General features: G+C 36.8%; 1 protein-coding gene and 1 long non-coding RNA gene across 17 annotated transcripts in view; one reads left to right on the plus strand and one right to left on the minus strand.

Moving 5' to 3' along the window:
- The window catches only part of pmfbp1 (polyamine modulated factor 1 binding protein 1), a 326,759-nt gene extending 325,085 nt beyond the window's left edge, over positions 1 to 1,674 (minus strand). For all 16 annotated transcript variants that reach the window (XR_015496469.1, XR_015496468.1, XR_015496471.1 and 13 more), the window contains exon 1: positions 1,487 to 1,674. The gene's annotated coding sequence lies outside the window, so the exon portion shown is untranslated. The remainder of the gene's footprint in view (positions 1 to 1,486) is intronic.
- A 25,859-nt stretch (positions 1,675 to 27,533) lies between these two features.
- LOC147843278 (uncharacterized) lies at positions 27,534 to 32,976 on the plus strand. Its single transcript, XR_015496493.1, has 3 exons — positions 27,534 to 27,678; positions 31,704 to 31,807; positions 32,301 to 32,976. It is a non-coding gene; the product is annotated as an uncharacterized LOC147843278 (long non-coding RNA).
- Positions 32,977 to 72,089: the final 39,113 nt, after the last annotated feature.

A 72,089-nucleotide genomic window follows, 5' to 3' on the forward strand; every position in this document is an offset into this window, starting at 1 on the left:
ATCGTCATATTTCAAATACCTCAAGTAAAATGAAGTCATTTGTTTTATTTTTTTACTGACAGTGTACTTGTATTTTTTTACGTTTCTATTTTAGATTAAGATCAAGTGTAAAATAAAATCTACATGTGATGTACAGCTATTTAAGAAACAAATTTGCCATATTGTAAAGAAAATAGTGTAAAATATGTAAATAAAAGGCTAAATTTAAATCTTTTTACCATATACTTTAATTTAACCTTTCAAAGCTTAAAAATATATATTTTTAAAAATGGGCAAAAAGTGTCTTTATGCCCTTAAAGATTATTTGGTAGTTTTACCAGTGCTATTGAAAAAGATTAATTGTCATGAAAGGAAAAATTGACTATACTTCCTTTGTTAGTGCAAATTATACATGTAGCTTTGGAATGTAAGCAATCAAACCATTAAATCAGGTTTACACTTAAAAAAAAAGTGATTTCATAATGAAAATCAGATTTTTTTTCAAAAGTAACCAACTAGTACTTTTTAAAAGAGTAATTTGTACTTTTACCTAATATTAGTATTATTTACTAAAAAAAATTTATTTTAGCAGTGTAATAGTATTTTTACTTGAGTACAAAAAAGATTTCACAAGCACTTAGTGCAGGTTTATTATATTATTAATATATGATTCATAAATATTATTATTAATGGTTTTTATTTGTATCTATTCCTATGCAATGTTTTATGGGTTGCTGAGAATACATTTCAGGTCTTCAATACATAGCATGTCAGTCTTAAAAAAAATAGGTGCTGGAATTGATTTTTATTAGGCTGTGCCTGTATGAATCCTGTCATGTACATTTAACATTTATTTCAAGATTTGTCTGAAAGTGTATGAATATGACATATAGCCTATATTTATAAGGTCCAAGCAGCATTTCCAGCTTTTGATGAATAGGCTACTATGAATACTTTAGATTTAAGTACAGCAGTTTTCTTTTTACTTTTTAAGAACAGCGCCATTTTTTTATGAACTTTTAAGACCACATTTTAATTAAAACTTTTTTTTTTATCTGCAAGCACAGTTAATGTTCAGACTATTTCAAATGTTTAAAGTGACTGACAATAATACATATTCTTACTAATGGGAAGTAATCTGCATCGTTTTAAAACTGTGCACACCTGTAGCTGCTTAATTAGGCTTACGACGCTATTTTTTAATACTGGTTAAAAAATAGCGTCGTAAGGTGGTACTTGGAGAGACGAATTTTTTCTAAGGTGGTACTTGGTGAAAAAAGTTTGAGAACCACTGATCTAAGTTAATCAATTTGTGTTGAGAAAACATGAAGCACGTCAGCATTTTCAGCACCTGCATGTCAGATAAACATCCTAATTTTGGCCTAATTTATGTGTAAAAAGAAAGACTTCTACATGTGTTTCTAATCAAATAACCACATATTATTTTCATACAAAGTGTTTCTGTCTGAGTGGTTCTGAGAGAGAACAAATAGTTTAATTAATCTACCTGTTGTATTGAAGTTACACACAGTGCTTCAATTCACCCGTTTTCATCTTCTTCTTCGCGCTGCAGACGTTTGACTTCCACATGTAAACTAAAAGTCAAAATAAACACTTAAATCACTGCCCTGTCACTTTCTCGTTATTTCTAAACACCCGCTCCACCGTCTCTCTCTCCCGCCTCAACCGAATGTTGTTCACATCCTGCTAACAGACTGACAGACAGCGCAGCGAACCAATGATCGTTCAGAACTCGAAACATTGCTGATTTGACGACCAATAGGGAACCGAGTTGCAGTCAGATAGGTGGGACTCTTTTAGAGAAAGGTGCAGGTCTCCATGGGAACATGCCAAACACACACACACACAGAGCAGCAGATGAAAATGTCTTCATCCCTGGAGTACAGCGCTTGAAAAAAGTCTCTTGTTAGTAACCTGTACATTTGTCACAATTTATAAACTTAAGATATTGTAGAGGTTTTGTTTCAATAAGTAAATAACAGATTTTGTACACTATAACACATTAAGATGATATGCTAATGTGTGAAACAAGGAGATGGTGAGTCTCCAAGTCTTATAAATCATACAGGATTTATTTTTTCTTCAGAATAAATAGGGTTAGGTGTAAGGCAATATACAATACAATTTGTAGAGTGTAAAAACAATGGAAACCTATGTCCCCACAATTTATTAACAGTTTACAACCTGTGTGTGTGTATGTATTATATATTAGGGCAGGGCAAAGATTAATAGCATCCAAAATACATGTTTGTTTTGACATAATATATGTCTGTGTATTATTTTTATATATCTATTATGTACAGTATGTTATACACACATACATATGTATACACACATACATAAAAACTATAGACAGACTATACATACATAAAACTATACATACATAAAATCATACAAAACGAATTTTGTTACATAGTTGCAATCATAATTAGTAACCCCCCTGAATTATTAGCCCCCCTGTTATTTTTTTCCTCAATTTCTATTTAACAAAGAGAAGATTTTTTTTAACACATTTTTAAACATAATAGTTCTAATAACTAATTTCTAATAATATTTTATTTTTGCCATGATGACAGTACATAATAATAGACTGGATATTTTTCAAGACACTTTTTTACACCTTAAAGTGACATAATTTTTACCTTAAAATGGTTTTTAAGGCCAGGCCAGAATCACAGTGGCAGGCCACTGGGAAATGTCCCGGTGCTCCCTATGGCCAGCCCCTGTATATATCTCCAATTTCTTTCTGGGTTTCTTCAAGGCATTATTTTATTTAGAGTTACTACCTGGGCAAATTGAGGTTGCAAAAAGCATTGAAAAAAATCAAATTTGAACCAATATGTATTTGAGAAAAATATATTTTCTAATGACTTTTTACTCGTTTTCATTTGTTTTATTTTTTAATGAAATGTAAGTTTTGAGATTTTTCTTCGCTCATATAGATCAACGGTGTCGATAATTTGACCACAGCAGTCTATATGAGGACAAAAGTGTTCTTTATGTCAGGGACATAATGTATATAAATATGTATGTAAAAATATACATTTCAAGATGCACCGAACAACACAGAAAGTTTTAAAATTAAGAAAAAGGTAAATATCAAATGTATTACCCTAAAATATAGTCCTACCACAATTTTTGGTGCCATGCAAGTCTTGGCCTGACCAACAGTACACATACTGTACATACATACAATCTAAAAAACATAGGGTTAAAAACTACCTTAATTGGGTTGTTTTTAACCCTATACTGCAGGGTAAATATGGGACAGAACACATCAGGAGTTAAATTAACCTAAGTACTTGGGTTATTATTTTTAACCCCATAAATAGTTTGTTTTTCTACCCAATTATTGGTTATTTTTAACTTAAATAGTAGGTTAATTTGATCAAAAAAATGCCTTCGAAAGATGACCCAGCAATTGTGTTGTTTTGACTCGGCATCACTGAAACACGATGAGGGACGCGCAGCTTTGATTACAGGTGTACAAAAGGTGCTAGTAAAAAAATTTTTGATTCAGAAAGGTCTAAATACGGGCCGCTATGAGCATAAATCTCATTTTAATCATCTGAAAATGCAAGGAATCTGCGTTTAGGTTACACTATTTTCATTGCATTTAAATTAATTAATTAATAATAATTTAAATTAATTAGTTAAACCCAAAGAGCTGGGTTGAAACTACCCAAGACTTTGAAAATCACCAAAATGCCTCAACCCAAGATTTTTGGGTAGAAAAAATAACCCCATATTTTTTAGAGTGTAGGCCTACAGTATATAGCTTATTCTCATAACAATTTTCTTTCAAAAATATCAGGAAAAAAATGGTTGTATACATTTTTATTTTTGTCAGCAAATGGTAATTGTTCAGAATAACTAATGTTTTCAGGTTATTCCAACAGTTATAGATTTTTATTCCACCAAAAATGTATTTCTTCTATGTCCGAAAACATAAAAGAAAAATATAAATGACTTTAAAATTAACTTAAAAACAAATTTTGTTTTGATACAAATGTTTTCAAACTATAAACTATAAATTCAGACAAAACCAGACTTTTCAAGTGGTCTTTTAATTTTTTTCTATGGCTTAATGTACTGCTTCAATAAGTCAGATATCTTACTTGTACTGTAGCAGTGCATGGAAACAGCTGCTAATGAGGCATCTAACTGAATCTGATAGCCTAGGGCTCTTAAACAGCTTTTGTTTGAGAATGATAAAATAGGCAAAGTGTTTAATTTTAGGATTTTAGGTGTTAATAACTCAAAATGACTAATACACAGTTGAGTTTTTTTATGAGCCCTTATGCTTGATTAAATTAATTACATATGCTTGCCAGAGCATACGCGTTTATGGGGACATTTAAATGGCTGACATTAAGAATTCATAGAGGTTTTAGCTCTTTTTACTATTATTGATGTTGTTTTGTTGTAAATAGTTGTTTTGTTTGATTACAATTTTCTGTGTTCAGCTGGTAACCTACTTTATGTTGTGTCCAGTTTAATGATCATTCTGAGGTGAACTAGGCTCAGCGCATAAGTCATCATTTATTTTCGTGTGTATTAAAGCATTAATATCATGAACTACAGTAGGTGAAATAAGCATTATTTGGCAGGTACACAATGTGATAAGACATTAATTTTTGGTTAGATTTAGGTCGTGTTGTCAGGTGATCAAAATTCAATGCATGTTTTTTGATGTCCAATAATGACATCAAGTGATGTTGATATTTTTTTTTTTTTTTTTTAGGTTGCTTTGGTACGTAACCAAAATCCAACATTCAGCATCTTAAATCATATTGACGTCAAATACTGACATTTTTTCATCAGGTATGGCAACCAAAATCCAACATCTAATAGATGTCATAGTGGTAATGTTCACACAATGTCAACATCATTAGACATTGATATTTGGTTGTTTTTAGGTTGCGTTAGAAAGTGACCCAAATACAACACCTGTCTGACGTTGGACACGATTTTCATTTTCACCCAAAATCCAACATCCCAAACACATCAATCTAATGTCCTTTTAATGTCCTGTGCCGGCTGGGTAATTTCATAAGTTGCTTTAAATTAACACAGTGCTTAATTTTACTTTTTTTTTAACCATTATTGTTATATAGCATTGATATAATTTATAAATTTGGACCAATTCACCCGAAATGTGTGTGTGTGTGTCTGCTTTAATGATATATGAACATATTTGAAGCATTTGTTATAAACCATTTTGGATTAATAGTTAGAATTACTTTTATTTATAGATTTTTGGGAAAAAAAAAAAAAATGAAGTTTTTTTAGTTTTTCAATACAAATAATATTGTTTTTTTCAAATACAATAAAATAATTCAATAAATTATAATTATTAAATTAATTCATAAATATATTTATTTAAATAACAATAAGGGTTGTTAGGCTACCTGAAATCCAGGTTGTTTTTTTATTGTAAAATAATTTATAAATCAGTACATTTTAGCAAAATATGTTTATATTTTTTCATTAGGAAGTGCATTCGTAAAAGCGTGCGGAGTGGATGTTCAAAGATTACCACTATACACACACTCACAGACACAAAAACACACGATTGTGTGTTTGTGCAGTCCTGATATTCATAATGTAGTGGGGACTGCAAAGGAATAGTCATTCATTCATTCATTTTTTCTTTGGCTTAGTCCCTTTATTTATCAGAGGTTGCTGCATAAAACATATGCTGGAATAGTGGCCGGTTCATTCCGCTGTGGCAGCTTCTGAAAAAGAAACTAAACTAAAGAAAAATTCAATGAAAAGAGAATGTTTTTCTTTGTTTTTTGTTTTGTTTTTTTGTGCCTGCGACATCAAAAAAACTAAGTATTTGCCAGAGGATTGTAAGAAAAGCACACAGTGGATGTGATGTATAACGTTAGCCTTTCTTTATTGTCAGTTATAGGTTGGGGCTGAAGGTGAAATGAAGTCATCAGTTTAATCAGAAGATTACGTGCAAACAAAAGCATTCCTTAGGCTCTGTGAGATTTATCTGGGCAATGAAAGTACATGGCCACCGAAGCCTGTGACTCATGAGCGCACTAAGACTTGGCAATGTCTTTGTTACAAACTGAGATTATTAAAAAGATGTCCCGCAGCAACTCATTATACCATCAGCTTAGGCCATTTTTCTCCTAACCCTTTAATTAAATTCGAATCTTATGAAAAATAAAGAAAAATCAACAGCCATCTAACTGCTGGCCAGCCTGACATTGTGCCAGCAGGCAGGTGCCTTGTCCCTGCTGTGCATCTGTCCCTGCGATGCTTATACAGCTCATTCTCGTGCCCGTTGACCACCGAAATCTGCAGTTTTTCCTCCGGTCCACTCGGTTGTCTGTGTGTGGCTCGTTTATTTCCGCTACACACATGGATCTAGGAATAAATGATTTAATGGAACAGTACATTATACTTCAAAGCGACTACACACCCATCCTTTAAAATCTTTCAGGGCTGCTTTATTGATTTCAAAATTCCTCCGCTTAGTGCTCGAATCTGTCCCATTAACGCTGAATGCTGGTTAGCCGCATACCAATAGTTAATGTTCTCTTTTACAATCAAGACAATGCCATTTTCTATGACATGGCGGTGACAGAATAGCTGTAAAAACACGTCCATTTCTTGAGTGCTTTCTCTCTCTTTGTGTTGTATCTAATTCCACATAAATGAAAGGACATGAAAGTGATTGACTGTGGTGAATAGCTTAGACAGAGAGCGAAAACACAATTATATTGTGTGTAAAACCGTGTCTGTCGTCACTAATTATCGGCTTTGTGAATGTCACTGTTTTGAGAAACAGCTCATCCACAGAGAACTGAGAAGTTAAGCAGGATTTTGTCAGAGCGAATCTTTTTTTTTATTTTTATTTCACATCTTACAACAAAAGACGGTTCGTAAACACATTTTCTCAGCCCTCGTTTGGTAGAACGCTCCGCGAAGCCTGTCATTTGTCTCATTGAAAGATTGCTGTAACTTACGAAAACATTCACAATTGTGTTTAAAGTCAAGGTTGTTCCTAAATGGCGCTCCCCCTTTCGTTTTCTCTAAAGACACAAACTAATAATGGAAACTATCAAATGTTATATACTTTATATAATATTTATATTATAATATTTTGAAGAGCAAAATTACAACGGAAAATGGGCTGGTCGTTTTACCAAGCGGTGACCTCTCCCACCTGCAAAGCAAGGCAAGTTGATTTATATACAACATTTCATACACAGTGGCAATTCAAAGTTTACATAAACAGAAATAAAAGAGACAAGTATGAGAAAAATAAAAGCAAATAATAAAAAATGATTAAAACATATAGAGCCCGCGAAACTACAACACCTAAAGGTTTCATTACACACCTTTTGTATCTTTCACTTTTTTGGGGGAGAGGTCTGGATGCTAGACCTGGTGCAGTTGGCCTGCATGCAATGCTTTGTAATGCCCACACCAGGCCTGGATTGGCTAATCGGGAGGTCCAGGAGAATTCCCAGTGGGCCGGTCTGTTTTTTGGCCGCAAAGGCCGGTGTCCCTAGCTCATGGGACGGCAACCCAAAATGTTGAAAGAGCCATATTGGACCAAAAAAACAAAAAACAAATATGTCTGGAGCCGCAAAAAATGTAAAGCCTTATATAAGCCTTATAATGAAGGAAACACATGCTGAATGTATCTATAGTAGCTATATTAGCCTACTATAAAAATGACTAAGTTGGCTACAAATACATAATGAGTCTTCATGATTAAATAGCCACTGAAATCAGGTGGTTGGTGTTTATTTAGTTGTCATTTAAACACTTCAGCACAGCCTCTGGTCTTTCAGTGGTATTAATTTGATAATTTCTTCTTGTGGTCCATCAGAGTTCACATACCTGCATAAAAGTGCATTGAATATCGGTCACATCACAGGCAATTAAGTACGCTGGCACTGAATTAATGTCCTTGGTTTGCTGATCGGTGATGTTACCTGCCATTTTAATAGCCCTTTCCTTCACCGTCTTAGCGGAGAGAGGTATATCTTTAATTTTTTGTATTATCTTGATTTTGTTTATGAAGTCTGCAAATAGGTGTTCTAATATGTTAATAAATGACTCCATATAGTCACCATCTGTGAACGGTTTTCCATGCTTTATTATCTTACGGTTTGTATACAACAGCCACCTGCCTGGCGTCCCGCCCTGCTGAAGTCTGTGTCGCAGGCTATGACGCTAATCTTCGTTGACAGAAATGTTGAAATTAAATATTAATTCTACACACTTTTACAGCATTTGAAAACGTTAAAAATGTTTGTCCTCCTATAGAAATCATATTAAAACAAAAATATATACTAACCTTCCCCATCTTTTTGAACATTTTTGAAAAAGCTCCAGGGAGCCACAAGGGCAGCGCTTAAGAGCCACATGCGGCTCTAGAGCCGCGGGTTGCTGACCCCTGCCCTAGCTGCTTGCACTCTCAGCAATCCCACTTTTTTCATTTATTTATTTATTTGACTATAGCTTCACTCTTTTTATTAATTATTTTGCTGCAGCTCCGCTCTTTTTATTTACCTTCTCGCAGCCCCGGGAGCAAAATGCAGGCCGCAGGTTAACTAACGTTAATGATGATGATGTAACTATCGACCCCAAACAGCGGCACCTTAGTAAGAATTCGAATAACTAATATTAATGAATAATAAAGCTGCTCAATGAAAATCAGATGATTCACTACATTAATAAATCTGACATCACTTGATCAGAAATCTAAAAAGGGGAGAAAAAAATTAAGCCATCAAAAGAAAGTAATGCTGTGTCTTAAAGATCACAAATCATTACTTCTTTTTTATGCCCACAATTTAAGTGCCATTGTGGACCAGTGTTTAGCACGTTGCGATTCAACGCTGATTACCCGTGTTCGAATCTCACCTGAAAATTTATTATTTTTTTATTAATGTTAGAACATATAATCCATTAGGGCTGTTGAACATTTGAATTTCTAAAGCAGCTGTTTTCTTAAAAAAAGACGTGATAGTGCCATTAGAAACTGAATTTAAATCAGTAGTGAACTGAGGTAGGCCGGTCTGTCTTGAAACTCCAGGGCTGAAAATGAGTCCCACTCCGGCCCTGGCCCACACCTAACCCCACCCCTCACAGTGAGGTCACTAGCTCCATTGAGTGCACTGGGTCTGACATTGCATCCATGAGATATGCAATCTCAGCTTGCATTATCATGGCTGCATCCAGATACTATTGGGCCTACCTTATGTTGTGTTTTGTACAAAAATGTACCTAAATTAGGGGTTTTGCTACATTTACATTGTATTTAATGTGTTTTGAATGTAAATGGCAATTTAAATTGATTAAAAAATGATTGATGTTATGAATGTTTATTAAAACAAGTTATGTAATATCAATATGTTGTAGCCATTGAGAACTGCTGGTATAAATGTCACCTTTTAGGACACATGCCCCCAACCCCCCCTTCTTTTATTTTTATTTTTTTTATAATGCATGTGCAAACATCATTCACATAATACTTGCTGCGTAGCATTTATTACATTGAAACATAAATATACAGCTTACCTGATTCAGTGTGATGGCTGAGCCTGTTTCTGTAAGGACAACATGCTAATCTGTGGTTGGATTCCTGACACGACAAATCGTAAATTTAGTCATTTAGTCATTAAATCGTCGTCCACTGTCAATAAGCATGAGCCATAGCATACTTGCTTTTGATGCACGTACAAACAGAAAATGCTGCTTCGCAAAGTCAAGATCGCAGAGCCCTAACGGTGTGGTTCAAGTCGAACATTGAGTATGTTAACATGGGTACAATACTTTAATACGATTTTAATACGATTAAGACAATACTCTCATTAGAGTCTACCATATAAACAGCGATTTTTGATTACCTTAAAGTCATAACTGAACTAAACAGAAATGGAATAAAGACGTGGAGTATGCAGATTTTAGTGACATTTTTGAAGTAAACACCGCAATCAAACTATTACCGTCATGTAGGACTTTTCGCCGCATTTGTGTCAGTAAAAGACCGCATACACACACACACATCACGAAATGCGGAGGTATTTTAACTTTTTTATTCGGCTTTCCATTAAAACAACACTCTTTCACCTGTCCTTACTTTATATTTGCGTCTAAAACCCCAGTTTGTCAAGGGGACGTGAATGAAATGTTCATGTGTGAAAGTGAAACTTGAAAATGAATTACAGTAAAATTAAAATTAAATTAAAATCGAAAAATTAAAGATGAAACACCCAAAATTACATGAGCCTCTGCAGGAAACGTGAATAGCCTGGTGACGTAACATTCAAAAAGCAACAACTTAATTATATTATTGTCTTATTAAGGTAAATATCTGATGTAAACATAGTCAGTAGTGTCTGAAAAAGTAAATGAAAGATCCAGGAGGGCATCCTGCTGATTTGATTCAGAAGGCCACTTTTTTGTCAGACGGCTCACCGGTCCATTTTATTTGTATGTATTTTACTGGAACGCATTAACTCTACAGGTGCCTGATAGTTAGCTGTGGAACTAACGTTAATCATATTCCCTCTAGTGAACGCATAAAAATTGTCATCATAATTTACTCGAGTACAGTTTGAAACCCCGGCCTTAGATTACTTTCTCTATTTTCATGATCCTTCTACCTACATGATCCTTCCCATTGTCTTACCATACTGTAAAGCCTCTGAAAACACATACAGGCCTCTGATCTCAGTTTTACTTCTTCACAGTCTGCATTTACAGTAGCGCCAAAGAGCATAGAATCACCAAGAGGCGACACTCTTGTGTAATTTGGGAAACAGCCACTAGAGGGCGCGGCGGCCATTTTGGAATGAAAACTCCAATAGAACAACAGCATATTATAAGTCTGTAAAATAAACAATTAAAAGTGCTGATGATTGTGATAATAAGTGTTGTATTGTCGTCTTTCAGGTTGTATCTCTGCTTTAATGTGGTTTTTAAATAAATAAATAAAAAACAAAGCAGCTGCTTGCCATCGCGGCAGTAATGAGATCCAATGGACGGCCAATCACTTTCACTCCAAAATGGCGGAATCCAGAGCTGTTGCAATGGAACGTTCTATTGAGTGTCGCCTCTTGGTCATTCTAAGCGTTTTGGTAGCACTTTCAAGGCAAGATTCAGTTTTATGCCACTTTTAAATTTTGTTGCAGCTGTTTCTGTTTGTTAGCGACAGATGATAGAGGCCATGATCTTTAGCCTCCTTGTTAGAGCAACTGACTCCCATGCGGAAGGTTGGCTGTTCGATCCCAGCTCGGAGCGGATTGGGTGGTGTAGGACCAACAGGTTACACAAAAATGCCACTACATCACTGTTTTAGAAATATTACAATAAAAAAAATGTCTGAAAGACCTGCAAGATTTCTTTCATAATCTACTGTCTTCTCAAAAGTAAAAAAACTAATTATTATTAATAATGATAATAATATTTTTTTTTCTGAATATGTTCTGCCCTAAGGATGAGGTGGAACCATAGACTGTAAAATATATGGACGTAGTATCCGTGACGTCACCCATAGGTTTCTAAAGAGCGCAAAAGAAGCCACAAGTAGGCGCGGCCAACCGTCGCCATTTTGTTCGCGCGTCATCACGCCGACGGCGGGATACCAAACATGGGCAAAGAGGCGGAGAGTGAGCGGAGCTACACGACGCATGTTGCATTTAGGTTGGACCTGGTTCAGACACCTGGTTTACTTTGGGAGAACGCTTAATACTTTATCACTTGTGACTCGTTTGTGTTCTGACCACTTGTGCTTAGTTGTACACTATATCAATAAAGTGTTTAGTCTTTTAAAAACACTGCTGTAATACATTGAGCCACTAAACATTGTTCTTATGATGTTTCTCAACAGGAGGAAAACGCGAATTACATCCAAACACTTCAGATATAGTCTGTATTAGTTAATGTAAGACTATTAATGAAATCCAGCATAACGCTGTATGACAACGCTTCAGATGACTGTTCTAGAGCCTACAGCTAATCAGTCTGACAGATTCTGGAGTGCATTACAGCTCTAAATATAAATATAAACGATAAATGATCTTAAATAAAACAAATACATGTATAGAGATGGTATATAAGTATATAAATTTACTCACATGGGGAACGGAGGCCACGTGAACGGTTTGTGAGCACAATTAAGTGCACTCAGCATGACATTCCATCAAATAATTGTAGGAAACAAGTCCAAAAGGCAGTTGACTGTGTAAAGCCACATAAAACAACACAGAAATACGATAAATATGCCGAGTTCAGTGGCTAATCTGCAGGATTCAGCTGAGGTGACGTAACGGCGACCAGCGAGACCTAGCTGTCACTCAAGTGACCACGCCCTTAATTATGCAAACTTAATATAACTTAATATAAAGGAAAAGGATGAGTTATAAAAAAATTCACCCCCCTCACAGTTGTCATGAAGGGTAATATTAGCTGTATTAACCAAAACTTTTTTTGTACCAGGCTGTAAACACCTTTTTTTCTGCTGTAAAGTTGGCCATTCTAACAGTGGGCTCAATTGAAATTTGCTCTGTTTTGGAGCCAGTAGCGGATAAGGCTAGCAAAATTTCGGATGAATTGCAGTTTTAGTTACTTCCGTATTGGCTTCCTGAGAGAGAGCGGGAGGTTGCCGCTTGGGTGGAACATTTTTTAAAACCAAAACAGCCGCCGTCCAATTATAGTCTTCTATGATTAGTATTTTGCAGTCAAAAACACGACGTTTGTAGAGGAAAAAAAAAAAGAAATAAATGCCATCTGACAGTATGAGTGGATGAATGTTAGAAGGAAGCAACTCTTGGCAGGTGCTTCTCTGATCTGAGGGAAGTCAGATGAAAATAAAGCAGAGAGCGAGACAGGAGGAGGAGGTGGGGGGGAAGTGAATTATCAATCTGCTTTACATTTGAAGGTGATTAGAATTCTTCATTTCTTTTGTGCGGACCTGGGCAGAAAGAGGCGAAACGCTGTGGGGTGACGGGTTAATTGAAGAATAATACCCTTCAGAATGATGGATTTTGGTGACTTGAGATGTCAGAATCCATTATGGGAAATTTAAATTTGCAATTAAAGTAGGAGGTAGGGTACGAGATTCTCTCCTTTTAATTTTCCTTCTCCAATCACCCCCCAGCCCCCCACTTTATTAATAATGCTCCGCATTACATGTCCGGCCACCCTATTACGTTAGCGTCCACTTCCCTATGTTTGGAGGGAACATAAGACTTGATTAATATTCTGATGCGTAAGTACAAGAAGAGGGACCGAGCAGCTTTAACTAACCCACAAGTCCAGACATTCATTTAGCTTCTGGTTATATTTTGATTAGTTGGCTCTTATCTCTCCGGTCCGCAGTTGGAATTTTCTGTCGAGACAAATGTTGTACCAAAGGGCACTTGATCTCTGACCCCAGAGGAATCTCTTTGGTGCTGAATGTGTGAGACTGTGGTCATTTCTGCGGTAAGGAGAGTTGCTCATAGTAATGCAATGCAACACAATCGCATGAGGTGACTTACTGTATGAAGTGTGTGTGTGTGTGTCTTTGTCACCTGTTTTCATTTCTCATGCTCTGAAGAATGTTGACACTCAGTATGCTGGAGGCGGAGGACGACAACACTCGAGTCTATAAATTCCACAGATAAAGAGATGCTCATTTGAAAGGGTCAAATCATGATCAAGTTTATTTGCTGTTATTTCACTCATGTCTGCGGCGCTGATGAACACAACCTTGCATTACATTAAAGCAAAGAAGCCTCATGTCTTATATTCAGACCTATATATTATTGTTTATCTTCTGTGGATCGCAAGGTTCAGGTTGCACTTTTTCATACAGCCCAGACTAAAGAGCTGCAAGAGAAATCTGCATAATAAAACGTTGTGTATTATAGATGTATTCTATTCAACCACTATATTCCAAATAAGCTTTTTATACTTGAACCCCTTCAGACCCTGCATCGGACATCACATGACATCCCATTTTTCTGAAATTTGGAACATAATTGAGGTCTGAAGGGGCTCAAATATTCTGGGATGTTTTAACCCAAGGTTGGGTCAAATGTGGACAAACCCATCTGCTGGGATTCAGTCATTCACTCATTTTCATTTGGCTTAGTCTCTTTTATAGACGTCTCCACAGTGGAATGAACCACCAACCATTTCAGTATATGTTTTACACAGCGATGCCCTTCCAGCTGCAATCCTGTACTGGGAAATACACATTCACACCCACTCATACAGTATGGACAATTTATTCATTCATTCATTTTTCCTTCGGCTTTGTTCCTTTATTTATCAGGGGTTGCCACAGCGGAATGAACCGCCAACTATTTCAGCATATGTTTTATGCATCGGATATTCTTCCAGCTGCAATCCAGTACTGGGAAACACCCATTCACACACACACACACTCATACACTATGGACAATTTATTCATTTAATAATTTTCCTTCAGCTTAGTCCCTTTATTTATCAGGGGTCGCCACAGCAAAATGAACCGCCAACTATTCCAGCATATATTTTATGCATTAGATATCTTTCCAGCCGCAACCCAGTACTGGGAAACAGCCATTCACACACACACTCTCATACACTATGGACAATTTATTCATTAATTTTCCTTTGGCTTAGTCCTTTTATTTATCAAAGGATGCCACAGAGGAATGAACTGCCAACTATTCTAGCATATGTTTAATGCAGCGGATATTCTTCCAGCTGCAATCCAGTACTGGGAAACACCCATTTACACACACTAATACACTATGGACAATTATTCATTCAATAATTTTTCTTTCGGCTTAGTCTTTTTATTTATCAGGGGATGCCACAGCGGAATGAACCGCCAACTATTCCAGCATAATGTATGTTTTATGCAGCGTATATTCTTCCAGCCACAACTCAGTACTGGGAAACACCCATTCACACACACACACACACACACACACACACACACACACACACACACACATATACACTATGGACAATTTATTTATTAAGTTTCCTTCGGCTTAGTCCCTTTATTTATCAGGGGTCACCACAGCAGAATGAACCACCAACTATTCCTGCATGTTTTTTGCAGCGGATATCCTTCCAGGCACAACCCAGTACTGGGAAACACCAAAACACACCCATTCACACACACACACACACACACACACACACACACACACACACACACACACATACACTAAGGACAATTTATTCATTCATTCATTTTCCTTCGTTTAGTCCTTTTATTTATCAGGGGTCGCCACAGCCGAATGAACCGCGAACTATTCCAGCATATGTTTTATGCAGCGAATATCCTTCCAGTCACAAAACAGTACTGGGAATCACCCAAACACACTTATTCACACACATGCACTATGGCCAATTTAGTTTATTCAATTCACCAAGCGAATGTGTTTGAACTATGGGGGAAACCGGAGCACTCGGGGTAAACCCACGCCAACACGGGGAGAACATGTATACTGTAGACACAGACATGTCAACTGACACAGCCAGGGCTTGAACCTGTGACCTTCTTGCTGTGAGCGCTAACCACTGAGTCACCGTGCTGCTCCAACATAAACATCAAAATATAAAAGAATCAATGATTATTACAACACAGCAACAGCAACTTGTATGTTTTAGGAAGCAAGTGCTTGATATCATCACACTTTAACGTCCTTGGCATCAATTTTATAAAACCCTCTGCAAATGGTGACTTTTTTACATTTTATAATTGATGACCCAATCTAATTCTCCTCCATCACTAGCTGCAGGGCATCATTTCTTCTCCACTAGCGTCACAAATTGATGACCTTTTCCTAAGCACTCTTCCATCTGCCAATGGTCAGTCAAACAGATAGTCTCTTCCCAAACTCACACTATTGGCTGAGCCAGTTTAAACATCACTTTACGGCTCCGTCTAAAATTGCATACCTTTTTAAAAGGGACAGTTCACCTAAAAAGTCAAGTTTAATCACTATTTTCTTACTCAAGAAAGTCGTCACCTCGGAATTATAAGGTTCTATCTGCGTTCTGAATGATTTTGAGATATTGAGCTTCAAAGTTTTTGCATTCCATAGCAAAAAGTATAACTGTAACATTTTTTTAAAACAACTTATAAAAAACATCCCATAATGTAAATAAGTTATGACTTATAAGAATATGTCAATAACTCAATTTTGACAAAAATGTCAGATAAAACCTTATAATTCTAAGGTGACGAAGTGTTTCCAAACCTTTATGAGTTTCTTTCTTGTGTCGAACACCAAAGAAGATATTTTGAAGAAAGCTGAAAATCAGTAACTATTGACATCCATAGTACACTCAATGTTTTTTAACTTGTTAAAACTATTTAAAATGAGCTAAAACAACAAAATTCTTGAGATTTCATTATAACAATATGGAAGTAAATAATTACATCCTACATTTTATAAATATCTTAACAGAAAAACTAAAAAAGTCATTAAGGTTTTGAGCAAGTGAAGGGTGAATAAATTATGAAAGCAAATTCTGTCTTGAAATAAATATTTTTTGTGTGTTTAAGAAAAAATAAGGTATTTTGAAGAAATTTCCAGAAAATCTGGAACCATTGACATCCATAGAAGGAAAAAAAAAAAAAAAAAAAAAAAAAATATATATATATATATATATATATATATATATATATATATATATATATATATATATATATTGAGCAAAAAGTAAGAAAGTAAAATCAAGAAGGTAAATTATGTCTTTTGTTAAACAGAAGAAACTTTTTTTCAGGTTTTGAGCAAGTAAAGGGTGAGTAAATAATGAAATTAAATTCTTACTGAACACAAAATAAGATATTTAGAAGACAGCTGAAAATCTGTAACCATTGACATCTATAGTAGAAAAAATTATATTATGAAAGTCAAGTTACAGGTTTTCAACATTTTTCAAAATATCCTAACAGAAGAAAGAAACTCGTTAAAGTTGAGCAAGTAAAGGGAAAGTTAATGATGAGAGAAAATTCTTTCTTTAAAGAAAATAAAAAGTAAAACCAAGAAAGTAAATTCTATCTTGTGTTGAAAACAAACAAAATATTTTGAAGAAAGCTGAAAATCGGTAATCATTGACATCCATAGTAAAAAAAAAAAATGAAAGTCAAGTTACAGATTTTCAACATTTTTCAAAATATCTTAACAGAAGAAAGAAACGTGTAAAAGTTTTGAGCAAGTAAAGAGTGAGTACATGATGAAAGTAAATTCTTGAAAGAAAGTAAGAAAGTAAAATCAAGTCAATTCTTTCTTGTGTTGAATAAAATCTGTAACCATAGACATACATAGTAGGGAAAAACAATATGAAAGTCAATAGTTACCAGTTTCAAACATTTTTCAAAATATCTTAGAAGAAGAAAGAAACTCGTAAAGATTTAAAGCAGGTAAAGAGTGAGTAAATGATGAAAAGTAAATTCTTGAAAGAAAGTAAGAAAGTTCTCTTTCATGGAAAGAAAGAAAGTTCTCTTTCATAGCTTCTACACTCTGGAATAGCCTTCCTGATAACGTCCGAGGCTCAGACACACTCCCCCAGTTCAAAACTAGATTAAAGACCTATCTGTTTAGTAAAGCATACACTCAATGCATCACCTAGCGGGTTCCACACAGGCTTCTGCATCTTGCTTATACACTATGAACAGCAGCTACGCTAATTATTCTCTTTATTCTCTATTTTCACCTGGGGATACTCATCCCGAGGTCCTCAGATTAGGCGAAGTCACTGATTGGATCCAAGACCAGCGACGTGATGATCCCAAGGATTCCATATCCGGGACCAGGCCATATCCTGAGCTGCTGCTGCGCTGATATTCGTGGGGAGTGGAGAACATGTGTCTGATTCCAGCGACGCTCCAGGGACAGACGAGTCTTCATTGAGGCCATCTTCCAGCATAAACCACGGCGAATGAAGTTCTGCACAAGACTTTTGGCCAGCGGAGAAATTAAAATGGTCGTGCCCAACTGAGTCTGGTTCTCTCAAGGTTTTTTTTCTTCTCCCATCAGGTGAAGTTTTTTTTCCCTCTCCGCTGTCGCCACTGCCTCGCATGGTTCAGGATTGGTAGAGCTACGCATCGATGAATTTGCTCTTCAGTGTTTGAACTCTCAGTAATGATTAAATCACACTGAACTGAGCTAAACTGAACTGAACTGAACTTAAACACTAAAACCTGAACCACACTGTTCCAGTTACTATGACCATTTATGTGAAGCTGCTTTGACACAATCTACATTGTAAAAGCGCTATACAAATAAAGCTGAATTGAATTGAATTGAATTGAAGAAAGTAAAATCAAGTCAATTCTTTCTTTTGTTGAACACTAAAGAAGATATTGTCAAGACAGCTGAAAATCTGTAACCACTGACATCCATAGTAGAAAATAAAAACAATTTGAAAGCCAGTGGTTACAGGTTTTCAGAAGAAAGAAACTCATAAAGGTTTTGAGCAAGTAAATAGTGAGTGAATGATGAAAGTTAATTATTTCTTGAAAGTAAGAAAGTAAAACCAAGAAATTAAACTCTTGTGTTGAAAACACCCAGTGAGAGAAAACAATATGAAATTCAATAGTTACATGTTTCTATTCATTCATTCATTCATTCATTTATTTTCTTGCCAGCCTAGTCCCTTTATTAATCCGATGTCGCCACAGCGGAATGAACCGGCAACTTTTACAGCACGTTTTCACGCAGCGGATGCCCTTCCAGCCACAACCCATCTCTGGGAAACACGTTTCCAACATTTTTCAAAACATCTTAACACAAAAAACAAACCCATAAAGGTTTTGAGCAAGTAAAGAGTGAGCAAATGATGACAGAAGTACATTTTCTGTGGGTGAACTGTTCCTTTAAAAGAGGCACAATGACAAATGTGGAAATTATTCATCACTTGTGTGTGTTTTTAATTCAGCTGAGCTGGGGAAAACTCTGATCAGGCGCAATATTTGGGTGACTGCACACAAACACGGCAGACAGAGGAGCGGGGCGAGTAAATTCTGCCTGTCTTACGCTTTTTCGCGAGGAGGCAATCTTCGCCGAAGCGCTAATGCAATAGCCAGTGTCAGCTACTTTATCATCACTCGAGGTGACAAATGGGGGACGAGAACATCTCAAATTTTCCAGCAGGCCAGCAGGTACGGGCTCAGATGAGAAAGCCGATAGTTAGACTTTTAGGCAGAGGGAAGAGAGGCAGGACAGAGGGCACCGAGCTGGCAGAAAGAGAATTTACTGTATGTGCTTGTGTTTTAGCAGCTGGTACCTGCGTGTAACAATGACAGCATAATGAATTGAGACAAATGCATTTTTTATTGCCTCCCCTTTCCCTTAAGCCCAGTTCGCTGCACTTAGCATTCAGCAACCCCCCCGCCCCGATCATCCAGACAGCTGGAAACAGAATTCATCCGATTTGTTCTGCTGCAACTCTTTCTCTCTCTCTCTCTTGCTCTCTCACGCTCACTGTTGTAATAGGATCTGCAAGAATCATTCAAAGGCTAGATATAATTTACTGCTCTTTGTGCACAACACCCCCACCCCCCCACCACCACCACCTATCCCCGTCCTCAATCGCACAAGGTGCCCTGCGGATGAACTAATCACACTTGAAATATTATTTCTCCGTCTTATTCCCCCGTTTTATGAACAGCTCTGGTTTTATGGTGCAATGGGTTTAACCCCTGCCTAGGCGCGCACACCAGCTCGTGGATGTGTTTGCTGCAGGGCTACGGGGGAGATAATGGAGATAAACGGTCGCAAACATCTTCCTGTTCATCATCTACAACTGGCTACGTCGCGACAAAGATCCGTTCTTAATTTCTGGGGGTATACCTGCAGCTTAATTTCCCCAGAGATGCGCTTTAATATGTAATGAAAATAAAGGCAGCAGAAAAGAGAAACAACTCCCTGTTGTCAGGAGCTTGTCACCATCAGAAAAGAGGACATTGTGTGAATATGGTACTGTTCTTTATAGTCATTAAAGTTTGAATGCATTTATAATTAAAAATAGCAAGTTTAAACACTCGCTTCTTGAGAATTTGGTTTTGTTTATCTCAGAGGACACAATCTACTGATTGATTTTTAATGTTCATTCATTCATTTTCTTTTCAGCTTAGTCTCTTTATTAATCTGGGGTCACCACAGCGGTATGAACCGCCAACTTATCCAGCATGTTTTATGCAGCCGTCTCTGGGACACATACATACACACTCACTCACACTCATACACTACGGACAAATTAGCTTACCCAATTCATGTACCGCATGTCTTTGGCCTGTGGGGGAAACCAGAGCACCCGGAGGAAACCCACGCAAACATGCAAACTCCACACAGGAACGCTAATTAATCCAGCCGGGGCTTGAACCAGGGACCTTCTTGCTGTGAGGCGACAGCACTACCTACTGCGCCATCGCGTTGCTGTTCATTCATTCATTTAGTTAGGTCACCATGTATATTGGCGGACTTGAGACGCAGAGAGGAGTTAACAACGACGGCGGGGTTTGAGTCTGGAGAAAAATGGTTCCAGAAAGCCGGTAAGACAAAAACAGAAGCCAAAAAATGAAATAAGTAAATAACAGTGTGAGAATGTGGTAAAATCTGAAAACGTGGTAAAAATCAGGTCTTTTCTGGATTGCTTTTGAAAACTGTCGGTTGGGTTTAGGCAAGTGGGTGAGTTGGGTCAGTCTGTGCTTTTAAAAACACTATTAGTTGGGTTAAGGGAAGGAAGAGGTCAGCTGATTGGGTCTGCCAATCAGTCAGTGGACACTGGCCTCTGGTGGATTTACGCAACAACAGCAGGTGCCAATGGCACTGGCGAGAGAAATTCGAGATCTTGAAAAGGGTAAACAGTGGTCTCTGGTGGATTCGCGAAATCAAAAACTGCAAAAAAAGTTCCAAGTAGGCTATCTACACCAAGGCTAATACGTACGCACACCGGATTTACTATAGCAGCGGCCGTTCCCATATCACGTCTTTTCCACTTGCAGGTTTATTATTGCTAATGTAAGTATGACAATATGCGCGCACAAGCGGAGCAACGTGCTTGCATTTTTCTGGGCACATGCAGTAAAAAACATCTCGCGGTGAGAGTTGTGCGTGCCTTTCAGTGCAATGTTAACAAAAGATATGTTAGACGAATTCTTATTAAAATGATTATGTATGCAGGATTACAGATGGCAACAACAGTTAATCTAAATGAGGGTTTTTCAAAGTCTAAGACAGTGGGCCTCCCTTTTGACACAACTTATCCATTGGCGCCCCCCTCCTCCCAAACACGCACACACACACACACACACACACACACACACACACACACACACACACACACACACACACACACACACACACACACACACACACAAAATTCTGGAGGTTTTCCTGCTACCTCATCATGCTTGGATTCAAGGTGTCGCTGAAGTTTAGCGGGTCTCATGCTGTCATTAGCCAAAATATCTTGACAAAGCACACATAAAGGTCGTGGTTCATCAGCTGGTCCTGTCCACGTAAATCCTAAACTGAAATACTGATCATCATATCGTCGTCTTTTGGGTTTAAGCCCTAAACTTAAAGGCTTTGAATCGGGGGGTCTCAGAAACTGATCCATTGTATTAGCAGCATAGACTGTAAATTAGCAGGCATATACTTGTATTGGCGGGCTTGCCAAACAGAAGCGAATTCACAGCTATGGCCTTCTGGGTAAAAAAGGTTTTCTTATTTTTTACGTATTATTTTTTTAGCTTTGTTTAATTAAAACGTTTAAAAATAATAAAAAATACATATAATAATTAAACTTAATAATTATATTATTATTATATAATATTTTTCCCGCGCCTCCCCTGACATGCTCTGGCGCCCCCCAGGGGAGGCGCGCCTCACACTTTGAAAACCCCTGATCTAAATACCTACTCACCTAATATAAAGCTTGAATTTACATTAGACGTGATAAGCATGAAACCATCATTATTTTTCAGACTATAATTGTCAACCAAAATCTATAATTGCTGCATCCCTAATTGTTATGCAGGTCATAACACAAAATATGAATGTGTCTGAATGTACAAAAAGGCATACTTCAGCAATGCACTGATTTTGTTGTGCTCTGAAATACACCATTTGAATGTTTGAAAAAAAAAAAAAAAGTGTTGGACAATGCAGTGTTATCATGTTGTTTGAAAATACAATATATTCACATGTTAATGTAGAAAAAGCCAACGTGGGTGTCTTTATGAGCACAAATACAGCATATGGGCTCTTATATGCAGTTGTGTTATCACTCATATAGCAAGTCATATCTCTCTGGCCCTTCGTTTGGGATGCTTTTCATGAACCTGCCCCCATGACAAACTAATTGACCAGTCCTGTCCTAGGATGTATATGGCACTCTCCAGAAATGTACATAGCGGTACGTTTTCAGAATGAGCCTGGGTTGACAAAAGAGGTGAGTCATCTAATTAGGATATTTGAAAATAATAATTATAATAATTAGCGGTAATGTAAAATATAAAAATATATAAATATAAAATAATAAATTAATTAAATAAAATAAAAACTTGTGCTGCACTGAAAGCATTGAATACTAAAGATATACAGTACAATTATAGAGTTTGGGGTTCTTATTCGCTTATGCAGTGCAGAAGAACAGCATCAAGACAACTCTCAGAAAGACAGATTGTGTGCCAGTGCTGGTTGTGGGAAAGAGACCGAAATTTGTATTGATCTCTGAAGGGACAGCAGTGGTCTGGATTAAGAGTGAAGTCTTTAAAGCCGTATGGGGCATTACATCATCAAAGAGCTCCCCGGGCCTCATTGGCCAAACACAATACAGGTAAATGGATTTGGAGAGAGAAACTGACCTAATTACTGGAACATCGTTTGGAGAAGTATAAATGTGATTGTATCTCAGCACATTCAAGTGTTCCTCTCAAGCTTCATATTTGTGTTATAATGTTAAATCTTTATATGCACGATCCTTAACACGGGTCTTTATTCATTATCATCTTTAATGATTGTTTAACAGTTCCCTGACCCAAAACACCCAATTGGTTGACTTGACTAATAAGAATAAAGTCTGGTCAACGTTGCAGCTTATTCCGCACAAAAACAGACACTCAAGGCCATAACACAAAACAGCTAGCAAGAATGAAGGCTGTAGCTGTGCTGTTTCCTCATGCCACCTGCGTCTGAGCCAGGGGCGGACTGGGACTAAAAATCAGCCCTGGCACTATAGCCGCACCAGCCCACATTACCACAACGACACAGCCCCATCCACGGACACGCACATTCACTACTTATATTGGTGTACAGATGGTGAAATAATATAAGCAGTTCCATATGTAATAGATATTTAAACATTTAATGTGTGTGACTGGAACAAAAACAACCAGTTTATAACAAATTTATCCATATAGTCATTTTATTCATTCATTTTCTTTTTGGCTTGATCCCTTTATTAATCAGGGGTCGCCACAGCGGAATAACCGCCAACTTATCCAGCAGATGTTTTATGCAGCGGATGGCCTCCAAGATGCAACCCATCACTGGAAAACCACTACACACACACACATTCACAAACATGCACTATGGACAATTAGGCCTACCCAATTCACCTATAGCACATGTGTTTGGACATGTGAGGAAAACCGGGAGAAAACCCACGCAAACATGCAAACTCCACACAGAAACAGCAACTTTCAAGACCATTTCAGTTAATTTTCTGCATTTAGCAGTGTTTGATTTTAGAGCAATTTTTTGCTTTCTCTGAATTTTTCGGCCCCGGCTTTAATTTTTACCGTCCATCTCTGACAATAAGCTTGTGTTGAACTTACTGTTTGTTTGACATTCTTGCCAGATTTTGATTACGTCCACGTAACCTCTAATTGGGTCGACTCATCTTGAAACCAGCCAGCCATTGCCAATTGGGCCAATGCTTAACATTTAATATTATTATTACTACTATCATCATCATCATCATAATATTCACATCTGTGTTTCAATCAGCTCCATTTTTCAGTAGTCAGGGCACTGATCAGGGAGTCAGCCATTTTCAGAAAATTATTCAGTGCATTGAAACAATATCTAACTAAAATGTCCCACAATGATTTGATGCTCGCTATGTTCAGGATTTTTAAGCGCAAAACATGAATTATGAACCAAATCACCAATTTTAACGATTGAGACATGTTTAAAAAGAGACATAAACACAGTTAGACAGTTATAGAACAATCTAGCAATCATTTGTAAATGATTAATGGTTAAAATGTTGCTGGTATATTTACCAATTTATTTATTTATTTTTATCTTTAATGTGCTTTTAAAAATATTATTCAAAAATTACAGATTTTTTATATCCCAGTCAGTGTCTCAATATCTAGCAAACCAGGCTCATCATTGTCCTTACCAGTGCCCAAATTCATGTAAAAACCTACTAATCTAGGACCTTGGGAGCCTGGGAGAAGATTGAGACGTGCCTTAGGACTCAAGATTCAAAGTCAAAAAAATTCCAGACTTTCTCAGGTAATCATCAAAACATTGCTTGTGTAGCATTTTGAAAAATAAAAGTATTGATTAGTTGGTTTTTACTTCGTTAGGAAAGTAAAAGTTCTACATCTGTTTTTGCCAACCCAGGCTCATTCTCATTCTGATTACGTACCCCTATATACATATCTGGAGAGAGCCAAATACATCCCAAATTTCTCTCATGAATGTCATTGTCGCCTTCTCTTCTCCTGTAAATTCACCAGAGGCCGCTGTCAAGTGACTGAATGACAGATCAATCCCCCCACAAACCCCTTCGCTAAATCCAATCAGTGGTGTTTTAAAAAGCACAGATTGACCAGCTCCCAACCACTTTCCTAAACTCAACCCATAGTGTTTTCAAAAGCAATCCAGGGAAAATAAAGCCATTGCCTGATTTTTTACGTTTTCAGATTTTACCACATTCTCAATCTGTTGTTTACGTTTGTTAATTTTTTGGTATTTATTTTTGTCTTACCTGCTTTCTGGAACCGTTCTTCGCTGGAATTAAACCCTGTCATCAATGTCAATTCCTCTCTGTGTGTCAAATCCTCTGAGTCACTGGACAAACTGGTAACAGCCGTCCAAAAAGGAAGACAAAAGGAAAGAATAGGCGAAAAGCCGTCCACATGGAGGTAAGCGGACAGCTGGTAGGTGCGAAAAGGAATAGCGCCAAACCGCCCCGTAGCATTCGTTTTAAAAACTAAATGCAGCCATACATTCCTCTGGCTGTGCAATTGGCGATCTGCAGAAACGTATATAGGGCTACGTTTTCAGAATGAGCCTATGTTAAAGTGATGTCAACAAAGAAATAATATTGTTGCTATGAATAAACTTTCAGAGAAGAGTTCTTAAAACATCCACAGAAATATGGTAACCAATGAACCCTTTTCTGCTTTAAAGAACCATTTGTGTAGTGTAGAGGTTTCATTGATGGTCTTCCTGGAACCGTTGATGCCAATAAATAAGCTTTATTTTTAAGAGCGCAAGATGAAGATGCCAATTTAACATGCTCAATTGACCAAAAAAGCCACTGACAGGGTCCGACTAGTTCTAATGGTGTGGAACACACCACAAAAACTAAGGTGACAGACATTCAGTGACAGCAAAGTATTGGCTAAAAGCCGAATTTCTGCTTGGTGTGTCACAGTCTTTAGACTGGAAAGGAAAGGCTGAGTAATCCTTCACCAACCACCATTTGATTTTCAGGTGATAAATACATAGCATGAAGGTCGCTGGTTTGATTCCCTGCTGGGCCAGTTGGCGTTTCTGTTTGCATGTTCTCCCCTTGTTGACGTGAGTTTCGTGCTCCGGTTTCTCCCACAGTCCAAAGACAAGCAGTATAGCATAATTAAATAAGCAAAATTGGCCTTAGTGTATGAGTGCGTGTGTGAATTGTGAGAGTGTATGAGGTGCTGGGTTGTGCCTGGAAGGCCATACCCTGCGTAAAACATGTGTTGGAATAGTAGGCGGTTAATTCCACTGTGGCTACCCCTGATAAATAAGGGACTAAGCCGATGGGAAATGAATGATGTCGTGATTTGCACAATTTTTAAATAATCTAAGGAGTTAATATTTCTTGCTGGTGCATAAAGTCTAGTGCAGACGTGTCCAATATGCTGAAGTTTCCAGCACAAACCAACTTTAGCATGCTTACTTAAGCTACGTTTATGCGACAGATATGTCGCATTAAAAAAAAAAAATCCCATGAATTTTAAATAAGTTTCATGTTTCAATGAAATTTCTTTCAAAAATGTTTCAGGTCAATACTTTGTTAATAAAATGTACCAGTAAGGAAGTGACACCGAGCTATCAGTGGCTCTGTACTGCATGTCGAATTTGTTGTGTGTAAGATGCGTCTACACTTTTGTTCATAATAGGAAGTAAATTCACAATTTGCTGATGGATTGTTAGCAAACACCTGAACAACAACAACACTATCACGCCACCATAGACCCATTTTACATTTCCGGCTTTCTTAGCAGTGGAACTCATGATAGTTGGGTAATCTTAGAGAGTAGTGAATGGGAGAGGGCCACAAATGAATGTTTTGCAGTCCAATTTGGCCATATAATGACAGAAAAACTCCACGATAGCGTTATCACAACTTTCACTGATTAGAAATGCTGCATTAAAAACACTTGACATAAGTGTTAACTAGTTTTTTTTTTCATTTGATGCAAAATTATGTATTTTTATGTTATTTTTCTAAAAACAGTTTTCTTAAAAGCTCTTAAGGGTTTTAGGAAGCTGATGACCATTAAATGCATCATCACCATTTCTGAATAAGGTTTGTTGTGTTTGCAACACAATCTCATGGCAATTCGTAACTTTTTGACTTAGTGGCTAATTCGTATGAATTCATACGATCTAATTCGTACAATTTAGTACGACTTGCTCATCCCCCAATGACGGTTGGGTTTAGGGGTGGGGTTAGGTGCCACGCCTCCTTTTTAAAATCGTACAATTTCGTATGACTGAACTCGTACGAATTCATACGAATTAGCCACTAAACTGGCAAAACGTAAAAAACTTATGTTTTCTTGTGAGATCAGACTGGTTTGTTCACACTTTCCTTTGATCTACACCTCTCAAAACAAGTACCATGCATGCACATGGCATCATCGTTTTCATAAACTCTCATTGTTGGGCATATTATAAATTCATGTCTGGATAGGTGTTACTGCAAATAATGACAAATATTTTAGCCAAAATCTGTTATCAATACCACACTTTAAAATCACGTTCATTAGTATGTTCTCCTCTCTGGCATGTTATTGGGCCTGTGATTGGGGATGTGGTCCATGCTGCAGTATACGTCCCTTATTTTATTTATTTATTTATTTTTTTTGTATTGAAAGTGGTAGACCCAACTGAAGCATGATTTACTTATTTAAATTCCACTACGACTTTGTGTAATGAAAACTACTTACATTTTGCCAGATCCTCTCATTTAAGCCCTCGGTTTACCCGCGGTGCTGTTCAAGTTTTCAGTCTGTCGTGTTGTTTGTGTTCGGTTCACTTTCTGAATCACGCATACGCAGTACTATCGGTTCACCTGCTCTCAAATCTGATCTCTGTGTAGACTTAGACTACTGTCTTAATAGCTAACCAAATAACTTGGAAAGTTGGTTTATTTCGAGTCAGATGGGGATATCAATCATGTTAAAAAGTAAGCTGTTTATGGATAAGTTCCAAATGATTCAGTTGATTTGGTGAACTAGTTCAACCGGTTCACTTAGAAGATCCGGTTAAAAAGAATGATTCGTTCGCGGTCGCGATCACGTACGGAAATAAAACCCATTATTAGGCACAAATGTGTTAAATTAATATGTTTAAGTGTCTTCTCGAGTCGTATTTAATGCTTTCACCGTGCTGCTGTCATGTCCTCTTATTGTTTTTGTCGCGGGAGCAACAGTGAAGACTGACTGGAGGAGAACAGACTTGATCTGATGCTGAGGTCCTGTACGGGTCAAATACCTGGCAGCGCGAAGTAAACAACTGCATATGCCGAGCAAGTGCTTCTTCCCACACTGATAAACTTCCGGTGAACGGTTATTGTGACTTTATTCAATTTTATACAGTTTTTATAGCATCGATGTTGTAATGGAATTAAAATATATTCAGTAAAATAATCTTTGACATTCAATTAGTTGCTCAATCATAAAACGAGATGAAAAGCCGTTTACTCGCACACGCCTGTCAGTATTAACAGGCAAGGCTAGCGCATATGCTCTATTGAATATACTTGGTTTAAATAAATGTTCATTTTTTAAAGACATGGAGGCGAAAAATGTAATTTAATGCAGCACTTCTTGTACGAGACTCACTTTATATTGTATATCACTCAGCCAGTGGAGATCGCTGATTATTAAAGAAAACAGACCTTAACATGCAGTACTGGGTTGTGGATGGAAATGCATCCACTGCCTAAAACATGCTGGAATAGTTGGCGGTTCATTCCACTGTGGAGACCTGAGACTAAGCCAAAGGAAAATGAATGAATGAAAAGCTTTTATTCACACAAACATACATACACACAAAAAAACAACGTTTCAGGCTCCAACCATCCATATCAGCTGTGTTTCTCATGCCTTTGCTCAGGTATTGACCCACACTGAGACACCGGCAGAGATTGAAAGCTCTAGATAGAGAAAATGTGGAGATACTGCAAGAAAGAGAGAGAGAGAGAAAGGTTGTGAAGGAGGAGAAGGAGAGAAAAAGCAGAGAAAAGACAGAAGGTAGCTCTCAGCTGTTCACTTGTACTTAAGAAGTGCATTTACTTTCCATTGATTTCCAATGGTTTAGTCAATTTCCTGTCACTTTTCATTGCAAGTACATGGGATCTCAGTTTAGAGGCTTACAGGAAAACAGAGAAAGTCCAGAGGGGAAAGCAAGGGGGTTTGAGTCGACAAACTGTCTGGCCCGGGATCATTCCTCATTCCTCTCAAGCATGTAGCCACTGTGTAGTTATACGGCATGTCATGTTGACATTTTGTCAACATTTGTCAAGCTAAAATCAACGAATTTAGAGCATTTCAAATATCAGTACCTGTGACAATTAGTACCTCCTCATTTACAGCGAGTATTAATGGAACTGTTTACCCTTAAAATCATATTTTCCTTCCTATTTACTCACACTCAAGTGGTTCTAAACTTGTATGAATTTTCAAACACAAAATAAGATATTCTGTAGAATGTTGGGTGGGGGGTGGGGGGGCATTTATAGTAGAAACAAAACATGCCATAAGGGTCAGGCGTTTTTTCCCTCAACATTCTTCTGTATAGGAGCAGCACGGTGGCTCAAAGGGTAGCACTTTTGCCTCACAGCAATAAGGTCGCTGGTTTGAGCCCCAGCTGGGTCAGTTGGCATTTCTGTGTGGAGTTTGCATGTTCTCCCCGTGTTGGTGTGGGTTTCCTCCGGGTGCTTCGGTTTCCCCCACAAGTCCAAAGACATGCGGTACAGGTGAATTGGGTAAGCTAAATTGTCCGTAGTGTATGTGTGTGAGTTAGAGTGTGTGGGTGTTTCCCAGTGATTGGTTGCAGCTGAAAGGGCATCCGCTGTGTAAAACATATGCTGGATAAGTTGGTGGTTCATTCCATCTCTTATGACCACTTGTGCACAGATATCAACAAGACCGTTCCCTCTTTCAATCAAGTAGTAGGTGTTTTGAACAACACTCGATTGAATTCACATTGGAAAAATGTGCCCTGGTGTACGTTTTTGAGAAACTAGAAATATGTGCTTGTGGGTATATGCAAAATGCACATTTGAGTACGTACAATTGAAGTCAGAATTATTAGCCCTCCACACTATACTATCCGAGAAGTGTGAGTGCTCTGAATCTGGCTCAGGCACGGTTCACTTGGCCGGCCCTGGCCCGGTTGGAAGAGGTGGGCCAAAGTGCGGTACACTTGGGCTTCGGTACGATACACTTGTATAAGTGCAAAACGTCCCTGAGCCTAAAACTGAAAGTGAGACGTGACTTTTAAGGGACTGTTTCATATTGATTAATTAATCATTCTTAGGGTGCTTTCACACTTGGTTCATTTGCCTGGACCGTACCCAAGTTCGATTGTCTCCCCCTGCCACCTCCTCGGTTGGTTTGTGTTCACACTGTTTTCCTTCTGAACCCCCGTACGCTTACATCATAGAGCTGTTTTGTTTACGGCTGTTGCTAGGTGACTGTCACGAAAGCATGCGTCGAAATGGAAAGACTTCCCCACATCGCAGTCATTCTGCTTTAACTGAAGCTTTTGGTTTGGGACATATAGAAAGCGACTCGCGTCCATCTGCCGCAAAAATGTTATAAACATTCAGAACATCACACAGTGTCTGCAGAAGCTGTTTTTGGAGGAGACAAGCTGACATCACTGTGCATCACTGTGTTTGCCCTTGCAGACGAAACGTGACACACACACACACACACACACAAACACGAACGAACGTTATGAAAACGATAGTTTGTTGTACAATAAAATAAGATGGAAGATATTTTACTGAATTGCTTACTGAGCATAATTATCATATGGCATACATAATATTATATAGTATAATATAAGCTGCGTCCCAAATCGCATACTTATACACTATTCTACGCCATTTTGTAGTATAAATAGTGTAAGTAGTGTGTTCACACTGAAAACTCTAAAAATAATAAGTGCACTTTAATTACCCGGATGATGCACTCATTCAGCCGCTAAAATGAAGTGTGTAATGATGGACACTCACGCACTCAACGACCGCTTACGTAGCGGAAGGGGCGGAGCTATCGGGCGCACTTGTTGAATAACTTTATTTATTTTGGATATTGAAAGCAAAATTCTCCTACGAGAGTGATTATAGCGCCTCCCGATGGTGAATGCGGTAATACTCAAGGCAGGTATTACTTGATAATTCGGTCGTTTATTTCACTGATTTGGCAACCGTCAAACTTCATCAGGGAAACGCTTTGAATATCCGCTTAGTAAAAAAAAACATTAGTGTGCCATTTCGGACAACACTACATACAAATACTATCCTGTTGAGTGTGTAAGTGCATAAGTACATAGTGCATGAGTGCATAGTGTATAGTGTGCCAATTGGGACGCAGCTATAGTTTACTTGTAAATGTAAAAAGTGAAAATGTGAGAGATAGGGTAAGTTTAGGGAAAGAGAAACATACATGCAAAAAATATGTTTGCTTTTCATTTAAACTACTTAATTAAATTAATAAAAACTGATGTTAACTTAATTCCTCAACCCAGGCTCATTCTGAAAAACATCCTGCTATAAATTTTTTGGAGAGTGCCAAATACGTCCCAGGAGCTACATTTTGTTTGCAGTTTTTGTTTTCGTGAATCCACCAGAGGCCGCTTTTTACGCTTTTTTTAGGTCTCTAATTTCTCTTGCGAGTGCTGTTCGCAACTGCTGTTCTCACGTAAATCCACTAGAGGCCACTGACTGACTGACTGACTGATTGACCCGCCCTCCTCCTTCCCTAAACCCAACCGATAGTGTTTTTAAAAGCACTGATTGACCAGTGCCCACCCAATTCCCTAAATCCAACTGACAATTTTCAAAAGCAATCCAGAAAATTAAAAGCCCTCGCCTGATTTTTATCACGTTTTCTGAATTTACCACATTCTCACCCTGTTATTTACTTTTTTATAAAATTTTTTGGCTTCTGTTTTTGTCTTACCTGCTTTCTGGAACAGTTCTTCTCCGGACTCGAACCTGGTTGTCAACTCCTCTCTGCACTTCAAGTCCGCCAACGCACATGGCAAGCTAACTGGACAAACTGGTAACAACAGGGAAAGCCGTTGTCATGTTCACCAGTGAACAACCACCAGATGTCGCTGGTAAACATTCACACACAAACATTCACACTCATTGAACTACATATCTGCCATGTTATGGACTACAACACCCAGTCATGCCACACACACACACGACCGGTTCCAGATCCACACTGATTGAACTCTCACAGCTGAAGTCACTCACACAATGATTATTTGGACTATTTAAACCCCTCTTTTTCACACACATGTTGCTGAGTCTTGTTAGCTGTATCAGTGACATTACAACGCGGTTTCCTTTGTCTGCCTTTGCCGTGTATTTGATTATTAGCCTAGCTTATCCTTTTGTCCTTGTCTGCCGCCTGCCTTTTGACCTTTTGCCTGTTATTCGACTATGATTCTGGGTTGTCTACATATATCTGTTTGCACCTGAATTGACCATCGCTTGCCTGACTTTGAATAAACCTGCATTTGGATCCTACCGTCTGTTGTCAGTGTCACTCCCCGTCGTCACAGCCGTCCACAGGAAGGTAAGCGGTCAGCTGGTAAGGAATGGCGTCATACTCTCCGCGTTCGTTTTAAAGATGAATTGGAGCCAAACGTATTTCTGGCTACATAATTCGCAATCTCCAGAAATGTATATAGGGCTACGTTTTCAGAATAAGCCTAATGCCTTCATGTTGTCTCAACACAAATCGATTGTGTGGAACCCAGCAGTTTTTTATTATTTTATTCAGTGTTGTCTCATATGCTATGTCATCTACTATTATTATTATTATACTGAACACAGTACTAACACTGACCTTGCAGATCTTTGTGTCTTTTTACTTTCGTTCTTTTGATTTTATTCACTGATTTCTGTTCACACAATGTGAATCTCCTGTATGTTTCTTCTCTGGCGCTGTTGTCTCGAGCACCGCATTCCTTCCTGTCTTCTTTCGGAAAATAATCTGCTCACATTGAACATTAATCCTCACTTATTTTCTCTCTGTGCGCTGGACCCTTTATTACTTGCAGGTGAGAAAAGCCCCGTCTCGCTCACAGGCAGACGTGTGTTGGGAGGGGGGAAGAAATCGCCTTTGTTTGGCATTGTGCTAGTTTTAGAAGGAAACAGCCAAACTTTGTTCTCTGAAGTGGTGAAAAAAGAGAAAAGGGAAAATGTAACAAAACAAAAAAAAAAAAAAAAAAAACACTCATAGGATGAAACTGCTGGATGAGACAAAGATTGGTTGGTTTTTCTAAACTCAAGTGTTCTCAGGGAAACAGCAGCTTGAATTGGGCAAGACATATTTGCATTTTTAGTATTATTATCATTTATCTTACCATTTTTATCTTAGCCTTTTGGTGCTGCTTGTTCATTTAAAATGGTTCTGCAATGAGATACATGATTAAAAGCCTACAAAATTCCTTTCGTAACTTACAGTGTATCCGGAAAGTATTGTTTAGCGCTTCGCTTTTTCCACATTTTTTTATGTTTACAGCCTTATTCCAAATTGGATTCAATTAATTTATTTCCTCAAAATTCTACACACGATACCCCATAATGACAATGTGAAAAGATTTTTTTAAATTGTTGCAAATTTATTAAAAATAAAAAACCTGAAAAATCACAAAGATTTTTTCGGACCATCAACATAAACAAGTCTATAATATTTGGCAGAAGAAGAAGGAAAAAAAAACTATCCATAATTTTAATTTATAGAAATTTGCAGCTTCATTTGCATGGACTAACCTCCAAAAAAAGTTGCAGTTTAAAGAGTTGGTTTCAATACATGCTTTTAAAAAGATTTAAAATGATTTGGAGTTTGAAAAATTGGCCTGTAGATGTTCCGATATTGCTTAATCTTGGCCAGGACACTCTAGTAAAAGAGATTTTTAATCTCAATGTGCTTTTCCTGGTAAAACAAATGTTATAAAAACTATAAATATAAAAAATCTATATTTGATGGTAAACTACTGTATATTATTTATAGTTTTAAAGGAACACAGATTTTTTATTAAGGTTTTACTTGTTTTAGATTATTAATTTAACCTTTGTATGCAAACTCTTAAAAGTAAAAAATATTTTTATGTTTTACATTACATTTTACATTAACATTATTATGTTTTTTGTGAAAAAATATATGGATATTAAAGGTTCTTTTATTAATTTAAAATATTATTTCTAATTTATATTTATTAATAAATTATATATTTATACATAAATACATAATTCATTAATACATTTAAAAATTATAAATTAAGATTTTTATTTAATAAAAGAACCTTTAATATCCATATAAAATACATTTTTTTATCTTTAATTTCCACATTATAACTATATATCCACTAAAACATATATTGAAGAGTTGAAAAGCCAGAAACATGTAAAAATAAAAACTTTTTTTTTTCAAATGAAATATAGTTCTCCATTTAGCCATTTATTTTTATTTTAATTAGAAATTAATTTTGATTTATTATTTATACAATGGCGTTCAGTAAGTAGCGTTGTTACCTCACTGCAAGAAGGTTGCTGGTTCGAGTCCCAGCTGGGCCAAATGGCATTTCTGTGTGGAGTTTGCATGTTCTCCCCGTGTTGGCGTGGGTTTCCTCCAGATGCTCTGGTTTCCCCCACAGTCCAAAAACATGCACTATTTGGTTGAATTGGGTAAGCTAAATTGGCCTTAGTGTATGAGTGTGAATGTGTATGGGTGTTTCCCAGTGATGGGTTGCAGCTGGAAGGGCATCCACAGCGTAAAACATATGTGGGATAAGTTGGCGGTTCATTCCGCTGTAGCGACCCCAAATTATTAAAGGGACTAACCTGAAAAAAAAGAATAAAGTAATTAATTATTAAATTATTTTGTTTTTTTATTAGCTGTTTCATTAATTGTTTAGTTTTTTTCGTCAGCGTTAATTTTCGAGATGTTGATTTAACCCTTTAATTTGCATCGTAACCTTGTTGAACTTTGTTCATAGGTTAATATTAAATCAAAACTTAAAAATAAATTAGCTTCAGAAACACAATTGAACCAATGATATTGGATTACGCTCACCACAATTCTTATATGTTGTCCCAACACAAATCGATAAAGTTCATTGGTTCATTTTCTTTTCGGCTTAGTTCCTTTATTAATCTGGGGTTGCCACAGCTAAATGAACCGCCAACCTATCCAGCATATGTTTTACGCAGTGGATGATCTTCCAGCTACAACCCATCTTTGGGAAACATCCACACACACACACACACTCATACACTACGGACAATTTAGCCGACCCAATTCACCTGTACCACATGTCTTTGGACTCTGGGAGAAACCGGAGCACCCAGAGGAAACCCACACGAACGAGGGGAGAACATGCAAACTCCACATAGAAACGCCGACTGACCCAGCTGAGGCTCGAACCAGCGACCTTCTTGCTGTGAGGCGACAGCACTACCTACTGCGCCCTGCGCCGCCCCATCGATAAAGTTATCTCAATCATTTTTTTGCAAGCTGAAGTAGATTGAGCATGAAACAATAAAGTTGTCCTCCAAAAACACTTAAGAACTGGGTTGTTTAAACTCATTTTATAAGTAGTTTAACAAGCAGTAAAAGTATTTTTTGAGTGAGAGCGGAAGTTGAAGGGTTAAATAAATATCTAACTATTAAAAAGGACAGTGACTAGATTATCCATACAAACTGACGAGGACAGAATAGAGCAGAAAGCGGATACTGTTTCCTGAGCAATATTCCTTTCAGTTTTCAGCATTTCATCAGTCGTCTGTGATCGCTCCCCCAGCACTTGTGTTTTTACAGCCATTTCAACACCGTCTGACTACACATAATTCAACTTAATTTCTCCCCTAATTCATCCAGTAGAGCACAGGCTTGCCCTACGAGAATGTGCCTCTTTATTACTGATTTAAACATACAACATGGAATGAGAGGCTGTGATATAATATGTAAAAGTCATGATTAAAACATTGGTAAAATGTTTGTTGTTTGAATAATACAAAGGTAAAAATGTTTACATGTACACATATTCAATTATTTTGGAGAAGATTTTATGCAAAGCAGGCAGCACGGTGGCTAAGTGGTTAGCACTGTCGCCTCACAGCAAGAAGGTCACTGGTTGGAGTCTCGGCTGGGACAGTTGGCATTTCTGTGTGGAGTTTGCATGTTCTCCCCGTGTTGGCGTGGGTTTCCTCCGGGTGCTCCGGTTTCCTCCACAGTTCAAAGACATGCACCATGGGAGAATTGAATAAGCTAAATTGGCCGTAGTGTATGAGTGTTTGTGTGAAAGCAAGAGTGTAGGGGTGTTTCTCAGTACTGGGTTGCCGCTTTGCACTTTATAAACCCTTTTTTTTTATTAAATGAAGCACAAAATAATACATAAAGTAACACAAAAGCTAGTTTTAAAATACAATTATTACAGGATATATTACATCTAATTACAGTAATTACATGCACATTTTCATTTAGTTTATTTTTTTTATTTTATTTTTTTGGTTTTCGCCCTGTATGTGATGCGACCTATTATATTTAACGATAAAACATAATTAGTAATTAACAATATATTTAAGATTAAATGTAGCATTTTTTAATTAAATGATGCACAAAATAATAAATAAAGTGACTCAAAAGCTAAAAAAAAACATGCAAATATTTAGGAATATTTTACACTTAATTACAGTATTAAAACTTACATCTACATCTTCATTTAGTTCATTTGTTTATATGATTTTTAAAATGATTTGTATAATTTTCCTGTCTTATAATAAACAATATAATACTAATAATACAAAAATACTACAAAGAAAATGAACTGTAAAAACATGCTGGTTTCCACATAATTCTTTCATGTTGTGCCAACACAGACATATTAAGTTAACTTAATCATGTTTACAAATTTAAGTGGCTTAAACATAAAACTATTAATTTGTCCCCAAAAAAATGTAAGATTTGTGTTGTTTCAACTCATTTTAAATAAGTCGGGATTTTTGAGTGTGTTATCAGAAAGTCTAGTAAAAAAAAAAAAAAACTTATACAATTATAAAAAAAAAATATTATAAAATTCTATGTGGTCTTAACCCAAATTTGTGTAAAATAACCTAGCAGTAGGAAAAAAAAAATCTTGAGATTAGAATGGCTCCATCATTATCCATTTTTAAATCACTTCTTAAAACGTATAATTTTAGCTTGGCTTTTTAGGATTATTTTATTAGTTTGTTCTACCGCAAATTTATTTTACATTTTTACAGATGTTTCTCTTGCCTTATTTCTATGCTTTTATATTATTATAGTCTTTTTATTATTTTTCTTCACCTTGTCTTCTGTACAGCACTTTGGTCAGTCTTGTGACTGCATTTAAATGTGCTGTATAAATAAATGAACTTGAACTTAAAACATTTAATATTTTTTAATAACAATTTTGTAGAATGTTGCACTCTGTGAGAGTTTTACCTTCACACTGAATGTCGAAAAAGAAGAGAAAGGAAATAGAAAGCTGGAAAATAAAGCTTCTCTTTAGGTCTAGATGGTGTAGTTACAGTATCTTCCAGCAGAGGCTAACTAGACCATACTAACCTGCTAAACCATGACACCTTTACAGCTTTAAAGAGCCTTTAACACATGAAACATTTTCTGGGAAAAGTTAATTTAACACGCAAATTCAATAGCTGACACTATTCTGTTTAATAGCTGGCCTCTGATATACAGTGATCATCTGTTTGGTGTCACATAGCTATTATTATACGGAATTTTTAAGCACAGCTAGACTTCTGTTTTGACCAATGAGACTGTGCGACTGGAACCTAGCCGTGATATAATAAACTCGGCGAAACAATCTCATTCACTCACATTGTGTCTGGGTCACAGTGACAGTCAGATCATGTTCTGCTGTGTGTGAGTCACTGCGGTGTGAAGTATTCTGATTGCTGTTAATCTGTTTGCTTGTTCAACCATATCTCCATTTAAATGAGAGCAATATCCAGCAATAAAGACACCACAGTGAAGCTCAAGAGGACAGCCAGCAGCTTGCAAATTATACAGCACTAGAATAAAACACTCCGGAATGAGGACTACTTCATTTTAAATCCCATTCAAGTTTGGAATATTGGAGGTTTTATTTCCCTTTTCCCTCACACAAAGCTGTAATTTGTCATTAAAATTAGAGCAGTCAGTCTCAGCATGCTCAGTGTAATTAATTAGAACATATAAATAAAATAATGCAATTATTTTTGCTAGTAATCATTGATATATATATATATATATATATATATATATATATATATATATATATATATATATATATATATACACATACATACATAAATGTACGTATAGTTAACTGTTTTTGTAAATTACACAGTATTTAACTGTAATATAAGATGCATTTTACTGTAGTATGCAGTATTTTACTGTATTTTAAAGTTGCATTGTGGAAATTACTGTATGTTTTACAGTATATATATATATATATATATATATATATATATATATATATATATATATATATATATATATATATATTTGTAAATACATATAGAGCCAGATAAATTTTCCTGTAAATTTAAATACAGTATTTTTGCTGTAATTGATTTACAGTAAGTTACTGGCGAACTGCTGCCATTAAATTACTGTAGATTTTACAGGAAACTGTTAACAGTGTGTTAAAATTTTTTTTTGTAAATTACACAGTATTTATCTGTAATATAAACTGTATTTTACTGTAGTAAAGTTATGCCGTATTTAATGTATTTTAAACCTGCATTGGAAAAATTACTATATGTTTTAATGTAAAGATATACATACAATTCTGTAAGTACATATAGAGCAAGGTAAATTTTGCTGTAAAATTAAATACAGCAAAATTTAGGAAAATATTGCACTTACAGAATTTAAGTGTAATATTTAAGTTTGGTGTAGAATTTAAATTTGCTGTAAATTTAAAATTAAGTGTTTTGCTGTAATTAATTTACAGTAAGATACTGGCGAACTGATGCCATTAAGTTACTGTAGATTTTACAGGTAATTGTTAACAGTGTGTTAACGATTTTTGTAAATAACACATTATTTAATTGTAATATAAACTGTATTTTACTGTAGTTGTATGCAGTATATTACTGCATTTTAATTTAGTTGCCTTGTGAAAATTACTGTATACTTTACAGTTAAGATATACTGTATATATATATATATATATATATATATATATATATATATATATATATATATATATATATATATATATATATATATATATATTTTTAAATATATATATATAAATATATATAAATTGGTGGAGGGCCGTTATCGGCGTTAACGTGCTGCGTTAATGTGAGACTTATCGCAACATAAAAAAACGCTGTTAATCTATTCTCAGCTGGGTTTATTCTATGCAAGATATGATGACTTTCACCTTGATGTTTTAGCGCGAATGTATACCTGAGCGGTGAGCCGTCTCACTATAAAAGTGCCCTTCTGAATCAAATCAGCTGGATGCCTGACTTTAACTGCAGTTCGGCAGTTTCACTTTAACTCATGAACATTTCATTCATGCCCCATGACAAACTGAGGTATTAGTTAGCAAAAATAAGGAATAAGGACTGGTGAGAGTGTTATGGAATTTAATAACGCATGCCGAATAAAAAAAAAACTTCCGCATTTCGCTATGTGTGTTTGTGTGTGTATGTGCGGTATTTTACTGACAGCCGTGTGTGTGGATCTTGTGGAAAAATATGGAGAAAAGTCCTATATGACGGTAATAGTTTGATTGCTGTGTTCACTTCAATAATCCCACTAATATCTACATACTCCACATGTCTTAATTCCATTTCTGTTTGGTTCAGTTGTGACTTTAGTCGGATTAAGGTGGTCAAAAATCACTGTTTCGAGGTTATGTAGGCCTACAGTTCCGAATTCATGTTTAACTGAATAAACAGTTCGTAAACACAAGTACATCTTATTGAACATCATTATATTTTGATCACTAATTATCATAGTAGAACAGTTTCTCAAGCAGCTTGTGATGCATTTTGGAAACAGGAGATGAGCCCCTGGTCTGATGCTGCCACCTGGCTTGAGAAACCCGTTCCTAAAGACTTATTATTTGACTTATTACTTATAAATAATATATAATATATTAATTATAATAATAATATATTACTTATATTTGACTTACAAATCTTATTTCACTGATTTTTGAAAGTTCTAAGCAATGTGTTTGCTACTTTGCACTATTTGTCTTAAGTAAAATCACTGTCCATTGAGACTATAATGCTCTTTTTCCTTTTCTTAAATGCGCTTAAAATAATGAACACATTCTCTCGTTGACTACTTTATTTTCATTTTCAAAAAAAGTAACTCAAATATTATAACTTTTTTTAAGTGATGCGTTCCTTTACTCATTACTTAGAAAAGTAATTTTATTATGTAACTCAATTCAGTGAATGAGGGTGATTGGGAGGCAATGATAGCTAAGGGCTGATGGAGGGAATTTGGCCAGGACACCGGGGTTACACCCCTGCTTTTTACAAGAAGTGCCATGGGATTTTAATTACCTCGGTTGGAATCAGGACCTCGGTTTAACGTCTCATCCGAAAGATGACGCTCACTGACAGTGTAATGTCCCCATCACTACTGTATACTGGGGCATAAGGACTCACACAGACTGCAGGTTGAGCGGCCCCTGCTGGCCTCACTAACACCACTTCCAACAGCAACCTAGATAAGAATGTCGTCTCCCATCCAGGTACTGACCAGGCTCAGCCCTGCTTAGCTTCAGTAAATAACTGGTCGTGGGCTGCAGGGTGATATAATATTACACAATAATAAATACATTACATTCATTACTTCAATCCTTTTACAACATTAGTATCGTTTTTTTGTAGTTAACAATACAGCAACTATAGTAAACTCTCATTCCTATGGTCATTGAGAATAGACATGTCTGATGATGCATCCAATAATACCTGTGCCGTGAAAGTCAATGAGAAATGTACGCTTTCAGCATCAAATTAAATGTATACTTCATAAAGCTGCGCCATATATGATGCATATGTTATCTCCTTATTTTTTTCGCTGGATTTTCTCTGCTCATTGGTTGTTGCAAGGCGGCAGCAGACTAGCAGCTTTGAAGGATGAGAGAGAGATGACAGAGGTCTCTCTGGAAAAAGCAATTATTCTGAGACATGCTGACTCCATTTTGTAATCTACAGATCCACCTTCAATCTCTGAAGGCTTGGGTGGAGGCAGCAGACGAGGTGGAGGTGTCTCCCTCCCCTGAAGCCCTCCGCTCCCCTGAAACGCGCTGATTAATCTCGGCAAAAAATAAAGTGCAGTGTGCGCGTGTTTGTGGGTGCGCATGTGTGTGTCGTCTCCTCTCCTGCATGTGGAATGGAATGACATTAGATGCCGGTGCATGTTTGTGTTCTAGTGACAAGTAACTGGGGACTATGGTCTCCATGGCAACAGCAAAGGCTCAATACATCATAGCTCGTTACAGTAGTCAAGCGGGGACGTTTGGTCAAAAATTAATAAATCGAAGGAAAAATGGGTCGGACTGCTCAGTATCTGTTACAGGGAACTGATTCCCCTGCATGTTGGCCATTTTTTTTAATTACATCAAATTGTTGCTAAAACTAAAATAAATAAATAATCTAGATAAAACCAGTTTAGGGTGGTGATGGGTTTTGTATAGCAAATGGCATTTCGTAGAGTGTTGCAGGTAGTCTACAGAAAAAAAAGAGAGTAAAAGTCAAAAATAAGGTGACACTGTGTCCTATTGGCGCCTCACAGCAAGAAGGTTGCTGGTTCGGGTCCTGGCTGGTTCAGTTGGCATTTCTGTGTGAGTTTGAATGTTCTCCCTGTGTTGAGGGGGTTTCCTCCGGGTGCTCCGGTTTCCCATACAATTAAACACATGCGCTATAAATGAATTGAATAAGCTAAATTGTCCGTGGTGTATGTGTGAATGAGTGTGCATGAATGTTTCCCATTACTGGGTTGCAGCTGGAAGGGCATCCGCTGTGTAAAACATATGCTGGATAAGTTGACGGTTTATTCTTCTGTAGTGGCCCCTGATGATAAAAGGACTATTCGAGGTCGAAGGAAATGAACAGATGAATCAAAAATATATAAATAAAGCAACAACATTTGAAGTCAGAATTATTAGCTCTTTTTTGATTTTTTTTGTTCTTTTCAAATATTTCCCAAATGATGTTTAACAGCAAGGAAATTTTCATAGCATGTCTGATAATATTTTTTATTGTGGAGAAAGCCTTATTTGTTTTATTTTGGCTAGAATAAATGCAGCTTTTAATTTTTTTAATAAAAATTTTTAGGTAAAAATTATTAGCCTCTTTAGGCTATTTTTTTGGATTTTTTTTTTCACACATTTTTTTTCACACAGGGCTTCGGCGTCAACGCTTGATGGAGGGCATGTCTGAAGTTGGGGCTGACATAATCATCATAGCAGCATCAGCCAATAAAATTAGTTCGCAATCGACTACTGTCTTAAGCTTGGGTATGGGTATAACCTGGCCTGAGAGACGATTTGTTCCGGCCCTCCAAGTAGTGTGACAAAGACATCAAAAATAAATTTAGTTCAGTTGAAAAACGGCCACTATAGTTATGAAGCGACTTGCATTCATTTATTAAATTTCCTTCAGCTTAGTCTCTATTTCATAGTTTGCCACAGCGAAACTATTCCGGCATATGTTTACACAGAGGATGCCCTTCCAGCCGCATTGGGAAACTTATTTTATGTATATATTTATTTATTTATTTATTTATTTATATTAATTTAATAAATTTAAAATTATTATTTAAATAACATTTTTTATTCATTCATTTATTTTCCTTCGGCTTAGTCTTTATTTCAGAGGTCGCCACAACGGAATGAATCGCCAACTATTCCAGCATATGTTTCACACAGTGGTGCCCCTCCAGCCACAACCCAGTGCTGGGAAACTTATTTTATTTGTTTTATTTTATTATTTATTTATTTAATATTGGTTTATTTATTATTTTGTTTTATTTCTTTTTATTTATTAATTATTTTTTATTTAGTTTTAATTAATTTATTTATTTTATTTATTATTTAGTTTTATTTTCTTTTTTATTTAATTTTTTATTTTATTTATTTTATTTTATTTAAAAATATTTTTCATTTATTTTATTTTATTTTGATGTCAAGTTTAGACAGCAAATGGATTCTGCAGTTTTACAACCTATTAAAGCTTTATATGTATAGAAATTGTTATAGTAATTTTAATTGTTATATTTTTATAGGTTCTTGGTTGTTATGACCTACATGTATGAATCATACAATTAAATAATAAAGCTTATGCAAGTTCTTTTATCTATTATAAGGTTTCCTGTTTACCAACAAAGTAAATAAGCTAACTAACCAACTAAAATAGAATCCTGTAATACTCAACATTAATTACCACAAATGCTGTAACATTAAGCTTTTACTTGTTCTGCACTGTTTAATTGAACCCTCTGTATAAATCAGAAGGCAAGTGTGTGTGTGTGTGTGTGTGTGTGTGTGTGTTGTACAGAAAACAATATTCTCAGTGACCAGAATAGTATAGGACTTAAACTGAATGCTGGTGGCAGCACTGGTGATGAAAACATCAGTGTGAAGCATCTAAAGCTTTTATCTGCACATAATGAAACTAACGTACAGACACACACACACACACACACACACACACACACACACACACACACACACACACACACACACAAACACACACACTCTAATCCTTTCATTCAGACAGGAAACAACATCCCCGTTCTCCAACACCTCATACAAATCCAGCACATCTGCGTTCACCAGACACTTAGACATTTACAGTCTCCCAGATTCTAATATGAGGCAATTTCCTCGTTAAGTGATTATCATCAGATAAGCAGGGAACAAGATTAGTTTTGTGCAGCGTCTATCTTTCATTGGAGTGAAAACTTTTTAATATGTGTTTCCTCAGGTCAAATGTGCCTTCTTTGTGCAGCTCGCTTCAAAATAATATTTAGTTTGATTGATGTTTAATAGGAAAATGTGTATCCGAATCACACAGTGTTCTTTAAAATAATGATTTTAGGAATTCCTCGAAGGCACAACAAGGTGGAAAATGATTCTGAAATTATCTCTGGTAATATTTTAAGCCGCCATTTTCAGCTTATTTAACCCAAGGTACCTGTGATTTGTTCTTTTTTTGCATGTTTAAAAAAAAATTACATGTTATATTATTGGGCGGCATGGTGGCTCTGTGGTTAGCACTGTCACCATTGCAGCAGGAAGGTCGCTGGTTCGACTCCCAGCTGAGCCACATGCACGGTAGATAAATAGGATTAACTAAGTTGGCTGTGGTGTATGAGTGTGTATGGGTATTTCCCAGTACTGGGCATCTCTTCCGTAAAAACACATGTTAGATAAGTTGGCGGTTCATTCCACTGTGGTGACCCCTGGTGAATAAAGGAACTTTTTACTACAGTAAACTGTGGTGTATTGTAGTATAATATCATTTATAGTTGTAGAAACTTCAGTATTGGGTAATTTGTTTATATTAAGTTCTTGTGTTAACATATAAACTATAAAATCACTAACAACTATACAATCACATTGGTTAATTCAAGTACTTTACTATAGTATGGTTCAAAAACATTATAGTACTTACTATACACTAGAGCTGCACAATTAATCGTTTAAAGATCGCGATCTCGATTCGACCCCCTAAACGATCTTAATCCAGCATTTCTACGATTCTGACAATCATATTTTCAAGTTCAGGAGAGAAGAAAAGGCGGCTGCTGGAGTCTTTTCATTGTTTCACGCTCAGTGACATTGACACCCCCAAATGATGTTGAATAAGTCACATAATGTATTTATAAGGTATAATTCACCTAAAATTGTCATTTTGTCTTCATATAATGATGTTTTCCCGATCGGGAAATCACACGTGACATGAGCTGCTGACCGCGAGCTGTTATCACAGAGAGGGCGCGCGCGTAATGATAGACGCGCGCGCGCCTACTTTAGTGAACGGAACCTGCATATGTTATTAGTAACAGGTAATACAGTTGCGAATAATATTCATGTTTGTGGCACAGAGTGATCGTTTGGGAGCCGCGCGCGAAGTATGAACAAGCACTTAGCAGTCAGAATGAAACCGAAAGTGTGCACTTCATTTAAATTTTCATATCGCATTTTAGAGTTATGATCACGGCAAGCATTTGATATGTTTTTTTCTTTCATAGCGAACCCACAGTTGTGCATGAAAATAAAGGTTTACACTGTCAGTATAACTACTCTCTAGTCTATATATTGTTGAATATAATATGATAATGGCAAATGTCTGATTTTACCAGTGAATAAAATTGTCTATGACAGATTGCAAGCATATATCTCAAACATAATAATTCAACATCAGAATTATTATAAGTAGAATAGAATTATTTATAGAAACCAGTAGACCTATACATAATATTATTATCAATGTTGTGCCATATGTTTGTTTTACCATACATTTATTTTACATCCACAGAATCGTGAGAAAATCGTGATTTTTATTTTAAGCAAAAAAATCGCGATTCTCATTTTAGCCAGAATCGTGCAGCTCTACTATACACACTTAAAAAAATATATATTTAGCTGCATGTTCAAAATACTTACTTAAACTGAGAGCTGAACATACCTGCCAACATTTGTCTCTGATAATCTGGGAGACAGGGGATTGGGGGGTTTGAGGAGGGGAGGGTTGGTGGGGATGTCTGGGTGTTGGGGTGATGTGTCTGAATAACACAGCTAAGTAACTGTAATATGCACAGGGTATCTGGCAGCCAATGCAAACCCAGTATTTTTACAGTGCATATTTGTCATGTGGGCGAGGTAGGTATTGCTGTCGCCTCACAGCAAGAAGGTCGCTGGTTCGAACCTCAGCTCAGTTGGCGTTTCTGTGTGGAGTTTGCATGTTCTCCCTGCCTTCGCATGGGTTTCCTCCAGGTGCTCTGGTTTCCCCCACAGTCCAAAGACATGTGGTACAGGTGAATTGGGTAGGCTAAATTGTCCGTAGTGTATGAGTGTGTGTGTGGATGTTTTCCAGAGATGGGTTGCGGCTGAAAGGGCATCCGCTGCGTAAAAACTTGCTGGATAAGTTGGCGATTCATTCCGATGTGGCGACCCCGGATTAATAAAGGGACTAAGCCAACAAGAAAACGAATGAATGAATGAATTTGTCATGTGATTAACAGTTTACAAAAGTATCAAATTTATAAATGTAAATATATAAATCAGAAGCTAAATACCATCACTTGTAAAAACTTACCCACCGACTGTATACATAACTAGACAAAAGTATCAGTGAGACAGTTGTCGACACTGAAAAGGTACACATCCAGCACAGTTCCTCCCGTGCAGTCAATACTTATTCTATCAGGGCCTGTCAGGTGACTTCACAGCCTGAGAGGAAAAGGACACAAAAATGTGATCAACACATCAGAATCGACTAACAGTACAGCGCACGTTTCTGCCGCAAACAGCCTAATTCACAAAGTAATAGGACTCTGTCTTTGAAATCCTTCTGTTCAGACACTCAGCACGGCTGCCTCTGCCAAAAGTGCTTTTTACAAGAATAACTTCAGATAGCTGCGCGCGACTGTATGTCAAAGCGATTCTCCACACTAGACAAAGTCTGTAATTATAAAGAGGTTGGACATATAGTGCAGGAAGCCACCTCCTCGCCACACGGCTCTTTCTAATATCTGTGGTAAACGACACTTCCATGCTTGCTTTATTGTGATTTCATATCTTCCTGGAATTCTGCAGTAAACACAATGTCAATATTTGATTAGTATGCCAGAGAAGCCGACACGCCAAAAATGGAATTGCGTTTTTTTTTTTTTTCTTCCTTGCAAGATAAACAGTTGAAAGCGACAGACGTTTCAATAGCCGGAGCGACTAAATCAAATGGAAATCTTCCGCTTTTCAATATTCCTCAAAAATGATTGCTTTAGCATCCGTCAGCTTGCTGTCCCTCCTCATCACATGCGTTCACATACAAGCCCTGCCCCCATGCAGAAACATCTGAATTTGGGCCTTGATCATAATGGGAAAATCTGAGCGAAACAATCTCCAGCTTTATAATGATATCACATTCCTTTTGAAGGAAGAAAGGTTGCTGTGATGTTAAGGGCCCAGATCGGGCCCCTAGTGTAAAGGGCCTCATAAGCAGCTCTAACCGTCTGCGTTTGACCCTGCGGTGTGCAGAACGAGCGAGTCTTTCTGTATTTTAACGCCAGCTCCAATATCCGTTCCTCAGACGTGTTCTTTAAAGGCAGAGTCTCGGAAGGGGTTAAATTATTGATGTGAAATGGCATGCTGGATTTCATCTGGTGCCTGCTAATTAGATTGTAATTACGGGGGAGCTTTGTGAGACTGTCTGCTCTGATTAGAAACACTTTTGCGGCCTGATCTTCCTGACCTTTCCTTTAAAACTTCAGCTACTCGAGATTAACAGCAAGCATCAGGGGTAAACGCTCAACAAATGAAGGTGTTCTGGATGAAAGATAACACAAAGGCTCATCTATGCAGCGAAAACACTTAGCGGCATCAAAGAGAGTCATTATATCACAGGATCACTGCTCTGGTCTGCTTTAATCGCTGGGAAGTTTGCAGATAAAAGGGTGTTTGTGCAAGAATCCGCCGAAGAACCAGTAAGCTTATATGGTTCATTGCTGTAATGTTCACACCAGCATTACGGCTCAAACACATTGCATTGCCTAATGCACTGGAAAAACTAAATATCTTTCAAAGCTTTACAGTAAAATAAAGGTCACTGGTATATATTTTCTAGCAAATACTGTTCAAGTCCTTCTGCTTCATGATTGTATGTTTAATTCATCATGCTATTTACATATCTATGTAACTGATTCTACTCCAATTTTTTAAAATACCGCTTAAATGAATTGATTAACACTAGGAGGAACACTAGTATCAGCGTCTTTGGAAGTTATAGCAGGGAATTCCTCCCAGTCCAGGCTCACTGGAAACTGACATGTTTTAGATGAAAAATCCAATGTACTAATATGAAATATGTTACTTCCAATACATTTATTATATGTTTTAGACACAAAACCTTCTAGTACACATGCATGAGAAGAAGGTCTTTAAAATCAATCATTGTGTACATTGTGAGCACGTAGTTTACATTTACATTTAGTCATTTAGCAGATGCTTTTATCCAAAGTGACTTACAAATGAGGACAAGGAAGCAATTTACTCAACTATAAGAGCAACAATGAATAAGTGCTATAGGCAAGTTTCAGGGGCCTCATGTACTAAGACTTGCGTGGAAATCATACTAAAACATTGCGTACGCACAAAGCTGTAAATGTGCGTACGCAGAAAAAAATTCAGATGTATGAAACACTGCGTACGCAGAATCCCACGCATATTCTTTTACATCCGAATGAACGTGAAACTGAGCGCAACATGCACGAGCACAAAACCCCTCCCTGCCTCCTCCCCCGTATGAATATGCTAATGACTCTACTTTGGCAAAACCCAACAAAAAAGCAATGGCAAAAGCAAGCAAGAAGAGAAACTTTGAACAGAAAATGAATTGGAGGTAGACCTGAGAAAAGTGGTGTTATTTGCAAATTTGTCCTCCGAAATTAACAAAAGAAAAAATAGAGTGGGAGAGTTTAGCTGATGCGATTAACACAGTTGGGTCTGAACATCGCACTGAATGCATAAAAAAAGAAATAGTGTGGTTTATATGTGTAAAATTTTGCAGTACCGTAACAGTCTCAGTGGCGCAGCTCATAAGACGCAAGTCAACATGTTTTGACACGTTGAGCATGAACTCGGTTCGAATCCAGCGTCTGATGAACTCATTCTTCTTTTTCCCCCGCTACATATCAGATTTTGCCAACTATTTATCACGAGAAATACAAGTCGGAATCAATAATAAGTTTGTGCATCATATTTTATTTGCACATGTATTGAATGGAAATGTTTCTGATTCACGCATGCAAATTCATCTTCAGATAGTGTCTTTATAGCAATGTGCGTGCAGTAGATAGCTCAGATTACATTGGGAAAACAGTATGGTCAACTGTATGGTATGGAAACCTTATATACCTGCTAGATAAACCCGTCTCATACAGCTGCCATTGCAAGGCTCAGACACTTTGTAGAGAGGAATTTAACACAACTGCCTCTAGGAGTCGCCAATGGACATAAAACAGACACGCACAAAAAATGTGCGTACGCCAGCCAAGAAGCTGCCGTGGAGCTGCGCACATTCCCACGTTCAGTTCATCGTTAGTAAATCCAAACGTGAGCGATTCTGAGCATGAAACCTGGCGTACGCAAAGTTTTTGTGCGTACGCAGCGTTGATACATGAGGCCCCAGGTCTGTAAAGTCGAAAAAGGATAGCATTAGTAATTTATTTATTTATTTATTTATTTATTTATTTATTTATTGAGTACAGTTAGTGGTATATCCAGAGAGGCAATTGCAGATTAGTAAGTGAAGTGGAGACTAAATAGTTGAGTTTTTAGTCGTTTCTTGTAAACAGCGAGTGACTCTGCCGTTCTGATGCAGTTAGGGAGTTCATTCCACCAACTGGGCAGATTGAAAGCGAGAATCAATCTGCCCTGATAAGTTTGACCTTAATTTTACATCCCAGCAGGCACACAACGTCTTAAGACTTTAATATTAGGTTAAATTTAGGTTGTCATGTCGGGTGACCAAAATTCTGTGACTAAGTAACAGTGTCTAAGGACAATGTTATTTTGGTATTCAATAATGACGTCAAATAACATTGATATTAGGTTGATTTTAGGTGTGTTAAGAAAATGACCAAAATCCAACATCAAACCAACATCTTAAACCAATGTCATAATGACGTCAAATAATGACATTTATTCGTCAGGTATGGCAACCAAAGTTTAATGTCTGATAGAGGTCATAGTGGAAATGTCCACAAAACGTCAAGCTGTAACGTCATTAGACGTTGATATTTGGTTGTTTTTTAGTTGTGTTGAAAAGTGATTACAATCCAACATTTGCCTGACATTCGACACTGACGTCAGTCTGATGTTGGGTTCTAATGTCAAATTGTATTGAGGAAGAGGTTGGAAATGTGTACTGTTAGTGTGCTTCCAGGTACAGGGTTGGGAAACATTGAACTTAGGCGTCATTTACACAAATGCAGAAGTTTTGTATTGGTTATACATGGCATCCAAACTGCTCTGGTATTTTTCACAAATGAAAACAGAGTTTTGAAAATACTAAAGATCCTGTTTAAGTTTGGAAATCTTAGAGTTCTGTTTCAGTCAATATGGAGACACACAATCCACAATTACTCTCTGAATGATTTTCTGGACTATTGCATAACGCTCCCTGATTTGTCAAGTCAAAAACTTTATTTGTCATATGTACTTGCCCTGGGCTCAAGGACCTTTTGAGCTCAGGGCTCTCTCCCGGGACAGCATGCCAAACTTGCTTATAATTAATCATTAGCTAAGTAGGAACTCTTGAATGAACATTGCCTAAACATTACCTAAACGTTTTATACCCTTCCTACTGAGCTTCATACAGTCAAGACCCACTTGTTCAAAATGGTTTTGATGCATAGCAGTATTGACACTTTTCAATGTTTTGCTGTATTTTATTGATATTTCTTGTATTGATTTTGCATTGTCTGCTTCTTAGTTGTGTTGTATATTTAGTTTTTACTGGTGTAAAGCACTTTGGTCAACTTTAGTTGTAGTAAGGTGTCACATAAATAAAGGTTGATTGATTGATTGATTGATTAATTGATTAATTGATTGATTACACAACTGGTAGATGGCACAAGTACAGATGCAGAACAGAGAGTAAATGAACACAGTAAAAGGAAAGCAGCTAGCTCTCTACAACTCTCACATGGTCACCTGGTGAAGCTAAGCAGGGCTGAGCCCAGTCAGTACCTGGATGGGAGACTACATGGGAAAGCTTGCTGCCGGAAGTGGTGTTAGTGAGGCCAGCAAGTGCTCAACCTGTGGTCTGTGTGGATATTGATCAAGATTCTATACTCAGTGAGTGTTGTCTTTCAGATGAGATGTCAATCTGAGGTCCTGACTCTCTGTGGTTGTTAAAAATCCCAGGATGTCCTTCAAAAAAGAGTACAGTTGAACCACGGCATCCTTGCCAAATTTGCCCATTTTTGATATATCAATATGGCCATTGCATTATCAAGCTGCACTGGTGGTGGATGAGGAGATTGGCCCAAAAAATGTGTAAAGCACTATATAAATGTAAGGAATTATTATTGTTATTATTAAATTGTAATCTGAATGAGATGCAATTTCAATCTAAAATACCCATTTAAAAGGAAAATGCACTAGTGTATCGGTACCTAAAGATACCAAACCTAAAGTTTACAACCTTAATTAGTCATCTTTTATTGCGTATATTTTAAGGCACAATTTACAGAAAGTCAAAAATGACTCGTGTTCAGGTCAGATATGATGTGCTGAGCTGAGCACACTCATTGTAAGTCTCCACAATATTAGACTGTTCATTTATTACTTTAGGAGAAAGTTTCCAGAGTGTTAGCTAATGTAATCAAATATTTCCTGTGAGCTTGGATAACCCTATTCTGTACAAACAGTGTTTAATTACAAGCGTAACAAGAGGATTTTTATTTAATTCAGTCCATAATTTCTGAGTATATTTAAAACATGATCAATTAAATCATGAAGTTGCTGAAGAGAGAAGTTAAATACATGTCCCAAGTTTGACATTCCACCTTGTTTCCATATACAAATGCCAGCTTTAACCAATTAACCCAGTCAACCAAGACATCCATTTCCAGATGTGACATCACATTTCAAGGGGAATTAAGCTAGGAAACTAGTTTAGCGCTTGCCAATCTTTTTGATGTTTTATGATCATATACAATATACAATTCAGTTCACATTGTAAAGTAAGATTTAATGAGAAATCTATCTATCTATCCATCTATCCATCTATCCATCCATCCATCCATCCATCCAATTGAAAAAATGATTGATTGATGGGATTGGATATGAATGGATTAATGGGTTGGATTGAATTTGGGCAGATGGATGGATGAACAGACAGATAGACAGATGTATGAATGGATGGATTGATTTGATTGTAATGATAGATGGATAGATGGATGGATGGATGATTGGTTTGGTTTAGTCTGGATTAGATATGGATGGTTGGATGAATGAATGAATAAATAGATTGATGGATGGGACGGGATTGGATGGATATGAATGGAGGAATTAATTGGATTAGATTTGAGTGGATGGATGGATGGATGGATGGATGGACGAACGGACGGACGGACGGACAGACAGACAGACAAATAGATAGATTGGATGGATTGGAGATGGATGGATGGATGGATGGATGGATGGATGGATGGATGGATGGATGGATGACTGGACTGGACTGGACTGGACTGGACTAGCCAGGACAGGATAGGACAGGACAGGACAGGATAGGATATTAATAGATAGATAGATAGATAGATAGATAGATAGATAGATAGATAGATAGATAGATAGATAGATAGATAGATAGATAGATAGATAGATAGATAGATGACAAAAACAAAAACTTTTGTCACAAATAAAATGAACAAAGTAAAAAAATATGAAATATTAACAAAAATAGCTTTTCATATTCCAAAAAGTATCAGCTGTGTATGGCGAATGTGGAATGTGCCATGCACCTCCCATTCAGGAAAAGCAGAGGAGAGGAGAATCCCCGAACACACCTGGTCTCTATTATCTGTCCATTTGACAGGCCCGCACCCCCCCACAGAACCAGCCTGAGAACCAGCCTCAGCGCTTTCATCCCCTCATCATTAGAGCGCAGGCCTGGGGTCAGGGCCCCGTCCCACTGCAACACACACACACAACTCATTTGAGCTGCAGGAGGAGAAAAAAGAAAGAAAGAAATCCAAAACAGGCCACAGTCTGAGAAGTATTAATAAGAGCTAGTCTTCTACCAATTATTGCATTAAGAATTCTGCTTGAGGTTGGACTTTGTCCCAAAAATGATGTGAAACTTGAAGCTGAAACTCTCTGAGACAGACTGTAAATGACACCGCGATGCAGCTGTAACCTCGACTGATGTCTGTACTGTTTAAACACAGACATGAGCAATTAAATCTGAAGTAATTTACACCTGCAACCAGTTTTGCTTTCAAACATGAATATAATTTAAATTTATTCAGATTACTTCACAGGACTTCTAAATATGATTGACAGTATTCTTCAATGCTAAAGTATGTGTTTTTGCGATTGTTTTAGAACTTCCGATTCAGTTGACTAAGGAAAAATGACTAGGAATAATAAACATCAGAAAACGGTCAATCTACTGTACCTGCTCTACAAACAAGTGTGTTCATGACTATACATAAAAAGTAGAATAATATAAGACAATGTACGTTCACAACATGAAGCAGCGCAACAAGCAGTCTTTAATGCCTAGAAATCTTGTGCCACAAAGATTCCAATGGCTGCACCCACTTGAACATCAAGAATGAGGTCAGTAGGGTTAGTTCCCCTAAAAATGAAAGTTATGTCATCATTTATTCACGTTCAAACATATTTGTTTCTTTAAAAATATCTGATATACTGTATGATGCATAGATGGGTTAGGTTAGATTAGATAGATAGATAGATAGATAGATAGATAGATAGATAGATAGACAGACAGACAGACAGACAGACAGACAGACAGACAGACAGACAGACAGACAGACAGACAGACAGACAGACAGACAGACAGACAGACAGACTTTATTTCACCCTTTATTAACAAGAGGTGGGTAGAGTATCCAAAATCTGTACTCAAATAAGAGTACAAGTACTTGCGGAAATTTTTACTCAAGTAAAAGTAACAATCTTAAAAGTTACTCGAGTAAGAGTAAAAAAGTAACTTATGAAAAAATTACTCAAGTAATTAGTTACTTAGATACTTTTGATTTTATTTATATTATAAATTTATTTATATTCCATTGTGGCGACCCCGGATTTATTAAGGGACTAAGCCAAAAAGAAAATGAATGAATGAGTCCCCTGAGATGAAGCATGGAGGCAGTGATTTTTATATTTATTTAGAAACTAATCATTTTTGTAGCATTTTAATTTTATTCCTTTTATTTTTTTCGTAAGTAAAGATATTTGTGTTTTGCTGTAAATCCTGTGTGTAATAAGTAATGTGTAAGTGTTTGGACTAGCATAGGCATATAACTAAATGCACTCTGCTCTGGACTTTAGACCATCTATTAAATGGTCAATGGCTTAGTCTGTTTCAGTTTCTTAAAACAGCAACGCACCAACCTAGACCAATCTAGACCAGCACATCCATGAGTCCACAAGGTATTGCAAATGGATTTGCAATTTAAACGTGATGCAAATTGGGAAAATTAGGGTTGCACTGGTCTAAAAATAGCAACAGATCGTGCCAAACACATCTTGCGTCTAATTGTGCTGGGTGTGTGATAGGGCCCTAAACTGGCAGAAGTGTAGATAAATGGAAGCTGGAACACATTTACTGTGTTGTGGGCGTTTTAGCAAACCACCTCAAACCTACACTTCCAAAATAATTTAGCTGTTTGTTTAAAGTGGTTTATTTATAAACTAATTTCGAGAGGACAATGTGCTTATGATTGCTTGCGGCTGGTCCCGCATTATCCAATACATGATTCATCAATCAGACGATTCCTAAGACACTATAAATACCCTAAATTTCATATAACAGCCATCTTGTTTTGAAGAATCCCCCCTTCCACCCCTACTCCTCCTCATTTCCTAGATGGGTGGCACGGTGGCCCAGTAGTTAGCACTGTTGCCTCCCAGCAAGAACGTCACTGGTTCTAGTCCTTACCAAGTCAGCTGACATTTCTATGTGGAGTTCACACTTTCTCCCTGTGCTCATGTGGGTTTCCCCCAGGTTCCCCGGTTTCCTCCCACCGTCCAAAAACATGCAACTTAAGTGAATTGACTAATCCAAATCAGCACCATAGACATGCACTTAGTAAGTTGTCATCTCTTGAGAGCAATCACTATCTGTTCATTAGCTACTAGAGCAGGGGAGTTCTCAAGATCTACCTGAGCTCAAACTCCCCTCTCGCCTTGCAAAGGGAGGGAGCCCTGGGCTCGAGAATCTTATGAGCTCACGGCTCTCTCCCGGGACAGCATGCCAAACAAGCTTTATAATCAATCATCAGCTAAGTGTGAACTCTTGAACTAATTTGAAATGAGCTTGAGTTTTTTTTTGTGTGACAAGTTTTTCCTTCACAAATCAATTATATCCAGCATTTTTTACAGTGTATGGACATTTTGCTTACCCATTCACAGAAAAGTGAATGAATATCTTGAAAGACATTTAGGGACCCTGGCATACACCCGGCGCAATGTGGCGCAAGGTGTGACGCAGTAGTCTTGCTAGTTTCAGCTTGGCGCAAGAGTCGTTTTGAGGCGTTGCGCTACGCTGTTTAAATAGCAAATGCATTAGCGCTCATTTGTGCGCCCATAGGCATTCTGGTCTAAAAAGAAAGGCGTTCTGAGGCACACTGATGGCGCGTTGATATTTTGAGAAACTATAATAGATTTTTCGTTAGACCAAAACTAACCCGGTTTAAACTCCGGCGCAGAGTTGCGCCTTGCTTACACACAGCTTAATACGCACAAGAGAGCAATAGGCAAATATCTTTACATATGAAAAAATTTAAATATTAAGGATATATATAGGATATAATAAGAATAGATATAGAATATAAATATAAAGGATTAAAATATTACAAAACATATTATTTTCAAGCCTACATAAATATGAAAAATCACTGCTTTTATGTCTTCTTTATCTCGGGAGGCTTTTTCAATTCATTCATAACAATTTGCTTTTGTATAATGTTATTATTATTAGGAGTATAATTTATTATATGCATGTTTATATTTGTTTTATTAAAAACAAGCCTAGATTTGTCCACCTGTCAGGTTTTAGACCATATGGGGCACAGCATGTGTTTTAGGATATAACTCAGTATTTTGACCACACTTTGTTAATATTGTTCATTTATTCGTTTGCTGGAAATTATAACTGAATTTAGAAATAGTTTTGAAATGAATATTTGCGCTTAACAAACAAAATTAATTATTTATAGGCTAATTGATGTCTGTGCGGAAAGGTTTCCCTATCCAAGAGCGAATGTGAAAGTGATCCAATATCTCTCATTCTCACGCAGTAGATGCTCTGTTTAACAGTTTTCTGTTAAAAAACTGTCAACTGTTAACTGTTTGCAAGTGAAATGCTAATTTTTTTCCACTTAGACTTACTTTGCGTCCTGTAAATAGTGAATGCGCTCTTGGTGCGACGCAGCTGACTCTTAAAGGGAATGGGAGATGAGACTCTAATTGGTTTATTTTCAAAACACACCTATAACTCATTAAGAAAATAAGCTCAACCCTTTTAGACCATGCGCCCCGGCGCAAAGCAGATTTTCCCGTCCTTAAATTAGCAAAAACGTGTCCTGACACACCCTAAAAGCGTTTGCGTCCTGCGTTTTGCGCTCTGCGTTTTGCGCTCTGCGCATAGGCCGTCAAAATAGAGCCCTTAGTCTTTATGTGAAAGGGTTAACCATTAAAGCACTTTGCCAGACAAATCTGAGAAGCACATTGACCGGGACACCCCAAGAAGAGGAGGAGGAGAAGGAAAAGAGCGCTCATGGTCCTCCCATTATCATTTTTGCATGGGAGAGAGGGAAAAAAACAAACAGTAATGAAGTGTAATGGTCCACTCTCTCACGGCACCATATACTTTCACTCCCATAAATCTTAGCAAACATCTCAGAAGTTGAAGAAAGAAGAAAAAAAAAACGTTGCTCTCTCGCAGAGGCCCGAGAGACTCTGCATAACGTTACTTTGAGGTTACCGAGATGACACCTGGAGCACAACTTTGAAGTGAAGTAAGACTATCCCTCGCTTTCTGTTGAAATGATATATCGGCTATTGAAAAAAAAGAGGAGAGGGCAGACAAGAAGGAAGAGAGCGAGAGAGAGGGAGAAAAAGCACAAGCACATTCCCAGCACATATTCTCCTCATTACCAGAGAGAGGGAGCCGATCGCTCAATTATTGGCTGCCGTCACAGGCTAATATTCCTGCCTGTCAGCCCTGATTTTTGCTCAGTTTTGCTCCGACTCCTTCTGATGGAGCTCATTTCGTGTTAACCAGAAACAGAAGGCGCTGTGAAAACTGCGACACCTGATCCTGTGTCCGAGAGACGGGAAGTGCACTGGAGGCCTGCGAACGCCCGCAAACGATGCCTCTCCTCTCCGCAGGCAGGCACCCTCCCTGGGTCTCGGTGGGATGGGTCAGGGGTGCCGGGCAGAGATAATCAGGAAAGGATGTGATGCATATGAGAATACCAGAACGGAGGAGTGAGTTTAGCTATACATTTACTGTAAGATTTAGAAAACATATATGGGCCTAATCCATTGCATAAAACGCCAGAGTAGGTGGCAGTTCATTTGGAGGAATGAATGAATGTGGGCCTAACAAATTATTTAATTGTTGATAAGCACATTTATTTAAGGTGTCATTAAATAAACAGATATTTTTCATATAGTGCATACAAATTATTAGGGGCTAATAATTTTGACCTTAAAAAACTGTGCAGAGATAATCATGAAAGCATTTGATGCATATGAGAATACCAGAATGGAGGAGTGGGTTTAGCTACATTTACTGTAAGTTTTCTAAAACATATATAGACCTAACGAATGTTTTCACTGTTAACAGGCAAATTAATTTAGGGTGCCATTGATTTAAATTAATAGAAATTAAAAAAGAAAAAGATATAAATATAAAAAAAACTGTAAATTTATGTTTTGTTTTTTTTTCCGGCAGCTGTTTATTTTTTTCCCCAATTTCTGTTTAACATTGAGAAGATTTTTTTTCAACACATTTCTAAACATAATAGCTTTAATAACTCATCTCTAATAACTGACTAGATATTTTTCAAGACACTTCTATACAGCTTAAAGAGACATTTAAAGGCTTAACTAGGTTCATTAGGTTAACTAGGCAAGTTATTGTATAACGATGGTTCTGACTTATAATTTTAACATAAAAATGTTTTTTTTTTAAATGTTAAACTGCTTTTATTTTAGCTAAAATAAAACAAATAAGCCTTTAAGAAAAAAAAAAAAAATATATATATATATATATATATATATATATATATATATATATATATATATATATATATATATATATATATATATATATATATATATATATATATATATATATATTATCAGACATAATGTGAAAATGTCCTTTGCTCTGTTAAATGTCATTTGGGAAATATTTTAAAAAGAAAAAAAATTAAAGAGGGGCTCATAATACTGACTTCAACTGTATATATGTATATACATGGGGGGCTGCAAAATAATCCGTTTAATTAATATATAAAAAAAAAACTAAAAGTAATAGCCCCTTAAGATTTTTTGTTGTTGTTTTATCATATATATATATATATATATATATATATATATATATATATATATATATATATATATATATATATATATATATATATATATACCTTTGTATATACTTTTGATTGTTTAAGCCAAACTATAATTAATAAAACATTTCCTGAAGATAATTATAATAAGAAATACTATGAAGTAAATATTTGCTTTGTTAAACATCATTTGGGAAATATTTGAAAAAAAAAAAAAATATGTGAGTGTGTGTGTGTGTATATATATATATATATATATATATATATATATATATATATATATATATATATATATATATGTATATGTGCGTGTGTTTATGTGTGTGTGTGTGTGTGTGCAGGGGGACTGCATAAAATCAGACAATAAATGTATTTGTTTAGAGCAGAGGGTTTCAAACTTGGTCCTGGAGGTCCGGTGTTCTGCAGATTTTACCTCCAAGAGAAGGAGAACATGCAAACTCTACACAGAAACGCCAACTGAGCCGAGGCTCGAACCTGCGACCTTCTTCTGTGAGGCGAAAGCACTATCTACTGCACCACTGCTTGCATATATGTTATATTATAGTCTTTTATTTCGGTATGTTGATTTACTTCCAACATGATCTGAATATTAAGGAGGGGGCGTGGCTTTCTTTTTGCGCATCATTTTCTCAAAGCAAACTAATGGTTAGAAGGCAGTGGTTAAAATATTTCGTCTGAAACCGTCAAACTGACATCAAAAGAGAGGGCCCGCCACTTCAATTGCAGAAGCAAATGCTCAAACTTTGATTAATTTTGAAGTGGATTATTATCTCGCACAGATTATTTGTTCACCTATAGAATAACAATGTGCGCTATTGCCATTTCACACACTCTATAAGTAAAAAGAAAAAAACAACTTTTATTTTGTAGTATTTTTAAATGGGTGGACTATTCCTTTAAAAATGCTCTGTGTCTTAATTTGGAAAGAAATAGCTGGCAGTGTTACAGTGGAGGTGTACGTGTGATCAATTGATCAATTCGCCCTCACCTGTCAGGGACACCCTCATATTGGTGAAGACGGTCTGTTTAAATAAAGCTCTCGTCGCTTCCGTCAATTCAAGGGAGGGACTCGTCATTCCCATTTAAGTCTTCCCCCTCTTCTGGACGTCTCTTTCTCGGATCCTCTTCACCCATCATTTCTTCTGACGGATGAGATTGAATTAGTCTGACCTGTCCTCGCAGTTCGGGCGTAATTTGGCTTTGACATTGATAGCAGGGAAGAGGCCTGACATGAATGGATGGAAGAAGGAGGGAAGACAGAGGAAGGAAGTGATCAGGATGCATGGCAATGAAGTAGGAAGCCTGCGCGCTTCTCAGGCCTTGACCAAATAAAATGCCTTGCTTGATATTTGATCTCATTATCTCACCGGACTGTTAGGGATCAGTCTGTTAGAGATCAGGCTCCATTGCCAGTCAGTCAGTTCATCTGCAAAATAGCTCTGCACTGAGCAAATCTCAGCTGCTAACACGTGTTCTGAAGAAACACCAAAAGTAAACCAAGTTACTTTTGATTATTAGAATGATTACATGGGTTTTCGGATTACTTGATTCTAATTGGTCAGTCATGACATTTCAAATTATGGTATTATTGGTGTGTTATATAATATGTATAGTTGAAGTTATATATATATATCCCATGTGACCATATACAGCCATTTCGGACTGCTACGCATGTGATATTGCGCTTAAACAATAGTTTGACGACATAATCGTGTATATATAAAAAATAAAAGGGCTAATAAATCAGGAGGGCTAATAACAGATTTTTTTTTACTGGATGTTAGTGTATGCTCCATTCAGCCATTTTCGTTTTTGTTAGCATTGTGGTTAACAGAGGTGTAAAGAGTACCTGAAAACCATACTTGAGTAAAAGAACAGATACCTTACTGTAAAAATTACTCCATTAGAAGTTACAAGTCACCAATTCCTATAAGACTTGTGTAAAAGTACTAAAGTATCCAGTTTAAAAATAAATTTAGTATTTTACACATAGTGAATGTTGGCTCAAAGAACAACAAGAAAGGTTTTATTTCCTAATATAGGAATTGATGCACAATGTATAATTTTAGTGATACATTTATTCACGTTGCACAAAAAATAAATACATAAATGAGCTAAACATAGTCATGTTGCAGTGGTTTTTGCCATATTAGTATTATTTAACTGTATTAAATTCACAAAATTCACATGAAAAAACATACATAGACTCTTACTTCAATGTGCTTTTCAAATTTGATGATTAATTCTTAAAAGCACTTATTTTCGAGGTTCGTGGTAGACAAAGTAGACACTGCAACCTGTAAGAGACATTTTGCATATCGGCAAATGAAAACATTTCTTTCATTTGCGGCCATGGATGGTCATCAGTGCTGGCACTGCTTGATGTGCCGACTTCGGCTTCATCATTTGCTGCAGCCATGGCGCTAATTAAACACCTGGTATTAGGCAATCTTCTAATTTACGTTCACGTGATTTAGCTCATAAATAGCATTCAGTACCTTCAGCACCCTGCAAATGGCGACATCGCCTCGTCTGCCCAACAATTTAGCTGTGGTACATAAAGATGCCAACTTGTCACGCACAATCACAATGTAACGAGTAACAATAAGCGTCCGTTCAAATGTAGTGGAGTACAGAGTACATATATTCAATCAAAAATGTTGTCAAGTAGAGAGTAAAAGTTGCCTATATTTTTAATACTCAGTACAAGTACAAAGTAGCCGAAAAAATACTGAAGTAACGGAGTCCATTTACTTAAGTACTTTACACCACTGGTGGTTAATTAAAAATGTATAAACTATTATGGGTCAGAACAATGTTTTGTTGCAAGCAGTCTTGCAATATGCAGGATAAAGTACATCCAGGCGGGTGTTTTCACAGAATAAAACCCTTCAATCTTATGCAACAATGCTTTGCTTTACATTGGGTTGTCAATAATCCTGTCAGACTTTCTGTATTGATAACCAGTCCTGTTTGTACTTTATATCCTTTATTATGATGCAACTCTTTGAAATACTTGAATTTGATTGGTCAATGTATGTTATTTCCAGATAACAATCGCTAAAACTAATAATGAGGCCCAATTGGAACTACTAATGATCTTGATTGTTAGTGAATATATTTATAATTATAATCATATTTACTCTACACTTTAGTAAAAACCTGTTTCATATTTGGGCGTCATGGTGGTGCAGTGCCTTACAGCAAGAAGGTCGCTGGTTCGGTCAGTTGGCATATCTGTGTGGAGTTTGAAAGTTCTCCTCCTTGGGTTTCATTCGGGAGCTGGAAGGGCATCCGCTGCGTAAAACATATGCTGGATAAGTTGGCGGTTCATTCCGCTGTGGCGACCCCAAATTAATAAATAAACTAAGCCAAAAGTTAAGAAAAGAATGATTAAATGTGCACTTGCAGTGCTCTTCAAATGTTAAAAGCAAATACAAATGCACTAGCAATTAATAGAATTTTCATTAAATAAAATGCACCCAAGTTTACATTTGGAATGTCAAATTAACATTTAACTATAATGTATAAATAAAATACTATTTTAACTAATGTTCCTTTCATTATATTGCATTTATTTTTAATTGTACTAAATTGGAGCTCCAATGTTTCTGTTGTGTAAATGCAGCTATGTTTAAAGGGATTCAAATATTTTTGGGGAGTTTTTTCATGGATAGCATATTTCGTAGCAAAATAATAGGAAAATATTCCCTTTAAATACAAGACATACAGTATGTTTTAATCAACCCAGGCCCATTCTGAAAATGTACCCCTATATACATTTCTGGGGAGCGCCAAATATGTCTCAGGAACTACTTTTTTTTTTTTTTTTTGCAGTTTTTGTTTTTGCGAATCCACCAGAGGCCGCTGTTTACGATTTTTGAGATCTCGAATTTCTCTCGCAAGTGCCATTCGCACCTGCTCTTTTCGCGTAAATCCACTAGAGGCTGCTGTGGATTGATTATTTCACTGACTGACTGATCAACTGGCCCACCCTTCTACTTCCCTAAACCCAACCAATAGTGTTTTCAAAAGCACTGATTGACCCATCCACTTCCCTAAACCCAACCCACAGTTTTAAAAAGCAATCCAGAAAAAAAAGACATCGCCAGATTTTTAGCACATTCTCACCCTGTTATTTACTTGTTTATTTTATTTTTTTTGCTACTGTTTTTGTTTTACCTTCTTTCTAGAACCATTCTTCATCAGACGCAAACCCGGTAGTTGTGGTCAACTCCTCTCTGCATCTCAAATCTGCCAACGAACATAGCATGCTAACTGGACAAACTGGTAACAGCGGGAAAGCCATCCACACAAAGGTAAGCGCAAAAAGGATACTGACATATCGCCCTGTAGCGTTCATTTTAAAGACAAAATGCAGCCACATCTACTTCTGCATGCATAATTCACAATCTCCAGAAATGTATATAGGATTACATTTTCAGAAGAGTGTTGAGTGTTGGTTTCAATAGAATATTTTAGTATAATAATAAGTATACTTTAGTTTACATAAATGTTTGTCAGTACATCTGACAGTAAGCTTCACTTCAAAGACAACAGAAATAATTATAAAATTATTACATAAGTGTTAATTAAGGTAGTAAACATTAAATATTTTGTTAAATTTAAACCAAAGTCCATTTTCTTTTTAAATGTTTTAAACGTTTAAACACTCTATTCACAGTTATTTACATTTAAAGCATATATATTTCATAGGCATTCTTTCTTTAAAGCAAGACTGTGGAAATTTTGCCCATTTTTTTCTATCAAGCAAAATATCAATGTTGAAATACTATAACTCAACAAACCAAATGTGCAAGTTGTAGTCTACTGGACTTTTTGAGTTAAAATGGCTTTTCAAGGATTATAGATAGTTTGAATTGAGCCAAAATGTGGACTTACTTGAAATAAGGCAGGAAGGGCATGGCAGTGTCATGCAGTCTTTAATGCCACTCTGAGATCGGCACTGGCGTGGCTTCACTCCCAGCTCTCTGCTCCTGGTTTGCTGCCTATGTGGTCATACATCTCAGTGCCAGCAGCCAGTAAACCATTCATGTTTTCCATTTAAGACAATGACTGTGATCACACAGCCTTCTGTACATTTGTGTCTTTTGTAGTCACTCCAGCTTAACTTGTCGAACATTCGTGCCCTTGATGTTCCACAAATGATGGAAGCAGAGCTTGGAGGGATTTACTAAGCCCACAGACTGATTAAGAGTGAACATGCAATGCATAAGACATCGCATAGCACCACCGCCGCAGTGTAGCCTACTATGTGAGGTGCTCAAAGTTGAGAGATATTTGGTAGTCACATGAATTTAGAGTGGGCAACGCGGTGGCGCAGTAGGTAGTTCTGTCGCCTCACAGCAAGAAGGTTGCTAGTTCGAGCCTCGACTGGGTGAGTTGGTATTTTTTTGTGGAGTTTTTAAGTGTCCTTCGGGTGAACTGGTTTCCCCCACAGTCCAGAAACATGCGGTTCAGGTGAATTGGGTAAGCTGTCCGTAGTGTATGAGAGTGATTGGGAGTATGTGAGGGTTTTCTAGTAATGGGTTGCAGCTGGAAGGGTATCCGCTGCTTGAAATATGTACTGAATAAGTTGGCGGTATATTTCGAAAGGTGAACAGTGTTATAGCAAGGGACCACTGTATATATTTCTGAAGATTGCAAATTATGTAGCCAGAAGTACGTATGACTGTATTCACCTTTAAAACAAACGCCACGCCATTCCTTTTTTTGCGTTAGCAGCTGACCACTTACCTCAATGTGGACAGATTTCCCGCTGTTACCAGTATGTCCAGTTAGCTCCACCACGTAGCAGGACTAGAGATGCAGAGAGGAGTTGACCACGACGATGGGGTTCGAGTCTGGCGAAGAACATTTTCAAAAAGCAGGTAAGACAAAAAAAGAAGCCAAAATAATAAACAAGTAAATATAAGGGTGAGAATGTGTTAAAATCTGAAAACGTAGTAAAAATCAGGTGAGGGATTTTCTTTATCTGGATATCTTTTTAAAAAAAAATATCAGTTGGGTTTAGGAAAGTGGGTGGGGGCTAGTCAATCAGTGCTTTAAAAACACTATTGGTTGGGTTTAGGGAAGCTGGAGGGCCAGTCAGACAACAACCTCTGGTAAATTCACAAAAACAAATATTGCAAAAAAAACGTAGCTCCTGAAACACATTTGGCGCTCTCCAGAAATATATATAGGAGTACGTTTTCAGAATGAGCTTGAGTTCAAGATTGTCATTATGTTATTATGGATGTCATGTAGGTGTCGCAAGCTGTCATGTACTGTTTTTGTTCGGTTCATCACCTGCTGAATCACACATGTGCAGTATTATCAGTTCACCAGTTCTCAAATCTATTCTTAGTGTATTATTCTAATAAATGGACATCTCAGGAAACTGGTTTATTTCGAGTTACAGGATTGGGCATGTTAAAAGGGAAGTAAATTATGAATAAGTGCTTACTGGAGATGTGAATCGTTTCAAATGAACAAAATTCAGTTCAATTTGGTCAGTTCACTTAGATGATCCAGTTAAAAGTAACGATTTGTTTGTGACCGACTGTCACTACTTCATAGAGAAGCTTACTCTTTTAGTCAGGAAATAAACCAAGGGCCTTCTCAAACTATAGTGTTTACAAACTGGAAATCTTCTTGATATGAGGTAAAAGTTGCACTCAGTGCCAACCAAAGATAATTTTTATTTATGCATTAATACAATACAATACTCCAGTGGCACTTGTTCAAGTATACTGTCTGCATACCTCCATGCTAAGGCACTTCATTTAAATTTTCTTTGACCGTGAACGTGGATACACATACTCAGCATGTGGGAAAAAATTTAAATGGTACGAATGATCAAGTGGATCATTCTCTTCAAGAAGAATGCAGTCATTCATGGCATTTACCTCTCAGTTTTGTCTGCTGTGTTTTGTTCTTTTCTCAGGCTTGATGATTTTTATAACTACACGTTGTCACCACGGCATTAATTCTTCTGGTTTTGTTCTTTCAAATGCATAACTTAAATATGAATAACATTCCATTCGCTATCATGAAACCCAAGCAAAAAAGGAAACTTAGGGAATTAGGGAAAAGTTCTAGAGTCCAAAGCCAAATTTATATGGGGCATAGGAAGAACAAGTGTGTTTGGATATAACCACACTTCATTAGTTTAGGTCACAATTCACTTTATTACCAATTAAACCATTAACTACCACTACTAGCTTAATAAACTACTAATTAGCTGTTTATTAACAGTTAGTAAGGTAGAAGTTGGGTTTTAGGTTTTGGGTAGAATTAGGGATGCAGAATCAGATCATACTTTATACCTACTAATGGACAGTTAATAAATTAATATTATGCAGGTAGAAAACCAGTTATTAGCATGAGTTAAGCTAAAGTGTTACCACTTTATTATTATTGTTCATTTATTTGTTTGCTAGAAATAAGAACTACATTTAAAAATAAAAAAAAAGGAATCAAATCTTTGTGCTTAACAAAATAATTCTGAAATAAAATACTCCACGAAAAAAAGGAGTAAAGTAAAGAGTAAAATTAAAGAAAAAGTAAAGAGGCCGAATGGAGGAGGCTCATTCTTTATCCTCGTGCTGCAGATGGTCTCTTGCTACTGAAGCGTTCAGTTTTTCCACCATGGACATAGCAAATGTGCCATGGTGTGACACAACTCTTAAAGGGAATGGGAGATGAGACTCTGATTGGTTTAATGCACGTTATGCTCAAAACACACCCAGAACTCATTAAGAGAGTAAACACAACCCTGTTAGACCATGCGTCAGGTTACAGCTTATTTTTCTATCTTTAAAATCACAAAAGCGGATTCAGAAATCCGTATAGGGAAAATGAAACACTCAGTCAAGTTTACATTACTTTATTAATTGAATTCCACTCTAATGGAAAATATATAACAAACTCAATTAATGTAACCATTTAGACTATTATACCTTTTATTATCCCATCTTGGAATATCGCTGTGTCTGACGTCACAGGGTTGGTTCTTCAATCCAAATCAATTTACAAAATAATTTAAACTTGAATAAGTGCTTCATTTAACCTTTAATGCTTCTGCAGCATGTCCATTAGACTTTGCGCTTAGATATTTGGAGCCCTAATGTTTTTCAGCCATTGTTAAACTTCCGGTGCAAAGTCTGTGTGACAATTTTCTATTTCATAAGGTTACTTTTACATCATCGGTGTTGTAATGTAATTACTATATAATCAATTAAACAGACCTAAGCATTTAATGAATTGTTCAAGTGTAAAACAAAATGAAAACAAAACAAAACACAAGTGCTTGTCAGCATTCTGCCACTCTGGGCTTGTAAACTCTTGTTTTGGTGGCAGAGTCCGGACACTAGTTCTGTTTTGTCCTGTTTCTGTCATTGTGTGTGTCTCTGTATGAGCGCCAATTGTGAACGAGCTTGGACTGTGCGCGTTCCCGCTTGATGTGGGCGCGTGAGGTCTATGCGTGTTTGCAATTGCGTGCTCCCCTCCAAGTGTTCACGTTCGTCTGTCTGCAGCGTGGTGTTTCATTCCCAGCGTCTCAGTCTAGTTGGTTTTGGTTCTGGTCGGTGCTGGGATGAGACATGCACGCTGTGTGTGTGAGTGCACGGTGTTTTCATTCATCGTGTACTTGTGTCTCGTGTTCAGTCTGCTGTTGGTGTTGTGTTTAGCACGTGGTGTATGTTTACATGCACCGCGTGCTTGCATTGTCATTAACACGCGGTTAATGGGTTCTCTTATTGGCTACGTGTTCTAGTCTCGTTTTATGTGAGCGCATGGCTTGTGTAGTCTTTGTGTCATGTGCTCTCCCGTCTATTGTCTAGTCCCATCCTCCTCCTCCATTATTAGTTAATTATGTTCATCTGTTTGTGTTAATTTACTTCTCTTTATACTCTCCTCATGTCTGCTGTCCTGTGCCAGTTCGTCATCAAATGTTGCGTTGCCCTGTTCCAGTCCTGTGTGTTCCTGTCCAGATCCCTGCCAGCCTGCCCAGTCTTGTTTGTTTGTTTATGTGATTATTTCATTATTGTTTTCTCCCTCTGGGTAGTTTTTTTTTTCCTTATTTTGCTGTTTATTTTATTTTTGCCATTAATAAATACCCGTTTTCTTTGCATTTGAGTCCTCGCTCCTTTTTCCCCAACCTCAATCGACAGTGCTGTTAGGAGCAATAGGCTAGCATAGAAACTCTGGGGAATTACTGCGGTTAAATACATTTTCATATTTTAAAGATATGACGTTGAACAATGTAATTTAATTAAGTGCTTCTTGTCGAGTCTGAGAAATAAAGAAAATTTTAAGAAATCAGATTTTAAACGCAGTGATTTTGTAATGTTTAGACACTTTCTCGTAAGCACTTGAGCTGGCTGAGTGAAAATGAAAGTTCATGTGCAAAAATCCCTTTAACAATTGCCATTGAAAGCTAAACCATTCATTTGGAAAATCTGTCCCAACACATTTTTCAGTCCCAAAATGATGTCTGGGAGAGAGAGGGGAGATATTGTCACCCTAGTTTACCTACAAAAGCAGTAAGATTGAATGCATATTCACCAACCCATGGTTGAAGCTGTAAACAGGGCCTTGAATATGTTTGGTTATTTCAAGCAGTCACACCTTTTTGAATTTCACTGAATCTGAAAGCTGTCTCTCAATGTGGAAATGTTCAGGGACGTTGTAGTTCAAACATTAGCCTTGGGAAGCTAATTAAATCTGGGGCCCTGAATGAGTGAGGTGAACTCTACACCGACAGGTCACAAAACCTTTAAAGAGGAAGCACCTTTGCTTAATATCGGCACTACACCCAGGCGCTAACTCAATTTCACACTCCTAAACTCAGGTCCCGTGCTTAGCCAACATCACATCTGAACGCGTACGCCATCTGGTCCGCAGTTTGAGAGGAAGCGGCTTGGGTTCTCACACTGATCCAATTAGGCCGTTTTTTAATTCATTAATGATGACCTGTTGCGTGTTAACTGGCTCAGCATGGCTAGCAGACCAAGATCTTCAGCTTCTCGAGTCAAACAGCAGGAGGTCTGGACGAGCAGAGAGGAACTTCTTCAACTTCCCGTCTCTTAGAACTCTACACTTATGATATAGAGTTCCTCTGGTACACAAGCACTAAAACAATAGACAGCCAGTCCCATAGGCCAGAAATATTGGAAACAGGAGGTCGAGCGGGAGGAAATGTGAGCCGTGAGATGGTGGAAAACATGTTTTCAGACACCCGTCTCAATCCATGCCCACTGATCTCACTGTGTGCTTTGTCATTCAACACTTTGTCGAGTATCATATTCTTACGCTTGGTACAAATTGCATCTCTTCAGTCAGTTAAGTAATACAGTGGACAGTGGGGGTTAACCGTGGTCTAAATGCGCCTTGGTGGTTGTTTGAAATATGAATTTAAAACCTTTGTAAGTCTTTTGAAACTGTGTCGTTGGGTTTGGACTCTGTTCAAGTCCTCGTTTAGCGTTTCTTTAAATGTTCAGACAATTTGCAGCGCTCATTCTGTCTCTCCTTACAACAACCCTTCTGACAAAACCATAAGTGCTTCAAATGACTAAATAATAATAATGCGGCCTACAGGCAGATTCAACAGTACAGACCTTTATCGAGGAAGACTTGGGTTCCATGCCTTCAAGAGAGGCCCATAATCCAAAGCATTTTTCGTGTTTCAAAAGAGAATCTCATTTCATAGGGAGTTTTCCTGCATTACAATCAAACCAATATGGTGTCACATTCCTGAGCACATACCCACTGGCTGCTCTTCATAATGAGGGAAAATTGGTTTCAACACAGGGCAAAGAAAGCTTCTGAAGAAGAGTTCTGCTCTAATGCACACTCCACGCTTGAAATATAGCAAAAGTAGATCATTAAGGGAATAGTCTCCCCAAATTTTTTAATTATGTTGATATTTTTTTCAGTGGCACTGTCTTCTCACAACAAGAACGTCACTGGTTATAGTCTAGTCATAGTCCTGGTTTAGTCAGATGCCATTCTGGGGAGTTCTGCATGTTCTCCCTGTGTTAGCGTGGGTTTCCTTGTCTGTAATGTATGTGTGTGAATGAGTGTGTTTGGATGTTTCCCAGTGATGGGTTGCAGCTGGGAAGGGCATCCACTGCGTAAAACATGTGCTGGATAAGTTGGCGGTTCATTCTTCTGTGGTGACCCTTGATGAAAAAAGGGAATAAGCTGAAGGAAAATAAATAAATAAATGAATGAATTAATGAAAATTGGCCGTAGTGTATGAGTGTGAGTGTGAATGAGAGTGTATGGGTGTTTCCCAGTACTGGGTTGTAGCTGGAAGGGAATCCACTGTGTAAAACATATGCTGGACACTGTAAGTTGGTGGTTCATTCTGCTGTGATGACCCCTGATGAGTAAAGGGACTAAGCCGGAGGAAAATGACTGAATATTTTTTCCTGACCTTTTTTTGTTTTGAAGAAGAAGAATTGGTACCTTACTCTTGCATTTAATCACAATTACACTCTCAGGAATAAAGATACAAAATCTGTCACTAGGGTGATACCATTCCAAAATGTGTGTACCTAAAAGCTACACTCTAAAAATAGGTTCTTTGCACATAGAAATAGTTCTTGTTGGAATCATATTTCTTTGAAGAACCCCCGAGTTTAAAGTTCTTTGTTTTCCCGCCTTTTTGTTTTTCAAATCTGTAACTGACAAAGCACCTGCAGCTCATTACTGGTTTTCTGGGGCTCAAGTATCAACTACACTACTACTATTGTTCAGATATTTTGAATGTCCTACAGTTGAAGTCAGAATTAATAGCCCCCCTGATTTATTAGCCCCCCTGTTTATTTTTTCCCCCCAATTTCTGTTTAACGGAAAGAGAGAATTTTTTCAACACATTTCTAAACCTAATAGTTTTAATAACTCATTTCTAATCACTGATTTATTGTATCTTTGCCATGATGACTGTAAATAATATTAGACTAGATATTTTTCAAGACACTTCTATACACCTTAAAGTGACATTTAAAGGCTTAACTAGGTTAATTAGTTTAACTAAGCAGGTTAGGGTAATTAGGCAAGTTATTGTATAACAATGGTTTGTTCCAAAGACAGTCGGGAAAATAAATTGCTTAAATGGGGCTAATAGTTTTGACCTTAAAATGGTTCATAAAAAATTAAAAACAGCTTTTTTTAATGAAAAACACCTATACCATATTTAACAATAGATTTCTGTCAACCACAGCTTACAGTTTTCCTCATAAATTTTAGCTATTGTTACCGTAATAAATATTATATACTGCGATCTTATGGTAAATGTATGGCAACCACAGCTGCCAGTTTTTTTACTGTAAATTTTACAGTACCCTTAATTATAACGTATACTGAAAAATGTCTCTAGCATATTTTAATTATAGATTTCTGTTAATCACAGTGTAGTTTTTTCCCTATAAATTTTAGTTACTGCTATCGTAAACTGGAAAATAATCTACTGTATTTTAAGGTAAATTTCTGGCCACCACAGCTGCCAGTTTTTTTTTTACTGTGAAAATTTTTTTACTGAAATTTATAGTACTCTTAATTATACCGTAAACCGAAAAACACCTATACCATATTTTTAATGACTTAAGGTTTCTGTCAACCACACTGTACAGGTTTTTTTCCCTATAAATTTTAGTTATTGCTATCGTAAACTGGAAAATTATCTACTGTATTTTTAAGGCAAATTTCTGGAAAACGCAGCTGCCATTTTATTTTTATTTTTTTTACTGTGAATTTTACAATAGTCTTATACTGTAAATTGAAAAATGTTTTTACCGCATTTTTAACAATAGATTTCTGTCAACCACAGCTTAGTGTTTTTCAGCTTAGTAGTCATTGTTAATGTAAACTAAAAGATAACCACAATGTACAGTTTTTTCCCCTATAACTTCTAGTTATTGATATCGTAAACTGGAAAATAATCGACTGTATTTTTATGGTAAGTTAATGGCAACCAAAGCTGCAAGTTTTTTATAATGTAAATTTTACAGTCCTCCTAATTGTACCGCAAACTAAAAATAAAGGTCTCTAGCCTATTTTTAATGATAGATTTCTGTTAACCATAGCATACAGTTATTTTTTTACTGTGAATTTTGCAGTACTCCTATACTGTAAACTGAAAAACATCTTTACCGCATATATATATATATATATATATATATATATATATATATATATATATATATATATATATATATATATATATATATACTGTGTTTTTATGGCAAATTTATGGCAACCACAGGTGACAGTTTTTCACTGTAAATTTATAGTACTCTTAATTATACCGTAAAATGAAAAACACCTATACCGTATTTTTAATAATAGATTTCTGTCAACTACATTGTAGTCTTTTATTATCTAAAACCTGTATCATAAAAATGGTATTTTTATGGTAAATTTATGGCACTCAAATCTGGCAGTGTTTTTTAAAGATTTTAATTTACAGTGTATGTTTATTTATTAATATTAATAAAATGTTTATTTATTTATATTTTATTAAAGTATAAATGATTTTTCTTTCTTGCTGTGAAAGCTCTACTTTCACATTTACTTCAAAAACAGGAAAACTATCAAGTTTATTTTGTTATTATAGAGTTTCTCATGTAGCACCTTCACAACCTGTCTGTGTGAATGTTTAACATCCTAAGTTGACTGTGATAAATGTAACCGACAAGAGTAGTTGAGACAGAAATATCTAAGTTTAGGTGAAATATTTCCTGTGTAAATG

This window comes from Danio rerio, chromosome 7 (assembly GCF_052040795.2).
Source record: "Danio rerio strain M-AB ecotype USA chromosome 7, GRCz13ab, whole genome shotgun sequence".
NCBI classification, from domain to species: Eukaryota; Metazoa; Chordata; class Actinopteri; order Cypriniformes; family Danionidae; genus Danio; species Danio rerio.